General features: G+C 34.7%; 7 protein-coding genes and 1 pseudogene across 7 annotated transcripts in view; 4 read left to right on the top strand and 4 right to left on the bottom strand.

The window, feature by feature from the left end:
* The window catches only part of LOC100790358 (UDP-glycosyltransferase 73C3), a 2214-nt gene extending 184 nt beyond the window's left edge, over nt 1-2030 (bottom strand). Inside the window, exon 1 of the mRNA XM_003535174.5 lies at nt 1-2030. This exon is cut by the window's left edge and continues 184 nt beyond it. Within this exon, the coding sequence (XP_003535222.1) occupies nt 238-1698 (1461 nt within the window). The 5' untranslated portion in view covers nt 1699-2030 and the 3' untranslated portion in view covers nt 1-237.
* Nucleotides 2031-11725: 9695 nt separating this feature from the next.
* LOC100794050 (thaumatin-like protein 1) lies at nt 11726-14147 on the bottom strand. Its single transcript, XM_003536972.5, has 2 exons — nt 14016-14147; nt 11726-12511 (listed from the first exon to the last, which is right to left on the bottom strand). Exons 1-2 carry the CDS (start codon nt 14068-14070, stop codon nt 11844-11846), a joined length of 723 nt encoding a protein of 240 aa, XP_003537020.1. The 5' UTR covers nt 14071-14147; the 3' UTR covers nt 11726-11843.
* Nucleotides 14148-28904: 14757 nt separating this feature from the next.
* Nucleotides 28905-39009, top strand: LOC100793006 (probable aldo-keto reductase 2; annotated as a pseudogene).
* A 1056-nt stretch (nt 39010-40065) lies between these two features.
* Nucleotides 40066-43610, bottom strand: LOC100792475 (stemmadenine O-acetyltransferase). Its single transcript, XM_003536970.3, has 2 exons — nt 43479-43610; nt 40066-41526 (listed from the first exon to the last, which is right to left on the bottom strand). The coding sequence occupies exons 1-2, from the start codon at nt 43608-43610 to the stop codon at nt 40066-40068; spliced, it is 1593 nt and encodes a 530-aa protein (XP_003537018.2).
* Nucleotides 43611-44818: 1208 nt separating this feature from the next.
* Nucleotides 44819-45489, top strand: LOC102664515 (protein MAIN-LIKE 2-like). The gene is made up of 2 exons (XM_006589776.1): nt 44819-44977; nt 45073-45489. The coding sequence occupies exons 1-2, from the start codon at nt 44819-44821 to the stop codon at nt 45487-45489; spliced, it is 576 nt and encodes a 191-aa protein (XP_006589839.1).
* Nucleotides 45490-47270: 1781 nt separating this feature from the next.
* LOC106794717 (protein MAIN-LIKE 1-like) lies at nt 47271-48341 on the top strand. The gene is made up of 3 exons (XM_014762598.1): nt 47271-47376; nt 47504-48066; nt 48147-48341. The coding sequence occupies exons 1-3, from the start codon at nt 47271-47273 to the stop codon at nt 48339-48341; spliced, it is 864 nt and encodes a 287-aa protein (XP_014618084.1).
* A 2736-nt stretch (nt 48342-51077) lies between these two features.
* LOC100791432 (uncharacterized) lies at nt 51078-53448 on the bottom strand. The gene is made up of 5 exons (XM_006589775.2): nt 53097-53448; nt 52739-52877; nt 52481-52618; nt 51291-52260; nt 51078-51215 (listed from the first exon to the last, which is right to left on the bottom strand). Exons 1-5 carry the CDS (start codon nt 53446-53448, stop codon nt 51078-51080), a joined length of 1737 nt encoding a protein of 578 aa, XP_006589838.2.
* A 6829-nt stretch (nt 53449-60277) lies between these two features.
* LOC100780217 (thaumatin-like protein 1b) lies at nt 60278-62148 on the top strand. Its single transcript, XM_003535166.5, has 2 exons — nt 60278-60516; nt 61296-62148. The coding sequence occupies exons 1-2, from the start codon at nt 60408-60410 to the stop codon at nt 61970-61972; spliced, it is 786 nt and encodes a 261-aa protein (XP_003535214.2). The 5' UTR covers nt 60278-60407; the 3' UTR covers nt 61973-62148.
* The last annotated feature ends 9941 nt before the right edge of the window (nt 62149-72089 follow it).

The raw sequence follows: 72089 nt of genomic DNA, 5'->3' as shown, positions 1-72089 counted from the left end.
TACTGATGCAAACAACTTCATTGGTATGTAGATGATTTGAGGAAACTACACGCTAAAAACTATAGTTTTTGTTGGCCAGGGGCACTCTGTATATGCTAAATAAATTCTCTGCAGCACCATGATCTAGTGGAATGGAATATACTACTTGATTCAATGGTGTTGAAAAAAATCTAGGCAAGTAATGGAACATACAATGAGTACCAATCTGATTCCACCAAGTGAGAAAGAAAGAACATTTTAAGTATCTCTCTTGTTTTGTTGCATGACATCTTGGATAAGGAGTGTGACATTGGAGTGAGAAGATCCACCTTTTTCAACAGCTCTCTTAGCCATCTCTGCAAGTCCATTAACCCTTTCCCTCATTTCTTCACTATCCCTACTCTCATCCATCAACTCATTAATAGCTCTCCCAACATCTTCTTTCTTCACCAAAAGACCATTCTCATCTTCCTCACCCCACTCCACAGGAACCTCCACCCCAACCTTCACTCCAACTCTTAGTATTTGCACAACAAGTTTCTCATTGAAAAACTGGTCTCCAAATAGAGGCCATGTAATCAAAGGCACACCAGCACATACAGCTTCCAAAGTTGAGTTCCAACCACAGTGTGTCAAAAACCCTCCAATCGAAGGGTGTGAAAGAATCAGTACCTGAGGAGCCCAACCATGAATCACAAGGCTTCGATCTTTGGTCCTTTCCTCAAACCCCTCTTCCTTAATCCACTTCTCCAATTCCCCCAATTGATTCCCTTCCCTAATGACCCAAATGAAGGGTCTTTTTGAGGCTTCCAAGGCCAAACCAAGCTCTATTAACTGAAGTGATGTTATGTTACACATGCTTCCAAGGCACACATAGATCACACCCTTTGGTTTCTGCGAATCAAGCCACTTCAAGCAAAAATGCTCATCAATTGAAGCCTTGTTCCCTCTCTCAGCCTTGTCTAGTTCATCCTTGTTGCTGAGTGAAACAGGACCAATGCACCAAACTCTTCCATTTCTTGCTTTTTTGTAACCCTTGGCATATTCTGGCTCCAACTCTTCAAATGAATTCATCACCACCCCAAATGAAACCCCTTCAGCAGCACCGGTTTTGGCATAAAACTCCTTCCACTCTTCACTAGAATTGTGTGCTGGAGTCTGTGCTATGGTAAACTCAACCTTGTCGGGCAGACCGGGCAGAGCAAAGTACTCTGTCTCCGAGGTAATCGTTGACCGAACTTTGTGGACTCCTATGTTGTACAAACAAAAGAGACTGAAGCAACTCTGTCCCAGGAATGAAAACCTAGGAATATTGAATTTTCTAGCAATGTTTGCTGTGTAATGCAGAGTCATGTCGGAAATTATGCAGCTTGGTGGAGGGTTTAACTCTTCAAAGAGTTTTTCAACTTGCTCCTTCAGGGTGTTGCTGTTTGCAGCGTTGAAGAAATCCAAGCCTGTGCCAAGTGAAGGTAACATGTCGAGATTCTCACACCCTTCTGGCAACCCTGCTTCTTGGTATGGGAATTGAACTTCGAGTAATCGGATTTGGGAATTAGAAAAAGTTGATGTGAAGCGTGATGCGTTTTGGTGGGTTGTGACCACTGTGACAGTAACACCGTTCTGTGCCAGAATTTTTGCTATGTCCATCATGGGGATCATGTGGCCCTGGGACATCAGAGGAAACAGAACAAAGTTGAGGTTGCGTGTTTGGGAACTCATGTTGTTGGAGATGGGTTTGCTGCTATGAATGAATTCAGCGTTTATCAGTGAGTGAATGGTAAGATGCAATTGTAGCTTAAATAAATAAGAAGCACCAAGCGATATAAAGTATTGTTGGTGATTATACCCATCAATTAGGGTTACATGTACAGTGAGAGAAAGAGACAGAACAGACAGAAACGATGGGTATTATCAATGTGTCGCAACCTCACAATGGTAGAGTGTCACACATGATTTACTCATTTTAGATGAGCTGATATTCATGGATTGGGCGGTGCAGAAATAATATTGTATTCTCTAACTAATTCTCTTACAAATTTACCTACTTCTTAAGAATATATTGACTTAATTATTAATTTAATTTTTTAAATTATTTAAAAAAAATTAATTTATTTTTTAAAAGATTCAATTTAATCTTTAAATTTTTTAAAAAAATATTAAATATTTTAAAATTTCAAGGATGAAATTGATAATTAAGTCAAGTATAATATATATATTAAGAAAGTATTAAGCAAAACATGATAGATATATTTAATGGATAATAAGATGTAATTAGAAAAGAATCGATAAATATTATTAAAGTGTTTAATATATGAGTATTTTTATGATGACAAATACTATCAATTCAGTACTCTAAAATTACTGGTAAAAGGGTCGGTAAAAAGAAAAAGCAAAACAGAAAAAGTATTTATTAGAATGCCAAAAATACCCTCATGCTTGATTTTTGATATTATTTTTATGTTAAATTATAATTTAAACCCCTATAATTTTAAATTCATACTTTTAGTTTCAATGAAGACATTTAGTCTTCTTATTTCTTAAAATGAATAATTTTAATAATTTTGTCAGTTGATCGTTCAAAATCAAAGATTGATTTTGGTAGCGATATATTGATGCTGGCATAGAACCTACATATAACTTACATGGAAAAAAAATGAAGTGAAAAATAAAAAATATTTCAATAGAAAATGAACTCATAATCTTTTATTCATAGAAAAATACATTTAAGAAACTTGTTTTGTTTAATTAATTACATTAACTTCTATGTATTATTGACCAAGAGTTATTAATTTTTTTTCTTCAAATTATCTAAATTTTAAAATTTAAAATAATTAATATATAAATATTTTTATTTTATTTTATATCATTTTATATATTTTTATTTTTAATAGTTTACATATTTTTATTTCTATTTTACTATTTTATAATTAAATTTCATAAATGTAAATTACTTACATATTTTTTTATAAATTAATTTTAATATTTTTACTCTAATTGACGTAAAATTATTCATAAACAATATAATAAAACACTTATTTTATTTAATTAACTGCATTAACATCATTTTCTATGTATAGCTAGTAAAAAATTATTAATGTTTTTAAAAAATTATCAAAATTTATAAATTAAAAAATATTTTATATAAATATTTTTTTATTTTACATAAATAATTAAAGTAAAAAAATATTTATATTAAAATCAATTTACAAAAAATATAAATAATTTACATATTAATTTATAAAATTTAATTATAAATTGATAGAATAAAAATAAAATACGTAAAATATTCAAAATAAAAATATATAAAATAATATAAAATAAAATTTAAAATATTTATATATTAAATATTTTTTAATTTATAATTTTTTTATAATTTAAAAATAAATTAATAAATCTTGACTAATGATATGTAGAAGATAATATTAACATAATTAACTAAATTAAGCATGTCTTGTTTTAGTTTATTATTTTGTTTATAAATAAAGAATCATAAATTTAATTTTTATCAAGATATTTTTTATTCTATTTTTTTTACATAATCGTTCTATCAACTACATAAACTCTACATCAACATCAATTTTGAACAATTTACTTATGAAAAAGCTAAAATTATTTATTTTAGAAGATAGAATAACTAATGTCTTGATTTAGAAATTAAAAAACTAAAATTTACAATTTAGTCTATTTATTTTTTAATTCTTTAATCAGTATTTACCGGTTATGAAATATCTTTTTATGATAACCTCATAAAGTATATATAAATCTGTATAAAAAATTTCAAAGTCATTTTAAAGAAATTTACATACTAAAAACTTACAGTGGAAAAAAAAAATCATTAATGAAAAATTTATATGATTGAAAGACTTTCTTGAACACATTAAAAAGAAGACAAATGTCGAAGCAAACTTATGTAGGAACGTAGAAGGGAAGCAAAGAATAAAGGATTGATACCAAGTGTGTATGTTAAGAATAAGAAACACTTAAAATTTATTAATAAAGTATTAAGGAAATACCATTGGAATAGATAACGAATAAAATTATTGCCTATAGTAATTAAATTAAATATTATGTAAACTTTATAGAAAAAAAAAAAAGTATTCCGCGTAACTTGTCTGTGAGTGTGACTGCTTTTTGCAAACACATCATTCCAGGGTTTGGACAAAGTATGCACGCTCCTTCACTTTTGTCAATAAAAAAGAAGATCTTAAAACAATTGGAATAAAATGACAAAACTACCCGTGCACAAAAAACTCCATCTTCTGAGACTTTTTATATATAATTTTTTTTTAGCAAAAGAAAAACATGTAAAGGCATCACTGTACCAAAGATAATCTCAAACAAATTGACACTAATATACAGCATGCCAATAATATATTTGAAAAGAGGAAAAACAAATACAAGGAAACGCACACAGGGACATAAACCAAACCGGCATTTGTATATATCAAATTGTCTCTGACATTTATGTTTTTTTTTCCCTTCTTGTATGAAAATTATCCTTGGTTGTTAGGATTAATCAAATGCATGTTACAATTTTATAATCCTTCTGGATCATACTGAAAGGTAAAGAAATGAAAGATTCCTTGAAGACTGAAGGACCAGTTCACCAAGGTCACCTAACCTCTGTAGCTGTGGACAATATACATATTTTATTTGCGTCACGAACTTTCCGTTGTCAACATCATTTTCCCTTGGTAAACTTTATGAAGATGGGGATAGCGAGAATTTAGTAATTTGCGGTTGAAGATATGATGCTCTGCCCCTTTTGCTACCAAATGCAATATATATATATATATATATATATATATATATATATATATATATATATATATATATATATATATATATATATATATATATATATTAAGTTACAATGAATGATAAGTTGAGAAAAAATAGTTTTAAATTAAATTGGTGTAATTAAATATTATTAACTTAACTTTTTTAGATATCATAAATCAATTTTTTTTAGATCAAAGGGAGTAATTATTATATGTCTTGTATTCAGTGTGTTATCCAAATTGGTCTGATCATCAATCTAATCGAAGTACTGGATAAGTAAGTCAGAGGTTAAACCAATAAATTATTAATTGATTTAGAGAATAATATAACTAACAAAATATAATTAATTCATATTTTATACTTTAAATAAAATATATAATTTCTTAAATAGTACATAAACATTATTTTTGTCATCCAATAACTAATAATGCATGGTCTGACAATTTTAGAAAGAGAAAATAATGTTCTACTCGGTCTTTCAAATCCGTTCGGGTCGCAGGTTTTCAATAAAACCGGCCGGTTGCACTTTGGTCCAATAACTGATCCAGCCGATTTTCACAACATTGCTTGTATCACATAGAAAGTGTTTTTATGAATAGGAATAGAGAAACAGTTGAGCCCAATAAGTGGAGTGCCTAATCACACTTGTTTACAATGACTAATACATTATAATTTGGATTTTGATCAGTTGATGTTTTTTTACATTTTTTTCTATGAAATTAAAATTAAAATGTGTAAAACTGGTAAATTTTTTGTGGATTTTATTATTTATTTATTTACTAATTTATTATTAAAATTATATATTTAAATGATTAAAAAAAGAAAAAAATCCAACCCCTTTAAAAGAGTTTTGGATCCGTCCCTACTAGTAATTAAAGTCTCATATTCGAGTTCTATGATTAAAAAAAGTTGAGAGGAGAAACCCCGTGAGAGATTATTAATTTCTCAAGAAAAGATTACTCCCTTCATAACTTTTATAAGAGAAAAAACCATTTTTTTTTGTTCTGAAATGTAAGCAAAGCTTAATTACTTTTTTCTTATTTAATAAAAATATGTTTAAAATGCCCTTCATTTAATAGGGAGTTGTGCTTAATATCAAGTTTCAGTGAGAAATAATTTTAAAAAATAATTATTTTTAATTAAAAATAACACAATTTAATAAAGTAAACTAATTTTGGTAGGATGTCTCTAGTCCAACTTTTTTTTAGCATAATTTCTCCTTATAAGTAAAAGCTAAACCAAACACTCACTATTAGAAAATATGTTTTCTACATCGGTTATTTATGACTTTCAACATCGATTTTTGAAAAAACAAATGTTGAAAGTACCGACGTTGATAGTATTAACGTTAACATCAATTTTTGAAAAATCGATGTTAAGGTAAAATTATCAACATCGGTTATATAAATAACCGATGTTGCTAATATGAATTACACCCAAAAAATGTATATTAATGTTGAAAGTTAACATTGGTTTTTACAAAAAACCGATATTAACAAATGTGTTAATGTTGACCGTTAACATCGGTTTTTTCAAAAAAATCGATGTTAACGAATGTGTTACTATTGACCTTTAACATCGATTTTTCTGTAAAAAATCGATGTTAACGAATGTGATACTATTGACAGTTAACATCGATTTTTTCAAAGAGAGTACCCTTTTTTCTCACACAAGTCAAAGAGAGAGTATCCCTTTTTCTCGGATCTTTTGAAGACGTACGAAACCCCTTTTTCTTTCTCGGAACCTTTTCCCACTTTCTCAATTATAAGAAGCCACAAATCAAACAAAAATAAGTGTGAAATATTATGAAAAAATTACACGAGAAACTTTGGTAGCTTAATTTATTGATTAAAAATGCTCTAATGAGTGCAGATCTGTTCCTATATATAAAAATAAAGTGATCTTAACTAACTAACTCGGCGTCACAGTTCACAAATACTACTATAAATTTGGGTAGCTAAAAACTTGGGGTTTTGTACTGTAAGAAGCGATTGATAGAAGGAATGAATGTTTTTCTTTTCTTTTCTTTCCACAACTCTCAATTTAAACTTACACTTTTGATTCATTTATGAGATTTCAAAGAATAAAATAAAATTTGAAATTTTTTATTATTGATTTTAAGATTTTATTAAACACGACTTTCACTTTAATTATGATTTTTTTCGAGGCACCAGATTCCTCTAAACTGAAAAGGGGCAAATTATATAATATTTATAGCTATTTTTTCATTAATAATTTTTTGAAATATTTTTAAATTTAGAGCAGTTGAATTGTTCATGACAGTGACAAAAACAATAGCACTAGAAAACTTAATTATTGATTGACGTCGAATAAACTAAAACCGAACCAAATTCAAACCCCTCCAAAAGCTAGAGTTGAATTTTCTAACCTCTCCAAAACGTAAAGTTGAATTTACTGTAACACAATTCTATCCCCTCCAAATAGTAGAGTTATTCATCACTCTGTCTATATCTATATATACCTTTAACTTCAAACGTAGTATGCAATACTAATATCTAGCAGCATCAAGGCATTGCAACGAACTGATCAAATGGCACAGAGTGTGCAAATTCCGAGAAAAATAAGACTATAATTCGGGAACTATTCTCGTATGCTGTCAAAGATTCAAAAATAAATACCACTCATATTCAATTATACTTATGATATCCAATTTTCTTATACAAATTGGCTTAACCCAATTCGTAATCTTGTTAATCTTTTCTTTAAAAATCGTAATCTTGATAATCTAAGTGATAAATATTTACATTAAAAAATAAAATAGATTATTCAGATGAATATTTATTTTTTGTTGATATAAAAAATATTACTACTGTATACAATTGTTGTATAAACACTTGTCAAAAACACAATTTATTGTCTTTCACAATTCACTAAATTACATGAGAGTTACTCTCTTTATTTGAAGAATCTCAATTACTACATAGTACGAACAATTCTATGATTTTAATATTAAATTTATTAGAAAGAGTACTTTACTACTATACTAATTAAATAGAAATAATAGTAACACTTTGTACTTTTTTAGAGATGGCATGTTTGGTAATCGGCAATTTTTTAATTTGGGAGTGAGAGATGTTGCTTATTTAATTATTATAATTTTTTTATTTTTATAATAATTAAATAAAAATATATTAATAATAAATTTTAATTTTTATACGATATAATTAATTTTACCAACATTTTCTATAAAAATTCTATAAAAGTTAAACTTTATTATTAAAAACAGTTTTTTTTTCAAATTAACTAACATCAAATAATTTATATAAATGTGTGTTATATTTAAATGATAATCATGAAATAATAAAATTAAAATTATGAAATTCATTTTAAAAATTTAGTTTAATTTTTAAATGCTTACCTTTTGAATTTATAATTTTTTATTAATTATTATATTTTTTTAATTAAAATATAATTAATAACGCAATTTATGGTTTTTTTAAAATATATAAATAATTAAAAAAAAGTTTATATTAACATCGATTTTTCCAAAAAACCGATTTTAACATATCATATGTTAACATTGGTTTTTCAAAAACCGATGTTAACAACATTAGTTAACATCAGTTTTTGAAAAACCGATGTTAACGTGTATGCATTAACATCGGTTTTTTGGAAAACCGATGTTAACATCATTAGTTAATATCGGTTTTTCAAAAATCGATGTTAACATCATTAGTTAACATCGGTTTTTTTTTTTGTAAAATCGATGTTAAGAATAATACTTTATTTACAAATATGTCATCGCTTTTAACTTAACATCGGTTTTGTTCAAAATCGATGTTAATAAGCCGATGTTAAAACTGTTTTTTGTAATAGTGACTTTTTAAAGTAAAATAAATGTAAGGTATCCAAACAACTTTAACTTATTTTTAAAGCTCTTTTTTTTTTTTAAAAAAAAAAAATAAAACTTTAGCTTAAAAGTAACTTAAAAGTTCAAAAGAAGCTGGGCCAAAGGCACCCTTAATAGGTATGAAATAAGTTTTTTTTTTTCTTATAAAAGAGAACAAAGAGATTACTTATAATTAGTGTGAAAGAGAAAAAAAATTATCCCAAAATAATTATCATTTTAGTTCTTTAATATAATATTAATTATTTTTTTCACTTTTATCATTTATAATAATAATGACAAACAATAAAATTTATAAATAAATTAATAATGATATAAGATTAAATTTGTAAAATTATCACTCTTTTTCATCTATTTATTGTATTTTTTTAATTTGTGTAAAACAACCTAAAACTATTATTTTGAGAAAAAGAAAGTAATAAAATTAATAGATACTTCCTAGTTTTCACTAATAACAGAGTGATTCAAACAAGGGTAGTCTCTCCACATAACAAACATACTTAATAGAATAATAAAAATAATAATATTCTCTTCACCTCCAATTATAAGATTATTTTTAGAAATTTATTTGTCTCTTTTTATAAGAACATTTTCTAATTTATAGATTCATTAATTATTTTTTTTTCCTACATACTCTAACTTAATTATTCTTTCTTCAAATATTAATAAAAATACAATTAAATGGATAGAGATATAAAAAAACACTACAAAAGATATGCATTTACCACAAATTGTATTTTCGACAGTTAGCAATGACCGTCACAACTATGGGAGCTAGTAATAATTTCTGGCAATTTCTTGTAGAACACAGGTAAATTTGTTAGAAATTTTGTAATAGTTTTAAACTGTGTACATTTTTGCATTTTTTTAAAAAAATTCAATCATCAAATTTTTGAATCTCTAATATTTATTTATTATCTTTAATTTTTTCCTCTATTTGCCACATTTTGTTTTGGTGTGCACATATTACCCTACCAGCTGAAAACTAATTCATTTCACAGTTTCATTAAAAAAGATACAATCTCTTAAAACAAAGATTTTTTCCTTTTATAATAACAATAACCACAATATGTAAAACAACTTCATCTTTATAGAGTTAAAAGAAAAAGAAAGTAAATCCATGTCAGTCTCTACATATTCAATTGATTTCCCATCTTCGGTGAAGCCTCTTTACAAACATTGAATTTTAAGGAGTGAGCAACTAGTACAACGGTCACAACATGGAATTTGAGGGTATGATTTTCACACTGGATTAATTCTCAGCAGGAAAGATAGACCTTCAGGTCCTTCTCTAAGATTTAACAGTAGTTCTATGTCTAACAAATGTCTGCATATGCTCTTGCTTCAGTTGCCTAGTCACTAGGAATGAATCATTGGTTTTTCAGAAAGTTCTCAAGATCATCTTATCTTTCCATTCTTCTTCTCATATTCTTGTTTCAATTCTTCTAAACGATAGGATATCTGATGCTAACCATAATGCAGATGTAAAATTATATCTGACTTGAATAAATATTATATAGTCTAGTAACATCATAGCCATGCATTATTGTAGTGGCCATCATGTAGTGTGTAACCAATTAGTTTTTTTTATTAGTATAGAATAAACAAAATTATAAAGGGACATGGAAACAAACCTGAAACAACTTATAAATATTCAATTAATATATGAATCAAAGGCTTAACGTCGGATCTCCCTGCAGAAAGCTGAAAAAATATGCATCATGGTGTCAGCCAAGAAGGTAAAAAGAGTAGGGACACTGCCAAATTAAAAAACCAAGTCCAACTATCTTGGCATGGAAACTGCCAGATTAAAAGGGTATATAGGCCATGCTCTATATTTGAGCTGCATGTTCAAGATAATAAATGTTTAATCCCTAGTCCAACTATTTGACAAAGGTAAGAGAGCAGCTACAATGATCAATGTAAAAAAATGTTTGGCCCGTTGCCCAGTAAAACCATTTTTGCTCAGACTGTGCAAAAAACTATATGGAGACACATTTTCTACTCACAGATTTAATGCAGTTAGATATCTTGGAATAAGACCAACTCTTAGAGAATGTATCAGTAATATAGTTATCACTTGATTAATCACATAAATAAATACGAGATTTAAAAGTAACAGATTATGTAACATTCAATTTTGAAAGTAACTTTGAGTTTGACAAATAAAATGTATGTGGAAGTTATGAAGTGAAGGAGAATGTGCATCCTGCTCCAATTCATATCATTCATAGTCCATAACAAGGAGTTAGAGAAAGGAAGAGGACCTAGATAGAATAAGCGAGTGGTAACAATGTATCTAGATTTATTGCATCCTCGGGGAAGTTTTTCAAAGCATGTATGAGTTTTTCAAAAGGTAGTTTAATCTGATAAACAATAAAAACCACAAACAGAGAGCATAAATTTGCTTTAGTTTATAATACAGAGGCAACCCTGTCTGCAGTCAAAATACAGTAATATTATCATTATCATCAAAGAGTATATAATATTAACAAGAAACATGCAATTAGAGCGAAAATAATGTAACCCTGTGTTACATGTCTCCACCAACCACACGCAACCTCAAACACTATCAACATGATTGGGATCGACAACGAAAACAAAATCCCCAATCCCCAATCCCCAATCCAAAAACCAAAACATCAAAAATGGCAAAGAAAAAGAAAAGATAACTAACCAAAATGAGATCAAAGAATGTGGCTTGCCCTTAAGATCCTTCAACATCTTTGAGACTCTAGAATGAAAAAATGGAAGATGAGAGAAGAAAGTGCGAAGTGAAGAGACAAAAATGAATGGGAAAGAATGAACTGAAAGCTTTGAGAGCCTAATTGGAAAATCATATGCACAAAACTATGTGAATTTCGCTCACGTTTAGATCCGCACGGTCTTGCAATTCGTCATGCTTTTCCTTCGGTGGCTTTGGCTTCTCCATCTGTGCAATTGGTGGATTCTCCGCTCTCTGGCGGTGGCCGCGCTATTTTCGCCGGAGCCTCTTCTTTCGTTTCATCTTATTCTTCAGGTTTATTCTCATCTTCTGTAATTATATTTTTTGTAAGAGATGTAAATAAGTTGAAATGATAATACAATTTTCTTCCATTTTTGCTTTATTATGGATTCCTCACTGATAAGTATCTAATGGCTGCATTACAAATACACTTTGAATCCTCAGCCACGAACATTATGACAATGAAAATGCAACAAACGTTTCCACAATCTAAAGGGCAGGACAAAAGGTTATATCATAACTATCAGCCCCTTTACACTGATAAATCGGAGGTTGATTGTCCCCAGGGTAAGTATGAGCAAACGGACAAAGCCCTTTGTACTTCACGGAAATCTCATCCGGTTGGCAACCATTGCCATTGCAACAATATTTAGGGTCCTTATACCCATCACAAGGACTATTACATCCCACATATTGGTCATTCTTGTTCCCAGCAATCAAATCCAAAGGGCACACACTAGAAAGCTCTTTGTTGCAATCCACCATAGGGCATGGCCCTGAACCGTCCACGAGGGTTCCACCATTTGGTTTGATTCGAACCAACATGTTTTGGCCATGCTTCAAGCTCACTTCGTAGGACACAATAGGGTTGTTCACAACGAAGTTTAATTGGGTTATTGGGAATGAGGGGTTGAGGCCTGCACACTCCATGATCCCGTTGCCACAGTCGCCGGTTTCGCACGAGAAGTAGTTCGATGCGTTGGTGGAGCAACCGGTTCGAACCCAGATGGAGCCGCTGTAGTGGTCGTCCATGTTGAATATCTCGTAGGTGTCGCGGGGAAGGTCTGGCTCCAAGTCTCCGATGCTAGGGTTTGAGGCGCGCCACAGGGTGTCCGAGCATAAGTTCTCGAAAGTGAAAGTCACGTCAGATTGCACTCCTGAAAAAAAAAAAAGAGAGGTAAAAGTGACATTATATCATATTGAAAGTTAAGGTAGGAACTGATAAATAATCTTATTCTTAAATATGTTAGAAAAATTGATTCCTTAAATAAATTTTAAGATTGATGAATTAGTCAATACCCGAGTTCATCCAAAAAAGGTCTCTCAATCCCTTAAATAAAAACATAGTATGTGATGTGAAGCTATATATATATATGTTAGTTCTGCAAACATTTTTTAATCATAATCATTTCACAATTCTTAGTTCAGTGAATCGTCTCAGCGTAGCTATTTATAAGAAAATGAAGAAATAGCATCAAATTCATCAATTTGGTCGGATGCAATGGACTTGGAGGATCTCTACAGCTGATTCATTTTCTAAGCATGTGTATTTAAATTATGAACTGACCTCAATGCTTCATGTTTGTGAGATGGATGAAAATGTTAGATGAAAAATTAGAGCAGGGTCCTGTGAACAATGTTTAACTGACCAATTTTTTTTTGTTTCTTCTTTGTTTAAAAGGGAGAAGTTTGCTCAAATGTATTTGTTGAAAAGTTTTTTATTAAACAATTAGTACTTTAATTTTTATAAAAGAACAGGAAAATATTTTTTTTAAAAATAAATTGAAAGAGTTTTTATAAAAAAGTTAGTTCTTCTTCTCTTCTCTCTCCTAGGTTTAACACAACCTTAAGAAAGTTTAATTGATTTTTAAATCTATTTTTTTAAAAAAACTTAATTATCTCAATTCATTTTTAACGACCAACTAATCTTTTATGTTAACCCATATGTGAATATCCCAAAGATAATGAGAAAGATATGTTACATCATATGAAAAACAAGTGGATCGATTCTCTACAATTGTTTTTGTGAATACATGAAATCGTGACCACAAAAATAGTTGTTAATTATATATTAAATAACAATAGGAAATATAACAAAAAATTAATAACGTGTTTGATTTAGCGTAAGTTAATGAAAATCACATCCAACTTCCACGTTAAAGCCAAAGCTAATTATTTTGTATTGCTTTAGATTTTCACATTCTGAATCCACATTTTAAAGGGTTGAATGTAAATCCTAACACCCACTAAAGGGTTACTTTTAAACTGCAAGGAATATGTTTTCTTCTTGAACTGGAATGCAATTTTTTTATAAAAAAAACATAAGACGAAATAAAAAAAAAGTGGATAAAAAGAATAATTCTACTAAAAATAGTCGATCATATTTATTTAATAAAAATTATTCATAACTATTGAATTATCAACATAAGTAACATGGTTACAAAAAAAATCATAAGAGAACCCAAATTCCTTGTAATCAGGAAATACACTTGATTCATCCGCTCGGTCAATAAGAATCATTGGAAAAGATTGAACGACTAATATATCATCTCATAAATTCGACTATACAAACCTTCTAATCTTTATATCCAAAAAAAATCCATATTCATGAATGCAGTAAATCCATGAAATCCATTTTCAAAAGAGGGGATTATTCGTTACCTGCACATAGCAGCAGCATGGGAAGAAAAAGATTCAGAGAGACGTTCTTTGCCATGGAAAACTACCTTCAACTTCAAATTAGATACGGTAGAAATTTGGGAAGAGAAAAGATTTATAGAGGAAGACTGAAACAAAGAAAGAGAAACGAAAAAAAAAGAAGAGAAAGTGAATCTTAAGTAATCTCAATTTTTTTATTTTAAATTATAATAAGTTAAAAATCACACTTTTAAATATCAGCATGTTTAAGTATATAAATATTTACTAAAATTGGAGTATATTTTTTAATTATGGTTTCAAATATAAGAAAAAAACACGTTTTTTCTTGCCTTAAATGTAAAAAATTATAACTAATTTTATTATTTCTAAGATATCCTTTCATTTAATAAAGGCGATGGTCTCAATAAATATTTCTTATCCTTAATATCAAATTTCAATGAAGGATGAGTTGAAATTTTTTTTTAATTGAAATTGACGTAATTAAATGTAATTTCTAATTTTCTTAATTAATGTGTCATGTTTTTTTAATTAAAATCAATGTAATTAACTAAATTTGAGACAAAGGGAGTATAATAAAATTATGACACCATTCAAATAGCATATATTAGTTATTACAAAATAACATTAATTTTAACGCTTAAATATTAGATTTAAATATTTTGAAAATGGTAATTTTCATTAAAAAAAGGAAAACATATATTACATTCAAAATAAAAAATTATAAAAGAATATTTTTATCAATAAAAACTAATCATTTCTAGAAGCTTTAAATTACCCCTAAATGCTCATATTAACATGATCTTCAAACATTAAGACAATTATACATTACTCCCTCGATTCTTATTTATAAGACTTAATTATTTAACTTATTAAGATTAAGAAAAATAATTAATTTAATTGATAACAAAAAAATTATCTTAAATTTATAACTTTTTTTTAAAAACTACCCTTCACATTAATACCATATTTCTTCTAATTATATTTTAATACATTTTCTATTTTCTTTTAATTAGGGGTATATCTACTTTAAAAATAATTAATTCATGAAATATTATAAATTAGGTTTTATAAAAAGAAACAAATATTATTTTAAATTTAAATCTTATGAATAAGAATGAATAAAAAACAAAACAACTTTTATTTACATAATTGTACATAGGATCTTCTTGAGGAGGAAATTAAAAGGATAAAATATTTATTGTAAAATTTATAATAAACTATACAAAATTTTATGAACAACACACAATATAATGAATTATCGTGTCATCACCATTTAATAGTTTTCAATTAATGAGAAATAAATATATTCATTATCATATTTGATTTATTCTTCTTTTAATAAATGCATATTTAATTTGATGATAAATGTTCAATAAAATCATCAATTTTATCTATGATATTATTGTAAAAGAATATTTTATCTGCATTTAGTGTCGAGCCTATATTAGAAAAGAGAAAAAGTGTCGAGAACCTGAGTCACAAGTAATATTTTTAAAATTGCATTAGTCATTGAATCGGTCAAAATATTGGTTCAAAATTTAATGGTTGTTCAAGTGTGATTAAATTATGGTTGAACTGATAATAATTTTAATGATAATAATTTAATAATGCATAAAATAGTATTAGAAATATGATAGTATAGCATGGCAACGCTAAAACAAAGATAAAAATATCAATTCATATATAGTTTCTTATAACATTCAAAAGTAAACATAAAAATCTAAATCAACATCATAATATTTAAGTTTAAATTTTTGCTTAAAAATTTTTAAATTTTAATAAATTAGAACAATGTCAATTAACAATAAAAAAATAACATAATGAATAAAAGCCAAAATTACAAATTAATATAATAGAAAATTATTAAATAAATTAAGATATAAAAAATATAAACTATTATAAACTACTAAGTTATATTTTATAAGAAAAAAAATAATTGATAAATAATTTATATCAATTTGTATATCGGACTAAATATGTATTTTAACTATCTTTAAAATATTTTAGATTAAATATTGTTAGATAAAAAGATAATTCAGATGTTTAGTTAGTTAGTTCTATCACTTGTATGTTAGTTAGTGGTAGTTATAACAGAATTAGAGAAGAACCATATATAGCTTGCTGTAGTATATACAAAAAACTGAGTATAGAATAGTGATCTGATTTTTTGAATCTGTACAAGAAAAACTCTCTTTCTTTCCTTCTTCTTCTTCCCTGTGAGATTGCCTAATTATCTATCAGTTTTCAACAGTGGTATCAAGAGCAAGGATTTGTGGGTCTGTTTCTGTGTGAATCAACCCGTGAAAGGTGGGACCTGTGATTGAAACAATCAAAGGCGATTCTATGTGAATCCATGTTTTTTAAGGAAGACGAATTCGAGCAGAGGAAGACGAATTCGAGCAGAGGAAGAACCTTGAGCTATGACGAGCAATGGAGTTCCGATGAACAATCTCCCAGTTCTTGGTGAAAAGAATTTGATCGATGGCATGTGCAGATGAAAGCTCTTTGGGTTTTCAAGATGTGTATGAGATTGTCACGAGCGGGTATCAAGAACCCAGTGCCAGTGCTACTGAGCACAACGATCTACCTACAAAGATTTGAAGAAAAAGGACTGCAAAGCCTTATTCCTAATTCACCAGTGTGTAAATGATGCCAACTTTGAGAAAATTGCAAATGCCACAACCTCGAAGGAAGCATGGATATTCTTATAAAGAGTTATGAAGGTGCAGAAAAGATAAAGAAGGTAAAGCTTCAGACATTGAGAAGACGTATGAGCTTCTTGCAATGGAGGAGACTGAATCAGTAGCTGAGTATTTCACCAAGATTCTCACACTCACCAATCAGATGAAGTGCTGTGGAGAACAGATTAAGGAACAACTGTGATTGAGAAGGTGCTCAGAACATGACATCAAAGTTTGATCACATTGTGGTGGCCATTGAAGAATCAAAGGATCTTACATCCTTCAAGCTTGAAGAACTACAAAGTTCACTTGAAGCGCATGAGCAAAGATTAAGAGAAAGGAATCCTGAGAAGCACAATGATCAAGCCTTACAAGCTCAAACAAGTAGAAAGTTTGACAAGCAAGGAGACAAATCCAAAAAGAACAAAGGAAAGTGGCGTGATGAGAAGTGGAGAAAGACTGAAGATTCAAAATGTGGTGATTCTGGATCATCTTCACAGAAAGCTGTGTCAAATCCAAGAAGCCAATTCTCAGGGAAAAAGAAATGGGTCGACAAGAAGAAGGTGCAGTGTTACAACTGCAGGAACTTTGGCCATTTTGCAGCTGATTGTAGATTCAGTAAAGGCTCTCATGTGAAAGGTGAAGAAGCAAGGTTGGCACAAGAGGAGAATACAGAAGATGATCATTATCTGCTGATGGTTACCACCAAAAATGATCTTCAGTGTGCTAATTCTGGTACCTAGACACTGGTTGCTCAAACCATATGTCAGGAGAAGAGAGTGGTTCACAACACTTGATGAGACTTCCAAAGCACAGTGAAATTCGCAGATCACAGCTCAATTACAGCAGAAGGGATAGGAGCGTGATGATTCAAAGAAAAGATGGAAAGAAAGCTGCATCTCAAATGTCTTGTATGTTCCCAAGATGAAAGCAATTTACTCAGCCTTGGACAATTGCTTGAAAAGGGTTATACAATGGAGATGAAGGACAACATGCTGAAAGTTTTTGATAAAGACAAGAAGAGTGTCCTAAAAGCTCCATTCTCGGCCAACAAAACATTTAGAATTGAAATTCAGATTAGTGATCAGAAGTGTATGCAGTCCACCACAGAAATTGAAACTTGGCTATGGCACAAGAGGTATGGCCATCTAAATTTCAAAGCTTAGAGCTACTAAATAGAAAAGGTTTAGTAACAGGCCTACCAAACATTAGAGTTCCTGAGAAGCTATGTGATGAATGCCTAATAGGCAAGCAAGCTAGAAATTCTTTTGTTTCAAGCATACCTACAAAAACTGTTAAACCACTTGAAGTTGTGTATACTGATGTGTGTGGTCCTTTTGAGGAGGAGTCTCTTGGTGGAAACATGTTTTGTAACCTTCATTGATGATCTCACTAGAAAGGTGTGGTTTATCCTATTAAGAAGAAGAGTGATGTGTTTGACACTTTTCAGATTTGGAAAACTCTGGTCGAAAAACAATGTGAGTCCAAATTGAAAGTGCTAAGATCAGATGGTGGAGGAGAATACATGTCAAATGAATTCAAATCCTATTGCACTAAGGAGGGGATTGAACATGAGGTTATAGCTCCCTACACTCCACAGCACAATGGCACAGCAGAAAGGAGAATAGAACCATCCTCAACATGGCAAGGAGCATGCTAAAGACAAAGAACCTGCCAAAGAAATTATGGGCTGAGGCTGTTTCAACATCTGTGTATCTGCTGAATAGATGTCCAATAAAGAGATTGGAAGACAAGACACCAGAAGAAGTCTGGTCAGGCACTAGACCAAATGTGAGCCATCTTAGAATCTTTGGTCTATCTGCTATAAGCACGTTCCAGACGCAATAAGGAGAAAATTGGATGACAGGAGTGAGAAACTCATATTTCTTGGCTACCATTTACTGGTGCATACATGGTTTTTAATCCTCAAACTCAGAAACTAGTGTTGAGTAGAGATTTGAAGTTTGATGAGGGTCAATCCTGGAATTGGAGTGATAAGCAGGGCACATCTGAATTGAGAACCAGAATTGAAGGTCTAAACACTGATGTAGGAATAGAAGAAAATGTTGTTCATGATGAAGCAGTATCAACGAGTGATGAGGACATGACCAAGAGCAAGGGCAAGGATCCACTTGAAGGACTTGGAGGACCTATGACAAGGGCTAGAGCAAGGAAGCCAAGGAAGCTCTTCAACAAGTGCTGTCCATACTATTTGAATACAAGCCCAAGTTTCAAGGAGAAAAGTCCAAGGTTGTGAGTTGTATCATGGCCCAAATGGAGGAGGACTAAATGACACCACTTTGTTTCAATTTTAGAGTGTTTAGTTTGTCTAAATAATGGCCCAATCCTTGTAAAGTTGGCTGACCAAAAATATGTTTTGGGTTAATCAACTAAAAGGGCTTTAGTTAGGTTTAGTTCAAGTTGTAATAAGGGCCCAATTGGCAACCTAGGCATCAGCCTTTTGGGAGACCAAATGGTGGCTGACTTGTTGGCTGTTGGGGGTGACTTTTGGTTGCCACAATTTCAGTTACACTCAGCCATTAAGTTTTTTTTAATTCCCTAGGTTAATGGCAATAAGTTATTTTAATTCTAGGTTAGTGGGTCATTACTAAAATCTGTTGTAAAGCTTCTATATAAGCTGAACCATTTTATCAATAAACACAAGTTGAGTTTTATTCAGAAAATTAGAGTTTATCTCTTTTATCTTAGTGAGAGTGATTCTCCTAAATTCTTGAGTGATTCAAGAACACCCTGGCTGTATCAAAGGACTTTCACAACCTTTGTGTGTTGCCCTCGCTAGAAAGAGTGATTCTTTCCTTCCTATCATCTCCACCCTTGTTCTTTCAAACCACAATTCCAGAAAATCCACCTCTGCCCAAAATTATCTCGTGACCATAACTCCCATTTTACACACTCAAATTAAGTGATTCTTGAGCCTAAATTGAATTTCAAAACGAGACCTTTCACCTCGTTTTGGAATCACCTCATTTGGAGCCCTGTAGCTTCCGTTATTGCCATTTCTATATTTCTGTCCAGCCACCACTTAACCTACGTTTTACCATCCCATTCATCCATTTTATGCTAGAAACCACCTTATTAAGACCCACGAAATTAACCACCTTATTTTCCATCCTTTCCTTAATCAATTTCCGCATTTTCCATCAAGGTTTAATCCTAGACGATCCTAAGTCAGCCCTTGTGCCATGAGGGTTCATATCATTTGGTAATCAGAGCTCCGGTTCTAGGATCAACACTTCCTTTGCTGGAAATATTGGGTAACATCCTTCTTTATTCTCTTTGCCATTTATATTACCTTCTTATTCATATTTTTTTTTATTTAGGCTGAACCATTGCAAAAGTTAAGCCTTTTGATCTCTTTGTTAAAAAAAAAAAAGCAGAATTTCGTATAAGCAAAATTAAAAAAAAAAATTGGGCTGAATGGTTCATGCTTGAAGAACTTTAAAAAAAATCTCTTTAAGGTAATATATTGGTTGCATGAAGGATTGTTACTTGAATTCCTAAATTCTGAATTTTATTTCCTTCATTTGTGCCTAAAAACATTGTTAGCCTTTTTCTTGGTTAACCTTTTCCTTGTCTCTCTAGCCTTACCTTACACATATTGGCGAATTGTTCTTTGTTGTGGCCATAATCTCTTGAATTGCCTAAGAACTCAAGGGGAATTAGAGTGGTAAAAGGCAAGAGTGTTTCATTAGAGAAAAGCCATAATTGTGTGATACACTTGAGTGGGTGAGGTATTCAAACAGCAACTATAATTGTCTTGTTACGTTTGATTTGTTTGTTTGAGATGTCAGGTACTAATCCTAATGATGGAGTGGGGCTTTCGCAATTCCAAATGCAAGCTTTGATGCAACATTTGGAGAGGTTAATGAAACAACGAGATGATGCGCTCCATGAGAGGTTGGATCAAATGGAGAATAGAGATCATAATGAAGAAGAAAGGAGGAGAAGAGGGAATGATGGTGTTCCTAGACAAAACCGAATTGATGGTATTAAACTCAACATTCCTCCATTTAAAGGAAAGAATGATCCGGAGGCCTACTTGGAGTGGGAGATGAAAATAGAGCATGTTTTCTCATGCAACAACTATGAGGAGGACCAGAAGGTGAAGCTTGCCGCCACGGAGTTTTCCGACTATGCTCTTGTGTGGTGGAACAAGCTACAAAAGGAGAGAGCAAGAAATGAAGAGCCAATGGTTGATACATGGACGGAGATGAAAAAGATCATGAGGAAGCGGTATGTGCCGGCTAGTTACTCAAGGGACTTGAAATTCAAGCTCCAAAAACTAACCCAAGGCAACAAGGGGGTTGAGGAGTATTTCAAGGAAATGGATGTGCTCATGATTCAAGCAAATATTGAAGAAGATGAGGAGGTAACTATGGCTCGATTTCTTAATGGTTTGACTAATGATATCCGTGATATTGTTGAGCTGCAGGAGTTTGTTGAAATGGATGATTTGCTTCACAAAGCAATCCAAGTGGAGCAACAATTAAAAAGGAAGGGAGTGGCTAAGAGGAGTTTTACCAACTTTGATTCTTCTGGTTGGAAAGACAAAGGTAAGAAAGATGGGGCTGCTACTTCTAGTAGTTCCACACCTATCCCATCAAAAACTCGCTCAAAGTCCCAAGAGGAACCCTCTAAAAGGAGTAGAGATGTGAAGTGTTTCAAGTGCCAAGGCCTAGGACACTATGCTTATGAGTGCCCTAACAAAAGGTCCATGGTTCTTAGAGATGGAGAATATATAAGTGAATCTGATGTTGAAGAGAAGAGGAGAGTGAGTACGTAGAGGAAGAGGAGACTCCGGAGGGAGATTTGTTGATGATTAGGCGGTTACTTGGTGGTCAATTGAAGCATGAGGAGGAGAGCCAAAGAGAAAACATCTTTCACACTAGATGTTTAATCAATGGCAAGGTGTGCATGGTGATCATTGATGGAGGTAGTTGCACCAATGTGGCTAGTGCTAGATTAGTGTCAAAGCTAAATTTAGCTACTAAACCACATCCTAGGCCATACAAACTTCAATGGCTTAGTAAGGATGGGGAGGTGCAAGTGAGGCAGCAAGTTGAAGTGGACGTTTCCATTGGGAAATACAATGATAAGGTACTTTGTGATGTTGTTCCTATGGAGGCCAGTCACTTACTGTTGGGGAGACCATGGCAATTTGATAAAAGAGCCAATCATGACGGTTACACCAACAAGATCTCTTTCATGCACCAAGACAAAAAGATTGTGCTCAAGCCATTGAGTCCACAAGAAGTGTGTGAGGATCAAAAGAAAATGAGAGAAAAACTTCTTCAAGAGAAAAGAGAAAAAGAAAAGGTGAGCAAAACATTTGAGAGTGAGAAAAAGAGGGAAACACTTGAGAGGAAAAAGAGTGAACAAAAGAAGAGTGAAACACTTGAAGTGAGGGAGAGCTATTTAGCCACAAAAAGTGAGGTCAAGAGGTTGTTTCGTGCTAAACAGTCACTCTATATCTTGTTTTGCAAAAATCAGATTTTGACCACTAGCACTTTTGATGATTCTGAAGTGCCTTCTAGTGTTAAAACTCTTTTGCAGGATTTTCATGACATGTTTCCACCAAATGTGCCAAGTGGACTACCACCTTTGAGGGGAATTGAGCATCAAATTGATCTCATTCCGGGAGCTTCTTTGCCCAATAGGCCAGCCTATAGAAGTAATTCACAAGAAACCAAAGAGATTCAAAGACAAGTGGATGAACTCATTAGAAAAGGTTGGGTAAGAGATAGTATGAGTCCTTGTGCTGTCCCAGTGATTTTGGTCCCTAAAAAGGATGGGACATGGCGCATGTGTTCTGATTGTAGAGCCCTTAATAACATCACCATTAAATATAGACATCCTATACCTAGGCTTGATGATTTGCTGATGAATTGCATGGTGCATGTTACTTCTCTAAAATCGATTTAAAAAGTGGATACAATCAAATTAGGATTAGAGAAGGGGATGAATGGAAAACTGCTTTTAAAACAAAATATGGTTTGTATGAATGGTTGGTTATGCCTTTTGGCCTAACTAACGCTCCTAGCACTTTCATGAGACTAATGAACCATATCTTGAGAGAGTTCATAGGAAAGTTCGTTGTGGTGTACTTTGATGATATTCTTATCTATAACACTTCACTTGATTTGCATATTGATCATTTAAAATCTGTCTTGACTGTGCTTAGAGAAGAACAATTGTATGCCAATCTTGAAAAATGCATCTTTTGTACTAACCATGTTGTGTTTCTTGGTTTTGTTGTGAGTTCAAAAGGAGTGCAAGTTGATGAGGAGAAGGTTAGGGCTATTCAAGAATGGCCTACACCTAAGTCTGTGACCGAGGTGAGGAGTTTTCATGGCTTAGCAAGTTTTTATAGACGATTTGTGAAGGATTTTAGCACATTGGCAGCACCTCTCAATGAAGTGCTCAAGAAAAATGTTGGTTTCAAATGGGGAGAGAAACTAGAAGAAGCTTTCAATGTTCTTAAGCAAAAGCTAACTAATGCCCCCATACTTGCGTTGCCAAACTTTCAAAAATCTTTTGAAATTGAGTGTGATGCTTCAAATGTTGGGATTGGGGCTGTGTTGATGCAAGAAGGCCATCCAATTGCTTATTTTAGTGAAAAGTTAAGTGGTCCCACCCTTAACTATTCAACTTATGATAAGGAGTTGTATGCCTTAGTACGGGCTTTGAAAACATGGCAACACTACCTTTATCCCAAGGAATTTGTCATTCATAGTGACCATGAGTCCCTCAAATATATCAAGGGGCAAGGCAAGCTTAACAAAAGGCATGCGAAGTGGGTGGAATTCCTAGAGCAATTCCCTTATGTTATCAAACATAAAAAGGGAAAAGGTAATATTGTAGCCGATGCTTTTTCTCGGCGTCATGCATTACTTTCTATGCTTGAAACAAAATTGATTGGTCTTGAATGTTTGAAAAGCATGTATGAAAATGATGAAACTTTTGGAGAAATTTTTGAAAATTATGAAAAATTTTCAGAAAATGGTTTCTTTAGACATGAAGGCTTTCTTTTCAAAGAAAACAAATTGTGTGTGCCTAAATGTTCTACTAGAAATCTGCTTGTTTGTGAAGCACATGAAGGAGGTTTAATGGGGCATTTTGGGGTCCAAAAGACTCTAGAAACATTACAAGAACATTTTTATTGGCCTCATATGAAAAAGGATGTGCAGAAATTTTGTGAACATTGCATTGTATGTAAAAAGGCAAAATCTAAGGTAAAGCCTCATGGATTGTATACTCCATTGCCAATTCCGGAGTATCCTTGGATTGATTTATCCATGGATTTTGTTTTGGGGCTGCCAAAAACAAGCAATGGTAGAGATTCCATTTTTGTGGTTGTTGATAGGTTTTCTAAAATGGCTCATTTTATTCCATGTAAAAAAGTTAATGATGCTTCCCATGTGGCTGATTTGTTTTTCAAGGAGATTGTGAGACTCCATGGTTTGCCAAGGAGCATTGTTAGTGATAGGGACTCTAAGTTCCTAAGTAATTTTTGGAGGACTTTGTGGAGCAAGTTGGGCACTAAATTGTTGTTTTCAACCACTTGTCACCCACAAACCGATGGGCAAACGAAAGTTGTTAATAGGACTTTGGGAACTTTGCCTAGGACAGTTTTGAGGAAGAACTTAAAAACTTGGGAAGCTTGTTTACCCCATGTTGAATTTGCTTACAATAGAGCTGTTCATAGCACCACTAATTGTTCTCCTTTTGAAGTTGTTTATGGTTTTAACCCACTAACTCCTCTTGATCTTTTGCCTATCCCTAATGTTTCTGTTTTTAAGCATAAAGAAGGTCAAGCAAAGGCGGACTATGTGAAGAAGCTTCATGAGAGAGTCAAAGATCAAATTGAGAGGAAAAATAAAAGCTATGCTAAACAAGCCAACAAAGGGAGAAAGAAGGTTGTCTTCGAACCCGGAGATTGGGTTTGGGTGCACATGAGAAAAGAAAGGTTTCTGGAACAAAGGAAATCAAAGCTTCAACCAAGGGGAGATGGACCATTTCAAGTGCTTGAAAGAATCAATGACAATGCTTACAAAGTTGAGCTGCCCGGTGAGTATAATGTTAGTTCCACCTTCAATGTCTCTGATTTATCTCTTTTTGATGCAGATGGAGAATCCGATTTGTGGACAAATCCTTCTCAAGAGGGAGAGAATGATGAGGACATGACCAAGAGCAAGGGCAAGGATCCCCTTGAAGGACTTGGAGGACCTATGACAAGGGCTAGAGTAAGGAAAGCCAAGGAAGCTCTTCAACAAGTGCTGTCCATACTATTTGAATACAAGCCCAAGTTTCAAGGAGAAAAGTCCAAGGTTGTGAGTTGTATCATGGCCCAAATGGAGGAGGACTAAATGACACCACTTTGTTTCAATTTTAGAGTGTTTAGTTTGTCTAAATAATGGCCCAATCCTTGTAAAGTTGGCTGACCAAAAATATGTTTTGGGTTAATCAACTAAAAGGGCTTTAGTTAGGTTTAGTTCAAGTTGTAATAAGGGCCCAATTGGCAACCTAGACATCAACCTTTTGGGAGACCAAATGGTGGCTGACTTGTTGGCTGTTGGGGGTGACTTTTGGTTGCCACAATTTCAGTTACACTCAGCCATTAAGTTTTTTTTAATTCCCTAGGTTAATGGCATTAAGTTATTTTAATTCTAGGTTAGTGGGTCATTACTAAAATTTGCTGTAAAGCTTCTATATAAGCTGAACCATTTTATCAATAAACACAAGTTGAGTTTTATTCAGAAAATTAGAGTTTATCTCTTTTATCTTAGTGAGAGTGATTCTCCTAAATTCTTGAGTGATTCAAGAATACCCTAGCTGTATCAAAGGACTTTCACAACCTTTGTGTGTTGCTCTCGCTGGAAAGAGTGATTCTTTCCTTCCTTTCATCTTCACCCTTGTTCTTTCAAACCACAATTCCAGAAAATCCACCTCTGCCCAGAATTATCTTGTGGCCATAACTCCCGTTTCAGGCACTCAAATTAAGTGATTCTTGAGCCTAAATTGAATTTCAAAATGAGACCTTTCACCTTGTTTTGGAATCACCTCATTTGGAGCCCTGTAGCTTCAGTTATTGCCATTTCTATATTTCTGTCCAACCACCACTTAACCTACATTTTACCATCCCATTCATCCATTTTATGCCAAGAACCACCTTATTAAGACCCACGAAATTAACCACCTTATTTTCCATCCTTTCCTTAATCAATTTCCGCATTTTCCATCAAGGTTTAATCATAGACGATCCTAAGTCAGCTCTTGTGCCATGAGAGTTCATATCAGCGAGACCTCAGAGAAATAGACAAGCCCCTGCAAGGCTGGATGACTATGAGATATTCCCAGATTCCTCGATTACAACTGATGGTGACTTTGTCCATATGGCCTTACTTGTTGAGATGGAACCTATTGGTGTGGAAGAAGCTTTGAAGCACTTACATTGGGTTGAAGCAATGGAAGAAGAGCTGAGGTCTATTGAGAGAAACAAGACATGGAGTCTCACAAAGCTACCAACAAGAAAGAAAGCCATAGCAGTAAAATAGGTCTACAAAACTATGTTGAATCCTAGAGGAGAAGTAACAAAGTTCAAAGCCAGACTGGTTGCAAAGGGATTTCTGCAGAAGCAAGGTCTGGATTATGATGAAGTATTTGCCCTTGTTGCTAGGTTGGAAACAATGAGACTTGTAATAGCAATGGCTAGCTACAATTGATGGGAAGTACACCAAATGGATGTAATATCTGCATTTCTTAACGGCTCACTAGAAGAAGTAGTTTTTGTCACTCAACCACCCGGGTTTGTGATGAAAGGTAGAGAAACAGAGGCGTACAAGCTTCATAAGGCCTTGTATGGTCTGAAACAGGCTCCCAGAGCTTGGAACAAGAGAATAGACACCTTTCTCTTGCAAATTGGATTCATGAAATGCACTACTGAATATGGTGTGTATGTTAAAGGAGAAAGTCTTTCAGATATCCTCATAGTGTGTTTATATGTGGATGATTTACTGATAACAGGAAAGGATTGCAGTGCTATCTCGACATTCAAGCAAGAGATGAAGTCTAAGTTCGAAATGTCAGATCTTGGAGAATTATCATATTTTCTGGGCATATAGTTCAAGAGGACAAAGGCTGGAATTTTTATGCACCAAAGCAAATACACAATTGATGTCCTAAAGAGGTTTCAGATGCTTGACTGCAACTCAGTTTTAACTCTTGTTGAAACTAGTGCTGTGCTAGATCAATCAGGGTTTGAAAAATTGGTGGATAAGACTGTGTTCAGACAAATGGTTGGCTCCTTGAGGTATATATGCAATACCAGACCAGATGTAGCATATGGAGTTGGCTTGGTGAGTAGATTTTTGAAAGCACCACACCAAGGTCATTTGAATGCAGTGAAAAGGCTACTGAGGTACTTAAAAGGGACTATTGGTTTTGGTTTGCTGTTTCCTACAAACTTGAGTAGCAATTCCTGTGAGATGATTGGCTTTTCAGATGCTGATTGGTGTGGGGATAAAACTGATAGAAAGAGTACCACAGGGTATTTGTTTCAGCTAGGAAATGCAACTATCAGTTGGTGTTCAAAGAAGCAATCTGTGGTGGCCTTATCGTCATGTGAGGTTGAATACATAGCTGCTAGCATGAATGCTTGTCAAGCAATATGGTTAGAAGCTTTGCTGAATGAGTTGAAGGTAAAATCTGAGAATGGAATGCTGTTGATGGTAGATAACAAGTCTGCTATAAGCCTTGCAAAGAATCCTGTTGCTCATGGAAGGAGCAAGCACATTGAAATTAGATTTCACTACTTAAGAGATCAAGTGTACAATGGAAGACTGAGGTTGGATTTTTGCAGATCTGCAGATCAACTTGCAGACATTTTGACAAAACCTTTGAAGAAGGAGAGGTTTGAAGATCTGAGGAGAAAGATGGGACTTAGAAGCTCAAATGAAATCTAAATTTAGGAGGAGTGTTAGATAAAAAGATAATTCAGATGATTAGTTAGTTAGTTCTATCACTTGTATGTTAGTTAGTGGTAGTTATAACAAAATTAGAGGAAGAACCATATATAGCTTGTTGTAGTACTGTGTAATATACAGAACAACTGAGTATGAGAATAGTGATCTGATTTTTTTTTGAATTTGTACAAGAAAAGTTCTCTTTCTTTCCTTCTTCTTCTTCCCTGTGAGATTGCCTCATTATCAGTTTTCAACAAATATAATTTTTTTAAAAAATATTGGTTCAAACTGATTTCTCTACATTGGTTTTATACTGGTTGTCAGCAATTTTGGATTAATTTGACCAAAAACACTTGATTTTTTCGAATTAACGGATCAATCATTACTTATTAGGTTTTTTCCAGTTCAACCGATTGAATCGGTCGGTTTAGTGTTCAAAATAATGGTCACTAGGGTAATAGCATGTAAGTGTACTTCCATTCCATCAGATTTTGACACTTTCAAAATATCTCACTTCTTTTGCAGTTTTGACAATTGAATAACCCACTCCTTGATGAATCTGTAACGGTGTTAATTGGACTTTCTTTCGAGCGGTATCATCAGTTACTTGTGCTAATTCCGGTTCAATAAAGCTCCAAATGTTATGAGCTCTTAAATGTGTGACCATCAACATTTTCCAATAATTAAAATTTAACTTCTTCACATCTAACTTGGGATCAGACCAAACAAAATTATAGATGTGGAAGCCATCTCTCTTTCAAAAGTGTATCTATTTTTTTTTAAAACACAGTAAGAACGTTCTCGTTCCTCACACACTCACGTTTTTTTTTCCTCACTATCACCGGACTCTCAAGTTCTGGTACCAATGATCACCGTGTAATCACTTAAGAAAACTCAATGGTCAAGTAAAAACAAATGCCGGTCGCACCACTTAATGCCTACGTTAAAAGTAAAATAATATAAGAAAACTTAGTTGTTGAGAACAAAGTGGTGTAATCACTTTTTTTTATCAATAAATATTAATAATTATTAGTTTTTGTTAACAAAAAAGATCAAACTCGTAATTTTTTTTAATAATTTAATGAACTTTATATTTCTACTTTGAATTCTGCCTCTTTTGCAAGATCACTCTCTGTGGTATAGAGAAATTATTGTATAGTTTAATTAATCCATCAAGCATGTAGTAGTGGAATATCTGTGTTGTACGTGGATGTGGAAGCTTGAGAAGAATGGCGAGAGTGTCTATGCAGGGACTTGGGTGCATGGGCATGTCGATCATTCTTCTATGTTCCTCCTAAGCCTGAACCCTGATATGATTGATCTTATCCACCAAGCAGTCGAATGCGGTGTCACATTTCTTGACACCTCTGACATCTATGGCCCTCATACCAACGAAGTCCTTCTAGGAAAGGTTCTCACTCTTTTCATTAATTCTTTTCTTTGTCTTGTTTGATATGTCCACATGTATACTCTATTATGACTGTAGTCAAGGTTTTAAATATTGATTACGGTCACATTGCAATTTCGTCATGTTTGTAAATATCATGATAAATCGCAAACAAATACGCACTGCCCACTGAATTACAGTCACAAACATTTAAAAAATCTTGATGTTGCAGTCCAAATTAGGGTCAGAGACCGTTTTTTAAAACCTTGAGTATATGATCTATAATTTTTTTTTTTATCATATTGCTAGTCTGGAATCCTGCCTAGGTTAGCTTTGCTATTCTTAGCCGGTCCCAAGCCTGGATAAAAGGAGAGGGTTGTGTTAGGCTTTCGACGGCCAACGTAAAACTTTGTCGAATCTCTATGACATGGATCAATTACGTAATAATGTGAATGCTAGGTCGTTGCTCGGAAGCAACACGCTGTATGGCTCGAGTACAGTGTCAAAAGAGCAAGGGCCGCTGCATCGCCGCCCGGATGTAGTGAAAAGTAAGCAAGGGTTCCCACATTTTCGTGAACGGGTGTGGGTAAAGAAGCTAGTTCATGACAGGAGGATTCGCTTTGGTACATGGAATATAGGCACACTTACTGGAAAATCTATGGAAATAGTGGATGTTATGGTGAGGAGGAAGATCAATTTTATGTGCCTACAAGAAACTAAGTGGACAGGTGAAAAAGCGAAAGAATTAGACAACTCAGGATTTAAGCTGTGGTATACGGGAAAAATCAGATTGAGAAATGGGGTAGGGATTATTGTGGACAAGGAGTGGAAGAAGGATGTCGTGGATGTAAGAAGAGTAGGAGATTGTATCATAGCCTTAAAATTGGTAGTGGGACAGGACACCTTTAATGTTATTAGTGGGTATGCACCTCAGGTTGGGTTAGCAGAACACTTTAAGGTAAAATTTTGGGAGGATCTAGAAGGGGTACTTCAGGATATACCCCAAGGAGAGAAAGTTTTCTTAGGAGGGGATCTCAATGGACATGTAGGTAGCGTGGCTAGAGGTTTTGAGGGGGTGCATGGGGGTTTTGGCCTAGGGGAGATGAATGGGGAGGGTAAATCCATCTTGGAGTTTTCGGAGGCTTTGGATCTTTCTATAGCCAATACATGGTTTAAGAAAAGAGCGGAACATCTTATCATTTACAAAAGTGGAGGGACATGTTCTCAGATAGTTTTCTTCCTTATCAGGAAGTCTGATAGGAAGTATTGCTTGAACTGTAAAGTTATCCCGGGAGAGAGCTTGACTACCCAACATAGAGTTTTGGTCATGGATGTAAGAATTAGAGATAGGGCAAAGAGAAGAAGTCCTATGGTAGCACCAAGGATCAAATGGTGGCACTTGAAGGGTGAGAAACAAGGAATTTTCCAACAAAAGATATGGGAGGGATGGTGTGGACAATCACAAGGAAGTGCAAATGATATGTGGAACAAGATGTCCCAAGAGATTATTAAAGTGGCTAGAGAGACGTTGGGTGAATCTAGAGGTTTTGGACCTAGGGGTAAAGAATCGTGGTGGTGGAATGAAAGTGTTCAGAGCAAAGTTAGAGTAAAAAAGGAGTGTTTCAAGGAGTGGTCTAGGTGTAGAAATTCTGAAACTTGGGATAAGTATAAGATAGCTAGAAATGAAACCAAAAAGGCGGTGAGTGAGGCAAGAGCCCAAGCTTTTGACGGACTATACCAAGCTCTAGGAACCAGGGACGGAGAAAGGTCTATATATAGGCTTGCTAAGGGTAGAGAGAGGAAGACTAGAGATTTGGATCAAGTAAAGTGTGTTAAGGATGAAGAAAGCAAAGTCTTAGTGCATGAAAAAGATATCAAGGAAAGGTGGAAGGCGTATTTCCACAACTTATTTAATGATGGATATGGATATGACTCTAGCAGTCTAGACACAAGAGAAGAGGACCGGAACTATAAGTACTATCGTCGGATTCAGAAACAGGAAGTAAAGGAAGCGTTAAAAAGAATGAGTAACGGTAAGGCGGTGGGGCCAGACAACATACCTATTGAAGTGTGGAAAACTCTTGGAGATAGAGGTCTTGAGTGGCTCACCAAACTCTTTAATGAAATTATGAGGTCAAAACGCATGCCGGAGGAATGGAGGAGAAGCACGTTAGTGCCAATCTATAAGAACAAGGGGGATATACAAAATTGTGCAAATTATAGGGGAATCAAGCTCATGAGTCATACCATGAAATTACGGGAAAGAGTGATCGAACGGAGATTAAGAAAGGAGACTCAAGTTACTGAGAATCAATTTGGTTTCATGCCGGGAAGGTCGACCATGGAAGCGATCTATTTATTACGGCGGGTGATGGAGCAATATCGCATGGACCAACAAGACTTGCACTTGATTTTTATTGACTTGGAGAAAGCGTATGATAGAGTGCCTAGAGAGATTTTGTGGAAAGCTCTAGAGAAGAAAGGGGTTAGGGTTGCATATATTCGAGCTATCCAAGATATGTATGATAGGGTATCGACTAGTGTTAGGACACAGGGTGGAGAGTCAGACGATTTTCCCATCACAATTGGTTTGCATCAAGGGTCAACCCTTAGCCCCTACCTTTTTACCTTAATTCTGGATGTCCTCACGGAACAAATCCAAGAGATAGCGCCGAGATGCATGCTTTTTGCAGATGACATAGTCCTCCTTGGAGAGTCGAGGGAGGAGTTGAATGAGAGGTTGGAAACTTGGAGACGAGCTCTAGAAACACATGGTTTTCGCCTAATCAGAAGCAAATCGAAGTATATGGAATGTAAGTTCAACAAAAGAAGGAGGGTTTCTAACTCAGAGGTGAAAATAGGAGACCATATTATCCCTCAAGTCACACGGTTTAAATATCTTGGGTCTGTAATACAGGATGATGGAGAAATTGAAGGGGATGTGAATCATCGCATTCAAGCAGGATGGATGAAATGGAGAAAAGCATCGAGGGTGTTATGTGATGCAAAGGTACCGATCAAGCTAAAGGGAAAGTTTTATCGGACTGCGGTAAGACCGGCGATTTTGTACGGAACAGAATGTTGGACGGTCAAGAGCCAACATGAGAATAAAGTAGATGTAGCGGAGATGAGGATGTTGCGGTGGATGTGTGGTAAGACTCGACAGGATAAAATTAGAAACGAAGCTATTAGAGAGAGGGTTGGAGTAGCGCCTATTGTAGAGAAGATGGTGGAAAATAGACTTAGGTGGTTTGGGCATGTAGAGAGAAGACCGGTAGACTCTGTAGTGAGGAGAGTAGACCAGATGGAGAGAAGGCAAACAATTCGAGGCAGAGGAAGACGCAAAAAGACTATAAGAGAGGTTATCAAAAAGGATCTCGAACTTAATGATTTGGATAGAAGTATGGTACTTGATAGAACATTATGGCGGAAGTTGATCCATGTAGCCGACCCCACCTAGTGGGATAAGGCGTTGTTGTTGTTGTTGTTGTTGTTGTATATTGCTAGTCTGGAACATTGATCCTTTACTTTGAGCATGCATGTAATATGAAATGAGATATGATGATAAGATATATGATATGAAGAGTGCGTGCATATTTTTATGTGGCAGGCTCTGAAGGGAGGGGTGAAAGAGAAGGTGGAATTGGCTACCAATTATTTGGGCTCAGCTTTGGTGAAGGGAAAAGGGAGATCATATCCGTGGTAATCCAACGTACGTGAGAACTGCTTGAAGAGAGTTGACATCAATTGCATTGTTGATCTCTATTACCAGCATGGTACTGATACTCGTGTGCCTATTGAAGTCACGGTTCCACTCATTCTCTATGATTTTTGTTACGTATTTGACTAGATCAGTTAAATATATGCTTGTATGGAAAAAATTCCTTAGGCTATAAACATCTAGAGAGGAACCAAAGCATCAGAAATCTGGAAAGGAGTGACCACGACGATGGAAATATGCTATGTGTAACTTTCATCAAGAATAATATTGTCTTTTAAATTCATTAATAACATAATGTGTCATTGTCCGTTGAATTAAATAAAATATTCAGAATATTAAAAAACTAAAAATACCAGAAAGGCTTGTGATATCCGGTTATTTTTCTGTGTATCAAACACAAAGAAATAAACTTGTTCATCGGAGCACGCGCCTCAGAAATAACCATTTTTTCACATTTACAAAAAGAAACATATGATGACTTCCAAGTTTTCCCCTGGCTTTTGTATTGGGGATCGAGCTTAAAAAACTTATTGAAGAGGGCAAAAGAAAATATACTGGTCTATCCGAGGCCTCAGCTTCAACAATCAGAAGAGCACATATGCAGTTCATCCAACTTGCAGGTGTGATTTAATATACAATCAGAAGAGGCAAAGGCCTTCCGCACCAGTCAACAACCATGAACAACATAACTTTATGACTTTTAATTTTTACTTCTCAGGGAACTTGGTGTTGGAATTTTTGGATATATTCCTCTTGGGCAAGAATTCATAAGGAGCAAAGCTGCTTGAGAATTTGGCACAGGATGATTACCGGAAGGTTTGTGGAAAGCATGCTACTACAGAAGTTCTGAAATTCATGTCAATTACTTGTTCATTTTCATAACCAAAATCTCCTAGACTGCTTTTGGACCCTTGGATTATTTCAAGGCCCTTGAATGTCGCAGTCGTGACATCTACTTCTAACCTTAGCGCTTTAGAATTTTCAATTTTAATTAATCCTAACATTAATGATTCAAATATCTCTGTTAATATCACTGTTGAATCATTCATCGTTATTGTCTGCAGTGATCTACATTAGATAAATCTTCATTATACAACAATCATGTTCACTAACTGAAAAAAGTAAAAAAATAAATAAATAAACATATGATTTAATAACATACATGGTGCTTCCTTAGATCCTGGTTTTAGGATTTTCCCTACCTGTTACAATCTACAATTCTACATTGATACCTAAACTTTATGTGTGTTTAAATCTATTGCAGTCTCTGCCTAGATTCAAGCCTGAAAATGCAGACCAGAATAATACTAAATTTGCGAGGGTTAATGAACTGGCTGCTAAAAAGGGATGTACCCCATCTCAACTTGCATTGGCCTGAGTTCATCACCAAGGAGAAGATGTGTGCCCAATTAATACCTGGTAGGGAAAACATTGAGGCTTAGTCTGTCCAACTAACACCAGAAGAAATGACAGAACTTGAGTCCTTTGCTGGTGCAAATGCTGTCAAGGGTGATAGATACGGTTATGAGGTACCTACTGTTGGAAGAAGAAGAAGATTTTATTTCATTTGCCACACAAAATACAAGAGTATGATCCCCTATTTATATTAAAATAGAGTGACTACTCACATAATTTGCTTATTCAAGAATACTAAATGCTCACATAATTGCTTATTCAAGACTTTGTAACTCACAACCTTACAACTTTCATCTTCCACAATTTAAGGCTCATAAAACTTGTTATTATTATTTTTCTAATTAATATCTAACATCCTCCCTTAATTGGAAAATTCTTCTGCACACCAAGTCTTGCTCGCAATCTTCGAAAATCTTCAAATTTTAGAGGCTTGGTGAAAATATCCGCAACTTGATCTTGAGTTTTCACATGAGTCAATTCTACTTCTTTCTTGGTAATGCACTCTCTAATGAAATGATACCTTGTATCTATATGCTTACTTCATTCATGGAACACCGGATTCTTGGCAAGCTCTTGTGCAGATCTATTATCAACATAGATCTTTGTGCTTTCCTTTTGCAACAACTGAAGTTCCTCCAACAATCTTCTTAGCCAAATGGCATGACATGTGCAAGAAGTTGCAGCTACATACTCGGCTTCACAAGTAGAAAGTGTCACAATGCCTTGCTTCTTAGAACTCCATGTAAAAACACAATCACCCATAAAAAATACAAATCCGGTAGTACTTTTTCTATCATCAACATCTCCGGCAAAATCACTATCACAAAATCCCACAAGCTTATAGTTATTGGAGGGAGAATAAAACAATCCAAAATCAATTGTACCTTTCAAGTAACGAAGAATTCTTTTTGCGGCTTTTAGATGAGGAGAGGTAGGAGCCTCCATAAAGCGACACACAACTCCCACCGCATATAGAATATCGGGCCTTGTATTGGTTAGATACCTTAAACTCCCCACAAGACTCTTGAAGATCGTGGAGTCTACCTTCTCTCCTTCATCAAACTTTGATAACTTCAAGCCACCTTCCATAGGTGTGTTCACGGGATTGCAATCAAGCATATTAAATTTCTTCAACACTTCTTTTGTGTACCTTTCTTGTGAGACAAAGATACCATTCTCCGTTTGCTTCACTTCCATTCCCAAGTAATATGACATGAGTCCCATATCTGTCATATCAAATTCACGAGACATGGACTCCTTGAAGTCTTCAAACAAATTTGGGTTATTGCCGGTAAAGATAAGGTCATCCACATAAAGACAAATAAATAAGACATCACCATTATTAAAATTTTTAACATAAAGAGCATACTCATTTTGACAACGAACAAACCCATTGTCTTGAAAGTACTTGTCAATGCGAGTATTCCATGCCCTCGGTGCTTGCTTTAGACCATACAACGCCTTGTTCAATTTCAAGACTTTTCCTTCTTGACCTTCGATGACAAAACCCATTGGTTGTTCAACATAGACATTTTCTTCAAGATAGCCATTTAGAAATGCCGATTTTACATCAAGCTGAAAAATTCTCCACTTCATTTGAGCTGCCAAGGAAATAAGAAGACGAATGGTTTCCATGCGGGCAACCGGTGCAAACACTTCATCATAATCAACTCCATATTGTTACTTATAACCTTTAGCTACAAGTCTTGCTTTGTGTCTCTCAACCTCTCCTTTTGCATTCTTCTTGATTTTGAACACCCATTTGACTCCAATTGCTTCATGACCTTTGGGAAGGCTTGATAACTCCCAAGTGTTGTTCTTCTCAATGGCTTTGATTTCTTCTTCCATGGCTTGTCTCCACCTTTTGTCTTTCATTGCTTCATCAAAGTTTAAGGGTTCACTGTCAACAAAAAGACAAAACAAATCATTTATAACTTCAGTTTCATCATATAATTCTTGAATATTTCTCATTCTTCTTGGCCTTTCACTTGAACTCCCTTCGGAAGATGATGAGGCTTCATTGGTTGAAGGAGTTGGTGAAAGTTCTGGAGTTGAATCATTTGGAGTCAAGGCTTCTTCATCTATTTCTTCAAAGTACGGGAAAAAATCATAAGTGTCTTCTTTCTCCTCCCAATTCCATGTGCCTTCTTCATAGAACTCGACATCTCGGCTCACAATTGTCTTTCCATTGTTTGGATTGTACAATTTGTAGCCTTTTGAGCTTGCATCATAGCCAATGAACACATGTTTCTCACTCCGATCATCAAGCTTGAGTCTTCCTTGGTCGGGTACATGAGCATATGCAATGCTCCCAAATACTCTCAAGTGATCAACTCTTGGCTTCACTCCACTCCATGCTTCTTGTGGTGTTTGATCTTTGACATTCTTTGTTGGGGAGCGATTGGACAAATAAACGGCACATGCAACAGCTTCGGCCCAAAATTCCTTTGGCATATTTTTAGCCTTCAACATACATCTAGTCATATTAAGAATAGTTCTATTTTTTCTCTCCGCTACCCCATTTTGTTGTGGAGATCTAGGAACCGTTAGAGGGCGACGAATCCCATATTTTTCACAAAATTCATTAAATTCTTTTGATGTGAATTCGCCACCTCTATCGGATCTTAGAGCTTTGATTACATAACCATTCTCCTTTTCCACAAGAGCTTTAAAATTTTTAAAAGCTACAAATGCCTCAGATTTTTGCTTTAGAAAATAAACCCAAGTTTTTCTACTATAATCATCAATAAAAAGCAAGAAATATTTATTGTTACCACATGAAGGAGGATTGATTGGGCCATACACATCGGTGTAAACAAGTTGGAGAGGCTCCTTTGCTCTTGAATTAGCTTCTTTTGGAAAACTCCTTCTTGCATGCTTTCCAAGGAGACATGCTTCACACAATTGATTAGGATGGTTGATTTGAGGCATCCCTTTCACCATCTTCTCCTCTCCTAAGGATTTTAGTGCTCCAAAATTCAAGTGCCCAAATCTCATATGCCAACACCATGATTCATCTTTTATGCTAGCCTTCAAACATTTTTCTTCATTGGTTTTAATGTTCAAAGCGAACATTCTATTTCTTGACATAAACACCTTGGCAATCAAATTAGAATTTTTATCTCGAAGCCATAAACAACAATCTTTCATATGAATTTCATACCCCTTTTCAACAAGTTGTCCCAAACTCAAAATATTGCTTTTTAGTTTAGGAACATAGTAAACATCCGTGATTAATTTGTGAGCACCATCTTTTAAAGAAATTAAAATGGTACCTTTTCCTTGGATTTGCACCTTGGAAGAATCTCCAAAAGAAACATTTCCTTTCACCTTCTCATCAAGTTCCACAAATTTCTCTTTGCATCCACACATGTGATTGCTTGCTCCATTGTCAAGATACCATAAGCATTTGTCTTCCTTCTCACCATTATTAAGTGATAGTAGTAGTGTTGACTCTTCAACTTCTTCTTTATCATCAACAAGATTGACCTTCTCTTCAACATTTTTTCTACACTCCCAAGAGTAATGGCCATATTTATGACAATTAAAACATTCAACATTAGATTTATCATACCTCCTTTCATATGCTTTTTCATAATTGTTTCTACCTCTTCCTCTTCCTCTTCCACGACTTCTAGTGGATTGATGGCTCCTCCATTCATTATTGTCAAAATTATCACGATCTCCTCTTCCTCCTCTTCCTTGGCCATGACCACGTCCACGACCACGTCCTCTTCCACGTCCACGTGCTTTTTGACTACTTTCTCCTCCATTTTCTTTCAAAGAAGCTTTGGCTTTGAGGACTTGCTCCAATGGCTCATCATGTCTTCTATTGAACCTTTCTTCATAGGCTTGAAGAGAACCCATCAATTGGTCTACGGTCATTGAGTCTAAATCCTTAGACTCTTCAATAGCACAAACCACATAATCAAATTTAGCGATTAAGGAGCAAATGATCTTTTCCACCACACGAACATCTTCCATATTTTCTCCATAACGCTTCATTTGGTTCACAATAGCCAACACCTTGTTGCCAAAATCTGAGATAGATTCAGATTCCTTCATATGCAATGATTCAAACTCTCTACGTAGAGTTTGTAGGCGCACCTTTTTTACCTTATCAACACCTTCAAGGGAGGTTTTCAAAATCTCCCATGCTTCTTTGGATGTGGTTGCATTTGACACCAACTCGAACATAGCTTCATCCAAACCTTGATGGATGAAAGTAAGTGCTTGTTGATCCTTCTTCTTCGACTTCAACAAAGTCTCCTTCTCATTTGGTGACAAAATAGCCTCATTTTGAGGTTGGGCATAACCTTTCTCTACAATCTCCCATGCATCTTGAGAACCTAACAAGGCTTTCATGCGACGACACCAATTATCATAATTCTCTTTGGTAAGACGAGAGAATTGAAACATACTCAAGCCATTGCTTGCCATCTCTCAACTCACAAAGTATTTCTCTCTCAACTCACAAAGTGTTTCTCTCTCAACACTCTAGAACTCAAGCTCTGATACCACTTTGTTGGAAGAAGAAGAAGATTTTATTTCATTTGCCACACCAAATACAAGAGTATGATCTCCTATTTATACTAAAATAGAGTGACCACTCACATAATTTACTTATTCAATAATACTAAATGCTCACATAATTGCTTATTCAAGACTTTGTAACTCACAACCTTACAACTTTCATCTTCCACAATTTAAGGCTCATAAAACTTGTTATTATTATTTTTCTAATTAATATCTAACACCTACTTGGAAGAAATCTGATACTTCACCACTTTCTTCTTGGAAAGCTTCATAATGAAGTGCTTTGCTTGTACTAGTGTAGCTTAGCAAGTTGCTATGTGAAACGAACTTCGCACTACAAGAGAAAGCCTAATTACTGACGGCAAAATCCGCCGGTAAGCACAAAAATCTGTCAGTAAGCTTTTGTAGTTTGACTAGTTTCTAGAAGTTGGTATGCCTTTTCTAGTGTTTTGAACTCCAGTAGATGATTCCATGTGTGTTTATGTATTTGTATAAATAAACAAAGGTAAGCATGTGAGAAGGCTGTGGCATGACTTAAGTGTTGTGATTATTGCCTTGGAAAATAGCTCAAGTGATAAATCTTGCTTCAGTTGCGTATACTAGTCTTTTAGTACAGTGGGAGTGAGTTTAAACATATACATGATTATAGATTTGTATTTTCAAAATTCTGAACAATTGAATTTTTCTTAACTGTTATTAGTTTCATACTATTATGCTTGAGATGATATAGATTCAGAAAATCCACTAGAATCAGTCTAATGGCAGAAAATTTGGATAGTTTGCATGTTATCGGAAGTTCAAATCTCATTGTTGTTATTATAAAAAAAGAAAATACATGTTCAAAATAGTGTCACTTGAAAGCTTAATTAGCCTTTATTTCTTTAGTTACATTATATTGAAGCTTAGTATACAACTTAATCTGTATGATTAAAAAAAAACTTAATCTGTAACTTTTGAGATATATTTCTAAATTTTCACAACTGTTTTTATTCGAATTCTGTCCGCCAAAAGTTTAGTTTCTGTCCTTAATTAGATGATCATTGACATGACATTCTGTGCTAGTGAAGTGGAAATAAGCTATGATATTTTGCATACTTTAGTTTTAGGTGACATAATCAGTGAATTGGGATTTGACTTGGCATATATATAATCATATGGAATTGAATAGAAGAATTTTATATGATTAGAGATAATAATAATAATAATAATAATAATAATAATAATAATAATAATAGATTTGGTATATAACAATTTATTATTATATTAACAGGTCATTTTATTTTAATACATACATAAAGACCAGTCAAACATGAGGCATGAGATAATGATATTAATCCTTTAGTTGCTGAGGATTTGGATCTAAGGTTGAAAAAGCAAGGAGCTCCTTGTCTTGTTGCAATATGGCCATTTCATCTTCATTCAAGTAAACCCAACATTCAATTCCATTTCCTGAAGGTGTATCCATTAGTATGACCGCGTTAAAAAACATAGAATCGTCAACTGAATCAGCCACACAAGACACCCAAATTGGTTTTCCCCATCCATAATCAACGTCATAAAGTCCAAAGTTGCACCAACTCGTAAAATGAACGTAATTAACCCCACTTGTGGTCGTTGCAGCAAAACTCGATGCTTTCTCAATTAACTCTTTTGAAACTTCACAATATTTAGCATACCCTTCATCACCTTCGAAGCCTTTCACAAAATCTGAGTTGATACTTGACACTGCTTCCCTCAATTTAACAACCAAGTCAGGTAATAACTCCATTATTACCTTGTTGTCCTTTGAACTCATTATTAAAGCCAAAGCCAACCATGCAAAATTACCCATACACGATTTTGGAAACATAGGAGATGCCCTTCTACGCATATTTACCGCATGAGTTATCAAAGTAGGCCTCTCTAAACCAAAGTTTGCATTGAAAACTTTTGCAGTACATTTGCATAGAAGGGATGTTACTACCTCCACTCGAGTAGGGTTTTGCACGGTTAAACTAGACCCTTGAGCCCTTAACCTCGAAATAGCTTCAGCATCAAATAAAAACCTCCTCATAGCAACCCTACCCTCGTTCAAAAATTGGCCACACAAATTCATCACATTTGTGTCATGTGGGCATGCATAATTATTATTATTCTGAGGGAAAGGGGTATCAAAGTTTGGAAATTGATCAAATGCATCTTGATGAGAAAAGTTAGAATTAGAACCCCAACTATTTAAAAAGAAACTTGCACCTGCTCCATCCGCTATCATGTGAGATATCAAGGTACCTATCACCATGCCACCACATGCAAAACAATTCACTTGTACCATGGCTGTGTACCCTTCGGTCGCTAATTCCATAATTGGTTGATTTGGAACAAGTTTATGGATAAGCGACGAGAAATTAGGTTGGTTGAAAAATTCAGCTAGAGTGCAACTTACTTTGGCCTCGGTGTAGTGAACCCCTTCATCATTGCAATCGATGGTAAACTTGTCCTTAACCCTTCCAGCGAATGGGTAAAAATGAGTCAAGACTTGTGATAATGATTCCTTTAATTGTTTCAATCTTTGTTGAGTTATAGTACTGTCAATATTGGCTTGAGAACTCTGAGCAAAAGAGTAGAAAAGAACCATTGGTATGTATATAGAAGGCATGAACTGGTCTAAGATTGAGAGATTATATGTATTTGGGTGATTTGGTGTTGTGCAAGAGGGTTTGATGCACTGAGTGGAGATTATTTCAACTTCCATATTCTTGGTTGATGCAAAGGTGTGATTGAGAAAGTAAGTAGCATAGTCGATTGTCCCACTCTGCACAAATATATAAGAAATTTGTCAAATAGTGTCTCTTTTTTTTTTATGAAAATGTTTCTTTTTATTATCTTTAATCTTTTTTATATTTTTGCTTTAGATAAATTTGAAATTTAAATTTTCTTAAGCCCTAAATATGTTGTGAAACGGTCGAGCCTTTGAATTTTTATATTTAAAATTTTTTATTGAGTTTAATGATTATACAATGAAAAACACTATACACTATCAATTAATTAGAAATTGTGGTTAATGTAATTTTAAGGTATTATTATAAAAAAAATTATATCATACATAATATAGTTTGTAATTAAATTATAATAATATAAAATTATTTTTCAGTCCATACTATACTTTCTTTATTTATATATATAACATTTATTGCAATAAAAATATTAAACTTATCTAATCATTTAAATATATGTTAATAAAATTTAATAAAATATTGGAGTATTCAATTTAATTTAATGCCTTAAATGTTCCTTTCAATATATTTATTGATCTCGAAAAAAGTTGCATACTTTGCTGCTGATCATCCGTAGAAAGTTTTCATCATTTATTATACTAAATAAAATACTACTACTTTATTTTACATAGTAAATGATTAAAAACATTTAATAATATATTTAACATCCTTAAATTAATACCTTAAGCGTTTTTATAAAAAAAGTTACTGATCACGACAAAAGACACGCATTTTTCAGCTTTTCATCTGTAGAACGTTTCATAATTTATTATAATAATATTTAAAATTCATTTAATACTTATTTTTAAATTCATTTAATACTTGTGTGATGACTCAGGCACATTGATCACAAAACCATCTTATTATATTGTCATAAAAATTATTCGGTGCACCAATAAAATATGATTTGCTTATCTTATTATATGTATTTTAACCAATTGGGAAGGTGTGCTTTTTATCTTAAGGAACGAGTTGAGTTAAAAAATAATAGAATATGATAACTACTTTCTCCATCCCTTTTACCATCCTATCTCACACCAATGCTTCTATTATTGTTATTGCCATTTTTATTATTATTACGATCATTGTAAAATTATTGTTATTGTTATCGTTATCGTCATCATCCTCATTACTTTTACTGTGTCACAATTGTCATCATTGTCAACATCATAATTACAACCACCATTGATATGCACACCACACCATTGTCAATAATTCTTTATTATTGTTCTCATGACCTCTTTCATAAATATCATTGTTATTGACACTATAATCGTTGTCACCGTCATTACTCAAGGTCTACGGGTCAGCCATTATAACCCACAGCCTTCACGGGCCATGAGCTTAAAAAAATTACCTATTTATGATTGTAGACTTTTCAGCTTGATATAATGAATTTACCCATGCTTCTTAACCATACTTTTAATATAAAATAAAAAAAATCACACCTGAAGTAACTTAGGGCTTTTTTTGAACCATCTCACTTTTTTCTTTCCAATTAGATGTTTGATTGAACCATTTAATAAATTTAGTTGTGGTAACTAAAGATCATAAGTATGTCTGAGGATCGATGTTTGTTTCTAGTGCTAAAACAAAGTTGACTCCAAAATATTCAAAGATATTTATCCATAAAAACCAAAATTTTGCACCACAAAATGTTTTTAAGGGATAAATTTCATAATGGGACTTTTAAAGATAAGTTAATACAAATATATCCACAAACTACAATTTTATTATTTATTTATTATTGCATTTTTTATTTAGTTTCACGGATCATGAACTAGCCCATTACCTTGAGAGTTAAGTAGTGTGGACGCGGGCAGATTAAAAGCCTAGCTTGTTTATTGGGCGTTGCTAGGTGCACCCAGCAATTCAATGAAGTACCAATATTACCCTTTATTTAACAAATAGAAGATAATATATTTTAAAAAAAAAGTCTTTCTTCTTCCGCGGCCTGCTTTCTTCTTCCTTTGTTGCCCGTGCACCCAACAATCTTCCATTTCAAATTTGCTTTCCGTCTGGCATCTTCTTCCTCCGCGCCCTTCGTTTCTTCTCGTCTGGCTTCTTCTCCTCCGTGTTGGCTTTCGTTCTCCCCGGCTTCCCCTCCATTGGCATCCTCCATTGGGTTCTTCCTCCGTTTGTTCGTTTCCTTCCACCATTCAGGTTAACGTTCTAACCTCGTATCTCTGTGAATCGCATAAATGGTCGTAGGATAGACGATATTAGTGATATGTGTGGTGCTTGAGGTTGAAGACGAAGGTTCTTCCGCAGAGAAGAACCTTCTTCCGTGCGTGTGAAAGTGGATTGTGGTTGTTCGAGCGGAAGAAGGTGTTCTTCCGCGAGTGTCAGCGGAAGAAGGTGTTCTTCCGTAGGATCCAGCGGAAGAAGGTGAAGAAGGTTCTTCCGCAGGTGAAAGGCGAACCGACTCTAACGCACGGAAGAACCTTATCTTCCGCGGATTCTCGCGGAAGAACCTGTGGAACCTTCTTCCGCAGGCTACCTCTCCTTCTTGCGGAAGAACCTGCGGAACCTTCTTCCTCGGACCATGTTTTGCTGTATATTGATTTTTTTTTCTTGAAAATTATGTCTGAACCACCAATTTATTGATATTATTAGTTAGTTTTTTTTATTTATTTGCTATTACAAAGTGTATATGTATATGAGAAATGAGAAATTGTTGCCTTTGATATATGAATATGCAGATATTGTATAAGGCAAATTTTTGATTAATGAGCCTAAGCTGTGACTTATATATATTATGTGGTTGTTTGAGGCTTTAAGGTTTACATATGTATGTGGTGATTTTGTTTTTCATGCACCCTTGGTTGTTGCTTTTGATGCACCCTTGGTGGTTGTTTGTGTTGCACCCTAGGTGGTGATGAAAGATAGCTTTCATGCACCCTTAGTGACCAAAAAAGAAAAACATTCAGTGTATATGTTGGAATAAGCTACAAATAAATGAATCTCCCAACTTTATCAAATTCTTGTGTGTACATTAGTGAGAAACATACAAAACATGTGTTTGAACAAATTAGTAATGACAAAGCTTTGTTACCAATTATTTGAATATTTAATTTGACCAAAAAAAGTAAATGTTCTTCATGATTTCAGATCATGGTTAGAACATGAGGTTTAGGTCGTGCGTTAGGAACTGGTAGAGGTAGAGGCATTAGTGAGGATGCGCATTAGGCTGATGTTCCTCGGCGTCGCAGGCCTACTACTTCAGCACGTAGGCAACGGGTTCGTGTGCGTGAGGACATTACATAGAGACCTGAGGATGTGCCTTAGTTACATGAGGATGTTCCTCATGTGTCTGATGCTACCCCAGAGATGACAGGCGTTGCCGATGCTGTTCACACAGAGGGAATGGCTATTGATGGGAGCTTGGGATCACCTGCTGGAGATGAGGGATTCCCCGGTGGGCCACGCGACCCATCGATTTTGACCGGTTTTGCTGAGGATGTTGCACACAGCATCTGGAGTGGACAGGTACGTGCTTTTTAAAGTTGAGTAATTACATAAAAATTATTTGTAGTTGGATTGTTTTTTATATACACGTTATTATAAATTGTTATTCAATTTAGGAACGACCCGATCTGAAGTTGGTCTCCCATGGTAGAAAAGTAGATAAAATTGGGAGACCAGCGCCTAAGATCGAAGGCATGATTGCTGCCACCAGATTGAGTCCACTGATCAGGTGTTCTGTTATCACCACTGATCCTGGACTCATATCCGCCTTCATCGAGAGGTGGCATCGCGAGACTAGCACGTTCCACCTGCCAGTAGGCGAGTTGACGATCACGCTGGATGATGTGGCGTCACTCCTACACGTTCCTATCACTAGCGCGCTGCATAAGTTCGAGCCGCTGGTTACTTCAGACGCGATTGGTCTACTGACAGAGCTTCTTAAGGTGAGTCATGAGGAGGCTACAACTGAGACCCGACAGGCTGGTGGGCCTCATGTCCGGTTAGGGTGGCTTCAGGACGTGTATGAGAGCTAGTGCGGGGCCAGACGATGGGTTGTAGCAGCCCACATGTATCTGCTCCACTTTGTGGGTTGTACTCTGTAGAAGCAAAGCTTCATGGTGAATCAAAGGTGATTCAAAGGTGTTTTGATGATAATAATGATAATGACAAAGGTGATGATAAAAAGCTCAAAGATCAATCAAAGAACAACTCAAGTGAATCAAGAACAATTCATGAGTTCAAGATAAGAATCAAGAAGAATTCACGACTCAAGAAGAAAGTCTAGAGACAAGAATCAAGATTCAAGGTTCAAGATCTCAAGAATCAAGATCAAGATTCAAGACTCAAGATTCAAGAATAAAGAGAAGACTCAATCAAGATAAGTATTAAATAGTTTTTTCAAAACTTTGAATAGCACATGAATTTTTGACAAAACCCTTTACCAAAGAGTTTTTACTCTCTGGTAATCGATTACCAGATTGTTGTAATTGATTACCAGTAGCAAAATGAGTTTGAAAAAGTTTTCAAACTGAATTTACAACGTTCCAATTATTTTCAAAAAGCTGTAATCGATTACAATGTTTTGGTAATCGATTACCAGTGCCTTTGAACGTTGAAATTCAAATTCAAATGTGAAGAGTCATATCCTTTCACACAAAAGCTTTGTGTAATCGATTACACTAATTTGGTAATCGATTACCAATGTTTGTTTATGAATAAATCAAAAGATGTAACTCTTCAAAAAGGTTTTGACTTTTTCAAATTGGTTTTAAGTTTTTCTAAAAGTTATAACTCTTCTAAATGGTCTTCTTGGCCAGACATGAAGAGTCTATAAAAGCAAGGCTTTGATTTGCTTTTCAACATACTTTTTACATTCATTCAATCAATCCTTTGCAAGCCTTGAATCTCTTTGAACTTCTTCTTCTTCTTTGTACCAAAAGCTTTCTGAAGTTTTTTGGTTTTCCAAACCTTGAAAACTTGCGCTATTCATCTTTTCATTCTCTTCTCCCTTTGCCAAAAAGAATTCGCCAAGGACTAACCGCCTGAATTCTTTTTGTGTCTCTCTTCTCCCTTTTCCAAAAGAACAAAGGACTAACCGCCTGAATTCTTTTGTGTCTCCCTTCTCCCTTGTCAAAGAATTCAAAACGACACAGTTTGAGAATTCTTTTGATTCTTCCCATTCCCTAATACAAAAGTGTTCAAAGGACTAACCGCCTGAGAATTCTTTTGTATGCCCATCCACAAAGTATCAAAGGTTTAACAGCCTGAGATCTTTGTCTTAACACATTGGAGGGTGCATCCTTTGTGGTACAAGTAGAGGGTACATCTACTTGGGTTTGACTGAGAACAAGAGAGGGTACATCTCTTGTTGATCAATTCTAGTGAAGGATACATCCACTAGGTTCAAAGAGAACAAGGGAGGGTACATCCCTTGTGGATCTTTGCTTGTAAAAGGATTTTTACAAGGTTGAAAGAAATCTCAAGGACCGCAGGTCGCTTGGGGACTGGATGTAGACACGGGTTGTTGCCGAACCAGTATAAAAACTCTTGTGTGTTTGTTTCCTTCTTCCCTACTCTTTTACTTTCCGCTGTGCATTTAATTTCCGCTTTTACTTTCTGTTAAGATTTTCTTCTACTCCTCATTCTCTTAACAATTTAGTAAAAGCCTTAGAAGAGTAATTTTTTAATTAGTAAAGGTTTATGAATAATTAATTCAACCCCCCCTTCTTAATTATTATGAGGCCACTCGATCCAACATACTCTTTTCGCCAACAAGAGTTCAACCCATGTACATGTCGTGCACCTGGAGGCTTTCATGGACCTGGCCCAGGCAGGGGGATTTGCCTGGGGAGCGGCTGCATTGGTCCACATGTACGAGCATCTGAACGACGCGTCGCAGGCCTCTACACGGCAGATGGGCGGTTACATTACACTTCTTTAGGTACGTATTATTACTGATAATTTAAATTGAAGTAGCATTGAATCCCTTTTTTTTATTGATGTTCACTATGTGTTTGTAGTGCTGGATATATGAGCACTTTCCTACAGTGCATACATGCGTCGTACATGATGCTTATGATGAGGGGAGCCCACGGGCGTGCAGGTGGCTTACGGGTAAGGCTCATATGACGGGGATCAAGGGAGCTCTGTATCGGACACGAATGGATGCCCTGACTGTGACTGACGTGTGCTGGATGCCCTATGCTGAGCACCACGGAGTCAGAGGCTTTGACTTGATATCGTCGTACACCGGTCAGCTCAGATGGGGTCAGATTGTCGTGTACGTTCGACCTGAGCGGGTTCTTCGACAGTTTGGCTACATTCAAATCGTCCCTCCGCCGCCGGTTTGTGATTCTTTGACGATTGATGATATAGATGACTGGTGGCTGCATTTTTCAGACCATTTGTTGCCTGCAGGGGAGCTCTGTGTAGTTCCTGGGCAGGTGGTGCCAGACTACATGGACTGGTTTTTTTGGATTTCGCACTCATTCATCACATCGATCGAGGAGACTGCTGAGCCGAGACATCCGCCTCCCCCTCATGATGAGGAGTTTGTCGAGGCACCTATCCCCGAGGTTTCAGTCGCGTCCGATCTCCCTACGCATTCAGTGGTAAGCATAACTTGTGTAGTTTTTCATAATTTAACTTTTTTAAAAATGTGATACTAATTTTGTTATTTTGATTGTGACAGGTTGACTGCCAAGGATGTCAAGGGATGGCTGAGGATTTAGGAACGATTGCTGAGGATTTGGAGCGGGTCATCAACCTCAGGATGATCACTAAAGGCACTGACTTATATGACATCATGACTCGTTGTCTGAGGAGAGCTAGAGGTGACGCCGCAGATGGAAGTCTTAGGCTGCGACAAAGATGCCGCATAGATTAGGATTTATATTTTTATTATATTTAAATTATTAATTTTAGTATTTGTTTATGTATGTGATAAAACACATTTACTTACATCATTTATGATTTATGTTTGTCTCTCTATAAATATATACTTTGAAATTTAAATATAAACCACACACGAGTCACATTTATAATGGTATTTGAATATATAAAATAAAAAAGATAAAATAATTTAACAAGGAGATTTTCTCCTGCTTTGTAATTTAATATAAATATATAAATATTATTTGTTTTAGGAAAAGAAAAAAATTGTTATATTGAAAATAATATCTTATTCCATTCATTCAAATATGGAAATAAAAAATTAAAATGATGACATCACAATTTTATTAAAGAAAAAAAAAATTAAAAGTTGGACCTGTTAGAAACATGCCTAAGTACTCATGTTTAGGCTTTTTTTTTAAAATTATGTGGGAGCCACTTGAGACTGTCGAGGGCCCCTATTTGCCATGTTTGCACGTCAAGGAACCCAAAAAAAATAAAAGCAGCGCCCTGTTCCATCGAATCGCACCTCGAACTGAGGCACCAAAAATAAAAAAAGTTGGTTTTGGGCCTGTTAGAAACATGCCTAAGTACCCATGTTCGGGCTTTTTTTAAAATTATGTGGGAGCCGCTTGAGACTGTAGAGGGCCACTATTTGTCATGTTTGCACGTCAAGGAACCCAAAAAAAATAAAAGCAGCGCTCCGTTCCATCGAATAGCACCTCAAACCGAGGCACCAAAAATAAAAAAAAAGAGTTGGTTTTAGGCCTGTTAGAAACATGCCTAAGTACTCCTGTTCGGGTTTTTTTTTTAAATTATGTGGGAGCCGCTTGAGATTGTCGAGGACCCCTATTTGTCATGTTTGCACATCAAGGAACCCAAAAAAATAAAAGCAACGCCCCGTTCCATCGAATCGCACCTCAAACCGAGGCACCAAAAATAAAAAAGTTGGTTTTGGGCCTGTTAGAAACATGCCTAAGTACCCCTGTTCGGACTTTTTTTAAAATTATGTGGGAGCCACTTAAGACTGTCGATGGCCCCTATTTGTCATGTTTGCACGTTAAGGAACCCAACAAAAATAAAAGCAGCGCCCCGTTCCATCGAATCGCACCTCAAACCGAAGCACCAAAAATAAAAAAAGTTTGTTTTGGGCCTGTTAGAAACATGCCTAAGTAGCCTTGTTTCATACATAATACACATAACAAATGGGTCACAAACATAACAATTTGACACACTAACACATTACATTCACTTGAACATAATGGACAAAATATAATTTGCACGAAACACCACAACATATAACTAACATTCAAACATGCAAGGACGTAACCACCTCGTCCTCATTTTCCAAAACCACTTTACTAAAGAGAGCCAAAATTTCTATTGGCACAAATTGTTTCCAGTAATTGGACTCTACCAACACCTTCAGCACGTCGTCGTTAGATTTCAGCTCAATAATTTCAAATTTTAAAACTTTGTCAGAATACTCCAAATGAGCAGGCTGTCGATAAAACAAATGCCTTACAAGTTGGGATTCATGAATCCCATGAGGAGGATTCCCTTTAGGTGCTACTTGCTTGATCAAATCCTTCAGTTCCTCTATGGTACATCCTTTTGGAATATCAAATTTTTGGGGATTTATTCCTGTGAACGCGTAACCCACAAAGTTGTTTTGGCGTGACATGTTCCACCTTCCGTTGTAATACAGAACCGCATCATGAGTAGGGATGCTGTGGCATTCAAGTAAGTTTAAAATTGCATCTGGTGTTCTACCAACGGTGCATAACAACTCAATCGGTCCAACACATGAAAATTGATCATTACACATTAACATGGTGTTCACATCCATGTCATGTTTCAATTGCATACATTGGAAGTGAATGTTGTTACCTGTATCTTCGAGCGGTCGCCGATAATGAATTTCATCCACAACTTGATTGTTGTTTAGCTAAAGGGTGTTAAGTATTATGCTTTTAAGAGTTGAAAAATCGCATAGGTTTGATACTCTCATGGGCACTGGAGTAGAACTTTGAAAATAAACCCCACACTCATTGTGAATGACGGCTCCATTTGGAAAAATGAATGCCAACCTTGAGTTGACGATCGTTTGAGATGAAGTTTCTCCTAAGAATGCCATTGTTTATCGAAATTTCTTTTGACAGATTGTGAATACCACTTGCTGTTGAGTACCATGGACATGCCCATGTCTCATTTATATACATGGCCCAGGCAGGTGCATGACTTCACTTTTAACAAACCCGTGACTATTTTTCATTTTTAAGTTTACGAGTAAAACATTGTCGTGTCACGTCAGTAATTGTCGTGTCACGTCAGTAATTGTCGTGTCACGTCAATAAATGTCGACTCACGCTAGTAATTGTCCTGTCACGTAATTTCTTTTAAATGGACATTAGTATTTCAATACTGATTAATTACATGAACAGAAATCCAATTGTAAATATAGATACATAAATATTACAAGTTCAGTGTTTGCTTAGGTCTACATGCGTTGTATTAATTGTCATTAGGCTTAAGTAGTGTTGCATTCTACCTTCATATGCAGTTGGCCACTATTTTGCCTCCAGATACGAATTGCTTGACCACAACAACGCCATAGGCGGAAAGGGACAACGATCTTTCAGATAAACTCGTTGTAAGTGAAATTACAATAATAACTTAAACGAACAAACCAACTCATTCAATAATTGAAATTATTTGAGTAAACGAATTTTCAATGGATCGGTGGTCGACTTCTGAGAGGGAAAAATGTGAAGCTCTGTTGTCGTGACAACGATGCAAGGACTACATTATATCTTGACACAATTACATATTCCATATCCGTTATATCCATCCATTTGTCCACACTAACCTAAATCACACAAAAAAATACACGTGTCACTCATGTAAACATTATTTATATAAATAAAAAGCATAAAACACATACCTTGGATAACCCATCCACGTGTAGGGACAACCTCAGCTGTTCAAATCTCTCCGTGCCACCAAAGATCTTTATGTAGTCTTGCGACCATTTGCCAAGTTCTTTAATCAATTCGTTACGCATCACGGCCCAACACTCTTCTCCCATACCTAACAAAGCGAAAACTGACTGATATCCATAATTACCATCCGCTTTCACATCAACAACGTCCTCAATGAAACCATGCATAAATGGCGCAAATTGATCCAACATCGGGATCATTCTTGCTAGCTTCGGTGGTTCAAAAGATGATGCACTGAGTCTGACTGAGGTGTTGCTGTTTTGAACCGAATGATAAGCATCAACATACTCCCAATAAGATGGATCACGCTTTGTCGATCTTTCGCTTCTTTTCATTACTTTCTTCGGGGCACCTTTCGTCTTAACCTTTGGCGGAGGAGGACACATAGAGGTCTCATCGGGAAATGCGAATTCTCGGAGTTTACTCTTGAAAGTAACTTTCCCGCAAACATCAAGTTCCTCGAATCTTTTATATATTCTATCCATCTCTTCCTTGATGCTCACTTCGGCCTCACATAGCCCCTGGTCTGAAAAACTAAGTCTCCTCCAGTACATATGGACTGCATCCAGTGGGATGCTGCCACCATCATACCTTTGTAGCTCGCATGCACAAGGAAGACCTAGCATGGTTCTCAAGACACAACCACAAGAAGACGAATTGTCTTTAAAATGACGTACGTGCTCAAACTCAACCGAAATTTCATTTAAAGCGTACCTTGAGACCATTCCCAGAAGCCTCTTGTATAAGGTTTTCTTAAAAACATGACCAACGACATGCGTACTTGTTTCGAATGATGCTCTAATTTTAGTGTGCTGCAGCGTCATCATGTTGTTCATTGCATCCCAAACACTACAAAGGTCTTCAACGTTATTCTGTAATACCCTTTTCAGAGACCAATGAGTAGATTCAACCCTACATTTAAAACACACAATAGACAACACAAATTAATAACAATCATTTAAACAAACTTGACAAAAATAATAAAACATGTAAATACCTATTTGTTGTTGTGTTGCCTAGGTGCATCACCTTATTCGTCCAGGCCGTGATAAACTTCTCCTTGTGTGGGACAATCCATGTCTCACATACGTAGTCAACAAACATTGGCCACGGGGAACACGCTACTTGAAACCTTTGAAGGTGCTCAGGGAACTCCTGCTCCGAAGGACAATCTACCAGATTACCCCAGCTATCCATTACGTAGTCCCATGCATTCTTTTGACCAATTAGCGATTTGCATTTTGCCTTCACATTCTTATCTATGTGAAACCTGCACAACAAATTCGTACACTCCGGAAACACAACTTTCACAACATTCATTAGGGCTAGGTCTCTGTCTGTGACAATAACAACATGGAGGTGATCATTTCTTAAAAAAAGGCCTCGAAACCGTTCCAATGCCCATACAAGATTGTTCATGCACTCACCCTCCAGATATGCAAACCCAGCAGAGAAATTCATCCCGGTTGGTGTCACCCCCACAAAGTCAAGAAATGGGAACTTGTACCTATTTGTTTTGTAGGTACTATCTATCAAAAAAACAAGATGACATGCGTTACATAACTTAACTGCATCTGGGTGACACCAAAACAAATCACGCACCACATCTTGATCTTTCAATCTATGCCAATGAATGTATTGGTCACGTTCAAGGAGCCTCATTAGGTGTTTCATTTTAGTGTCATCTCCTCTGATTGAAGAACGATATGCACTTCTTGCATTGTAGATTTGTTTGATTGTGGTGCAACTGTTGGAGTTGTACTTCTTCAACGTTAGCAGGATGTTTCTTGGTTTCACATTCGACTTCGTCATATCAGCAATGATATTCTTCTCATCTTCTGTCAATCTCCCAGCATATGGATGTCCAACTAAGGTCTTCGCCAATTCATGGTTGTGAATCCCACATATCAACTTCACCATCCAACCTTCACCTCCATGCACTGGTTTTCCACGAATCTTAAAGGGACAACCACATTTTCTAGTGCCAGTGTCTCTTCTAACAAATTCTTTCTTCCTACACTTGTACTTACCGCTCCTTTCACACCCAATTAACACAAATGAAGTTCTTCCTCTGCTACCAGTATATGTATCAGACCTCATAATTATTGCAACAAAACCGTTTTCATGGGCAACCGTTCGAGCCCACTGCAAAACATCTTCTCGGGTTGCAAAGACCTAGGACACAATCACGACATATTAATTTTTACACAAATCATACATTAAACCAAACAACTCAAACTGATCGACATGATTACCTGAGAAGTATTAAAAGCGTCTCAACAATCAACATGTCCTTCATTCACACCACAATCTTGTTCATCTTGAAAATCCATATCAACTTCTTCGGACATCGTACTGTAATATGCCCATTGATCTTCGTCCATCTTAATTCAAACTATAACTATCACCTAATTCAACATTCAACTAAATATTTTGAACAATACAACAACCCAAAAAAATTTACAAACTATCAATATTTTAACAACAACCAAATTCAACTTTGAATTACATAATTTCAAAATTATAACCTAAAAAGTTCATTTAACCAAAAAATACTTCAACCTAGGCAAAAAAATCAACACTTCAACCAAGAAATATATTTTTATGTTTCACATAAATTACAAATAGAATTAACCAAAATAACATTCAAAATAATCTTAAAACTAAAAATCATAAAACAAATTAATCCACGGAAGAACCTTATTCCGTGGAATGTCGTGGAAGATGTTCTTCATTTGCTTCAAATCATACACTTACACCATTCCACTACCCAAAATAAACAATGATACACACAAAAGCTATGTACCTTAGTTGACAAATATCACACCAAAGCAGAGCACAAGTACAACCAACACGGAAAAATATCGCACAACACAAGCACCACGGAGAAACAAAGAAAGCAACAATGAAAAAAAAATAAAAAGCAGCTTTTTATAAAAGAAAAACATTCAGGGGTATTTTGGGGTTTTTGAAAAATTACTGGGTGCACCAGCAATGTTGCTGGGTGCCCCTAGCAATTCCCTTATTTATTTTGTGGACTTAAACGAATGGGCCATTTATATTGCATGGCTATATAGGGAGTGTTGCTAGGTGCACCCAACATTTTTGCTGGTGCACCCAACAAACCTATTAAATGCCAAAATTGCCCCTACCACCTTTCTTCCTTAAAAATGCCATTTTTTTTCCGGAAAAGCTTCTTACCTCCATTTTCAAAAAGCTTTACTTCTCATTTTCTCTTTTTCGTGCGACATTGCCTCTGGTTCGTGGGGGTAGCAACGTTGAGCGCAGCGGTGAAGGTGAAGTTTCCGGCGTCAAGCTTTGCGGTGGTCGGTGGCGGCAAACAAGGTATGCAGATGGTGTTTGTTTGTCGCGAACGTACGGATGACTTCCGGATCAAGTTGGTCCGTAAGTTCCGGAACAAGTTGGTCTGTAAGTGTATTATTTTTGGTATTTGCTGTTTTTGCATCTGTTTTTGCATTTTTTCATCTGTTTTTCCATTTATTTTCCTTTTTTCTTTTAAAATACTAATTTTTTTGTATGGCCATTTTTTGTTTGATTTGGTTAGATGGATGAAGATGAGTGGATGTATGAAATAATGTCTGAACGAGCGGATATGGATTATGAAAATGTAGAATCATGTGGTGCGAATGAACCACATGTTGATTGTTCGGATGCATTCAAGACTTCTCAAGTTATAATGTTAATGTTTGTCATATATTTAATAAAATGAATACTGGTAGAAAACTTAAATTATGTGGATTTTGTAGGTGTTTGAGTGTCGAGAGGATGTTTTGCGGTGGGCTCGATCCGTGGCTCATGAAAACGGATTTGTGGCGGTGATTTTAAGGTCAGACACAAACACAGGTAGTAGAGGAAGGAGTACATTTGTGTTAATTGGCTGTGAAAGGAGTGGCGAGTATAAGTGTAGGAAAAAAGAATTTATCAGAAGAGACACTGGGACTAGGAAATGTGGGTGTCCCTTCAAGCTTCGTTGCAAGCCAATGGTTGGAGGAGAAGGCTGGATGGTGAAGTTGATTTGTGGAGTGCATAATCATGAATTGGCCAAGTCATTAGTTGGATATCCATATGCGGGACAATTGACTAAAGCTGAAAAAACACTTATTGCTGATATGGCGAAGTCCATGGTGAAGCCAAGAAACATTCTGCTAACTCTGAAGGAACACAATGCCAATAGCTGTACGACTATTAAACAGATATACAATGCAAGAAGTGCATTCTGTTCTTCCATAAGAGGAAGCGATCTTGAAATGCAACATCTGATGAAGCTTCTTGAACGTGATCAATATATTTATTGGCATAGAATAAAGGATGAAGACATGATTCGTGATATCTTTTGGTGTCACCCTGATTCAGTGAAGTTAGTCAACGCATGCAATTTGGTGTTTTTGATAGACAACACCTACAAAACAAACCGGTATAGACTCTCATTGCTCGATTTTGTTGGGGTGACACCGACTGGGATGACATTCTCTGCCGGTTTTGCATATGTGGAGGGTGAACGCGTTAATAATTTGGTATGGGCTTTACAACGCTTCCGAGGCCTTTTTTCAAAGCTTGATGCCCTCCCTGGAGTTATTGTCACTAACAGAGACCAATCATTGATGAATGCAGTGAAATATGTATTCCCTGAATGCACAAATTTGTTGTGCATCTTTCACATAAACAAGAATGTGAAGGTTAAATGTAAATCACTAATTGCGTAAAAAAATGCTTGGGATTATGTCATGGATTGCTAGGAATCTCTAACTGATTGTCCTTCAGAACAACAGTTTGATGAATGCTTGAAGAAGTTCAAAGTAGCTTGCGCACCTTGGCCAATATTTGTTGACTATGTCAAGGAAACATGGATAATACCACACAAGGAAAAATTTGTTTCCACCTGGACTAATAAGGTGATGCACTTAGGAAACACAACAACAAACAGGTATGAAACTGTTCAACTATTTCTATTAACATTGAAAAATTTATGGAATTGTATTATTGTATATGTTTATTTTTATTTGTGTATTTGAAATGTAGGGTTGAATCTGCTCACTCGTCTTTAAAAAGACTGTTACAAAATAGCATTGGAGACTTATGTTGTGTGTGGGATGCCGTGAACAACATGATTACGTTGCAGCACACACAGATTAAAGCATCATTTGAAACAAGTACACATGTCGTTGGACATGTGTTCCAAAAAACCTTATACAGGAGGCTGCTTGGAATGATTTCAAGGTATGCTTTAAATCAGATTGTTGCTGAATTAGATCGTGTTCACTATGCTGGCAAGAATCCCTCAAGTTGTGGTTGCGTGGTGAGAACCATGCTTGGTCTTCCTTGTGCTTGTGAGCTATCCAAATATGTTGGTGGTTTCATCCCACTTGATTCAATCCATATGTTCTGGAGGAGACTCAGTTTTTCAGACCAAGGGTTATCTGAGCCCGAGGTGGGCATCAAGGACATAATGGAAACAATATACCAAAAATTCGAAGAACTTGATGTTTGTGGCAAGTTTACTCTAAGAAGTAAACTTTGGGAAATTGCACACCCTGATCAGAATTCGATGTGTCCTCCTCCAGCAAAGGTTAACACAAAGGGGGCACCGAAGAAAACTACGAGTAGGAACCCGAGGTCAACAAAGCGCGATCCATCTTACTAGGAGTATGTAGATGCCTTTGAATCACAACAAAATAGCAATTCGTCGGTGAGACGTATTGCATCATCCTCTGAGCAACCGAATCGAAGAATGATGATGCACCCATGTTGGACTAGTTTCATCCATTTATGCACGACCTCATTGATAAGATTGTTGATGTCAAAGGTGATAGTAACTGTGGATATCGGTCGGTTGCCGGTTTATTGGGTATGGGTCAAGACTCTTGGTCGATGGTCCACAACCATCTGCGTAAAGAACTTGCCAATTTCTCAGAAGACTATATCAAGCTCTTTGGTGGCACGGAGAGATTTGAGGAATTAAGGATGTCACTACTTGTTGATGGGTTAACCAAGGTATATAATTTATGAATTTGATTTTTAAGACTTTAGTTTGAAATTAAGTTTGACGTGTATATTTGTTTTATTCAGGTGACAATGGATAAGTGGATGGATATAACAGACATGGGACATGTCATTGCATCAAGGTATAACGTAATCGTTGTATCCTTGTCTAAACAACAAAGCATGACATTCTTTCCCCTTAGAAGTCAACCGCTGAAAAATTCTTCATTGCATCGTATAATTTGTATCGGTCATGTCTATGACAATCATTTTGTTGAGGTACATTGTAGATATGAAGTGTTTTTTTTTATGATTATGCAATGAGTTTTGTAGGATTGAGTTAACATTTTTTTTGCATACACAACATGTTTATTTAAAAGAACGTTGTCCCTTATCGCCTGTATCATTGTTATGGTCTAGCAATTGTCATCCGCAGGCGAAGTCGTGGCCAAATCCATATATTAGCAGAATGCAGCATTACAAGAGCTTCGTGATGTTCAAGAGAGACTATGTTGACATAAATGATGATTGAACATGTAATTTATAAATGCCTGATCGTTTTGAACATGTAATTTATTTGTTACGTCCACAACAAAATTATTACTTAATTATAAAAAAGCATGTATGATATATCGTTGTCTGACTTGACTACACATTGTGAAAAACCGTGTATGATAAATTGTTGTCTGCATTAACATAAAGCGCGTGAAAGGACCCTGCACAACATGACTACACATGCAAATCTGATGCAAGCTAAAGCATGTCATGTCATTCGTGTAGTTGATAACACATACAGAAAGCATGTGCATCCGTATTTTCAATCTTTAAAAAAATGCAGCACTGATATTAAAACTCATCTATATATATGGCACAACCTAACCTTGTAAGAAAGCACAAGTTTCAGTATCAACCCAAGTCTTACAAAAAACTATGGCATTCTTGGGAGAGACAAGCAGTCAGACAGTTGTGAACTCCACATTAGGTTTTATTTTTCCAAATGGATCCATTATTGACAATGACAGTGGTGTTTCCTTCCAAGCTTCCACTCCAGTTCCCATTCGAGTACCTAACGGATGTGATTTTCAAACGTTAAAAACCAGAATACACAATACCCTTAAGCTAATCGACAAGCAATTTTTAGATGAAATTTACTACCGGCAGCCTTTCACGTATACAGGTAATCAATTTCGGTTTCAATGTATGCAACTGAAAGATGATGTTGATGTTAACACAATGTTAATGTGTAATCATGAATTTTCGTTTGTTGGTCCGATTGAGTTATTATGTAGCATTGCTAGAACCCCAGATGGTATTTTAAACTTACTTGAAATTACTATGACCCCTACTCATGATGCCCTGCTATATTACAATGGGAGGTGAAACATGTCACGCCAAAATGAGTTTGTTGGTTACTCGTTCACAGGAAAAAATCCCAAAAACTTTGACATTCCCACCGGATGTATCATGGATGAACTGAAGGATTTGATCAAACAAGTTGCGCCTCGTGGGATTCCCCCTTATGGTGTTGATGAAACACAAATGGTAAGGCGATTGTTTTTTCGGAAACTAAGTCACCATGAGTATTCAGAAAAAGTTATAAAATTTGAAATAATTGAACTCAAAACCAACAAGGACGTGATGAAGGTGCTCATTGAGTCTAACTACTGGAAAAAGATTGGGCCAATAGAAATTTTAGCTGTTTTCAGTAAACTTGTATCGCAAATGGAAGATGAGTTGCCCTTGTCGCAAAATTAGCATGAGTTAGTTGTAGTATTTGATGGAAATTTAATTTCGTTCGACTATGTTGAAGTTAATGTACTGTTTGAATTCATGTATTGCATAATCGTTTTCAATTACAAGAATCTCAACTTAAAAAATAGATTTCTATATATAACAAACTAATTAATAAATTATTGTTTTTCTTTTTACGGATCAACGTACGAATCACCTTGATCCGTAAGAAGAAAAACAAGCAAGAACAATTTTGACATTTAATAGGTTTGTTGGGTGCACCATCAATAATGCTTGGTGCACCTAGCAACACTCCTATATAGGGTAGAGCTAAATAAGTTTGTCAGCCAGCCGGTGATCTATATACCCAGCTGTAGTCATTGTCATTTGCAACCATATGATCGTTGCTATTGCAACAACCGTCACCTATTACTATCTAGTTTGCATGAAATATAGGACATGCTAACATAATAATGTAACCCAATTATGACCTATTACTATCTAGTTTGCATGAAATATAGGACATGCTAACATTATAATGTAACCCAATTATGAATTTAGAAAGGCCACAAATTTTAAACAAGAAAATCATATTATTTATGTATGAACAATTCACTAATAAAAAAAGCCACCAACTAGAAATTATATAAAAAAATAATACTAACGCAATTATAAAACAAAATAACAAAAATTAAGTACTATATCATATATGAGTAATTATGATATAAAAAAAAGATAATTTAGAGGAAAGAGGTCCATTATAGATAACCGGTCAATTACTACTAACAAGAGTCATCAATAAAAGTTGATGATAAATATTTTGCATATATATCTTGGTTCCAAAAAGATAAGAAAAAAATACTCTATGATTAAAACTATAAATGATTAACTGCCACTTAAAAGTATAATTATTGGTCATAACCAAAACTAATGTCTTGATTAGAAGTGAGGAATTTGAAAGTAAATTAGAATCATTGAAGACTATTTGTGATCACATTGCTTTGGATATCATTTGCATTTTAACTAGGAAAAAACTTTCGTCTTTATAAACACACGTCATTTGCATTTTAACTAGGTATATGTTATAGCGAGAAGATTACGTGATGAAGGGATTTTCTTTGTGAAAAAACTATTGAAACATTCTCGCCGTTGATCCCGGGGGATATATTAAGACAATTCTACACAGCGGATATATGACAGCAGCCTCATTTTATGGTCAAGGTTGACAGCAGCCTTGAACTAACTCATAGTCTTGTCTTAATGCAGCAGAATTGTTCCACGTAACAATTATATTGTTGAAGATTCAAGCCTCGTTGCCTATAAATAGCATGGCTCCAACCATGCAAAACTCACCATTGCACCTGCAAAACGAGAAGTATCCAACAATGACTACCACCCGTGTTGCTATCTGTCTTTGCTTTGCATTCCTTTACTACGGTATATATTTCAACTACATTACACTTCTCATTTTATTTCCTTCTTTGCTTATTTGCTTTACTTAATAGACGCGACTTAGACTTATTACATTCATTTATTTAAGAATATAATGTAGACATATTTCTCATGTTAATTGGTATTATGCGCTATCCGTCAGCCTGAATCAAATAATTAAGTTGTTAAGCCTGCTGGCAATAGATGAAATCTCTTCCGCAGCAAGTAAAAAGAATTATGATATTTTCGTCACGTTATTTTAGGTGGTATAAACCCTATAAACTTTGTCTTACTGAAATCTATATACAAACTTAATTCTTTAAATCCTAAAAAATTCTCTTTTTACCTTCTTTATCTTGTATGATATTACTTATTATATTTATCACTTTCTTTTTTCCCTTAATTATTTCACTCTTCCCTCCTAAGAGGGTTTGTCTGAGAGTAAAATTTTGATGAAATAATTAATTTTTTTAAAGTTAAGAGAATTATATAATATTAATTTATAAAAGCGATAACAAATTGAAATATATATGTAAAAATGTTATTTTTTAATTAATCATTTTAATTTTTTATTTTAAAATGTTATCAAATTAAAGGATATTTATTAAAAAAAAAATGCTCTTTTCATTCTTTTCCCCTATATAAAAACTCATTTTTAAGCATAGTCTAACCGCCGTCTCAAAGGATATAAAAAAATCTGCAAAATAAATTTATATGGAATTTATAACATTATGGATAAATATAAATATGTTTGTAGCAGCTGATGATTTTGGTTTTGTATGCAGCGGCTGAAGGAGCCAAGGTTAGTTTCAATAACAAGTGCTCATACACGGTATGGCCAGGAACCCTAACCGGTGACCAAAAGCCCCAATTATCAACAACTGGTTTCGAGTTGGGTCCAGGAGCATCCAACTCTGTGGACCTTCCATCTCCATGGTCCGGTCGGTTCTGGGCCCGAACAGGATGCTCCAACAACAACGGAAGGTTCAGCTGCGCCACCGCCGATTGCGCCTCCGGTCAAGTCGCATGCAACGGTGCCGGTGCAATCCCGCCAGCTACTTTGGTAGAAATCACAGTTGCAGCAAACGGAGGGCAAGATTTCTACGACGTGAGCAACGTGGATGGCTTCAACGTGCCCATGTCCGTAACCCCACAAGGTGGGAGTGGCGATTGCAAAACCTCAAGTTGCCCTAAGAACATTAACTCTGTGTGCCCTGCGGAGCTTCAAGTCAAAGGGTCCGATGGCAACGTCATCGCTTGCAAGAGTGCTTGCGAGGCTTTTAAGGAAGATAGATATTGCTGCACTGGACCTAACAACACCGCAGAAACATGTCCACCTACGAACTACTCTCAGATTTTCGAGGAGCAGTGTCCCGATGCTTATTCCTACGCTTACGATGATAAGAGCAGCACTTTCACTTGCTCCAACAGGCCTGATTATGCCATCACATTCTGCCCTTGAAGTGCTCACCAGTGGAGAGATCGACTTAATTGGTTATATATCCCTCCGTTTAAAATAAGTGAATACACAAATACTATTACCCACTCATAGGTTATATAGTATGAATAATAAATCACGTGATTTCGGTGATTGTATTGATGAATTACCATCCAATTAATAAAGTTTAGCTTTTATAATTGATTTTCTGTACGTGATTAATTTGGACTGGGTGGTTTTTTTATATGTGCCGCTTTACCTTCGTTTTTAACTTCTTTGATGTTTAATGGAATAACTTCTATAACGATATAGTAAAAAACATTATCTTATGACTTATGGAACGGATTTTTTTTATCTGGGGTGCAAAATATATAAGATAAAAAAAATGGGCATTCAGTGTTTTCAAAATGATTGTTGACTTTTATACTGTAATGATGCAATTTTTTCCCCATAAATTATCAAAATAGATAGATTTTTTTAAAAAATTACAAAAATAAGTGAATTGTGTTTCAAAAGATGATTTTAATACGAAGAAATTGTACTTCCAAAGACAATTTCTTCTTCGGTTTTTGTTTTTTAAAACTTTATGGCGGTTAATATGTATTTATGGCAATATATATATATATATATATATATATATATATATATATATATATATATTCGTGTGTGAATGTGAATGGAAATAATGATTTTCCGTGATTTAAATAAAAGTAAAAAAAAATGCAGATCGTGTTTAACAATACAAATTACTACATTTGAATCATCTTATGGGTGTTTTCTTTCAACTAGCATCATGACGCATTATCTTTGTTATTAATTTATCAATATATGGTTCTCAGCTTAGACACTGCTGGTGCAAGATGCTTGTGTTCATGTAAAGCTATACGTGGCCTTCTACCAACGTTACATTTTTGCTTCTCTAACTTTGTTGGATAGTAGAATTAATGCATTATTGTTGGTGTCATAAATTCTGTTCTGTCATTGTTATAAATAAATATGCTAATGGCGTCGCAGGGATTTGTAGATATGTGGTCTACCAATGTCATATCTTACCATATACTTCTTTTTCGATCTTTTTTTTTCTTTTCATTTTGTCGGTGATGACATTAATGGTAAATCTGTTAAATTTGATAAAATAAAGATACATAAAATGAATCTTTGCTCCAAATGTATCTTGCATCAAATATTTGTCTTTGAGCATCATGATATGAGCTTTAACATGTGCAATCACATTATCACCATCAATAAGTTGTTGAAAATTTTGCGACAGTCAATTTAGATAAATCATTTTTTTCTTGATATACTTATGGAGTGGAATGTCTCCAAGTAAGGCATGATAAGTAACATGTACATCACCAATAATGACATAAGTAACCGACAGTTCATCAATCTTGAGGCCCAATTGAAAAATGAAATGTGAGTTTTGGATCTCTAACGTTCAATCAACGTAGTGACCAAATGCTAATTAATATCAATTTGGCCGATAGTTATAACACGACCAAAACTAGTTTCATTTATTAAATTTTTCACACGATTATCTACACGATCCAAATGCGTAAAAGATCAGACAGAATTACACCTAGGACAAATCATTCTTTCTTGGTCTTCCCATACTTGATTCGAAATATGATTGTGTTGTAGGCGCAATAACGAGCCATCAATAGGCCAAATTATGCATGTTCCATTGGTTCAATAAAAAAACAAGAGATTGCAAGAAGGATGAAAAAGGTGGAATGTGGGAAAGAGAAATAAGCTCTGCGAGAGAAGTCAGGTGGGATAAAAATTAGAATGAAGAAGAATGAAAGACCAACTGTAACTCAGCTCAAACATGCATAATATTAAGAATGCTTGTTTTGGTTGAGAGTTTAAGTAGTTTATAATGATCGATGATAGTGTTTGATTTTGATCATATTTTTAGATATATTTGTTTTTCATATTTTTATTCATTTTTATGTTTCCTTTTCTTTTTTATTCAGAGACCACAAGCTGACTCATTATTAGCCTATATTATATATATATATATGAACTATGTACTACTTATTTCATTATTTGAGTTAGATCAACTAGGAGTATATATAGTTAAGTTTAGGTTGAATTTCGTTTAATCTATTACCGACCGGATAAAAAATAAATTAGATTAGGTTAAATTAGATTTATATAACTTTTTTTATATCAAATTTGAATCAAAATAAACATATATCAATAATGAGTTGAGTTAGATTGGATTTATGAATATAATAAATTAATTTTAATTCATTATATCCATAAATTCAATCTAACTCAACCCATTATTATATAGATTTATTTGGTTCAAATTTGATATAAAAAAAATTATCTAAATCCAATTCAACCTAACTCAATATTCCACCATTTTCAAATGAAATTTTGATATAATTTTTGAATAATTGTATGCATTTGACACATATTATTGTATATGCTACCATCCATTTTCTCCACAATATTTAACTGTGTTTTAGGATCACTAATTAATAAATCAAAAACAAAATATAATATATATATATATATATATATATATATATATATATATATATATAACATTTTAATTATGTTATAAAATTTTATTGAATATAAATATAATAGTATAAAAAACCTAAATAGGAAAAGATAAATATGAGACTAAGGCACGTGTAGTAGACTAGTCATATCATTGTGTGTTTTCTCATTTTTATTTTTAGTAAAATATATAAATAATAAATTAAAAATAAAAATAAATCACATCAATAAATTGAGTTAGATTTGTGCATTTAATACCAAAACCTAATACTCAATCTAAAGAATAATGATTTTGATTAAGTTGCATTGGATCTTATCCGAATAATTAAAAATTTTAATTCAAAGTACTTCAGTTGAAATAGATTAATTTAAGTTTATGAAAATTTTCATAGCTTTACTTATAAACACCCCTAAGTTCAACTAATTTAAGTTGCATGCTATTGAGAGGACCTAAAGGGAAAGATTGACCCACATAGCCAACTTTACCTATCTAATATTTTTTATGTTGTACATTCCTAAAATTATAATAAAGGAAAATACTTAACATATATTTAGTTTCTTTTTTTACAAAAAAAGGTATACCGGGGATTAGGCACCCCCAATATCAACATATGCCCACCTAAAGAATTACTATTTTTTTTTTACTTGGCAAAAATAATATATATATATATATATATATATATATATATATATATATATATATATATATATATAAAGGAAATGCCTATGGAATACACATCCTCTACCAAGACAATGGCAGAAAGGATCAAAAGCTAATCATACAAAGAAAAAAACATAAAAACAGGGGGTGAAAAGCAGTACTGCCTAGCTTTATTTTGTAGTTAGTGGGGGAATCTGAGTGATGCATCTGTTTTTCTGTCTTATGCTTCTTAACCCTGTTTTCATGTTCTTTACTCTGTACAGGCACAAATTGTAACAAGTTTCACCTAATTATAACTATTCAATTAATTCATAGGCACTTGAGGATTTCTCTAAGAGCAAGAAAAATGACATCCGAGAGATTCAAACCCATCCCATTCTGTTCCACCTTCATTTTATTTTTACTTTTACTTTTTTTCTATTACAATATATATCACATATTTTGTCTATATATTAAGTTTTTATCTTCCTTGTATTTTTTAACTCCATTTCATCTCAATTTGAGATGAAGTGGAGAAATATCAATACTCTAAAGCAGACGTGCATGTGATGCATTGCGCACATGTAATTATTGCTCTCAGAAATCAAGGCTGTATCAGTGTAAGAGTTGTCTTGTTTGAGCTATAACTACACTCTGCAATGGATGGATTATGGTGTCCCTACGCCCGATTCCTCTTTCAAGGCTTGAAAGGAGTGAAGATAATTAATTGAAAACAGACATCGATTGTACACTGTTACATCCTAGCAGGTGTGCCATATATACGTACAAGTTGAAACGGCAGGGAACTTGGTCCATGCATGAGGTAAACTGCAGGTGAGTGTCCTTTCAGTAGAAAATAAATTAAGATGAAAGTTTTTAATTAAAATAAGATTAAATTACTCATTTGATCCTTATAGTTTTATGATTCTTCTATTTTTAGTTCTAATAGTTTGAAAGTAGTCCTTTTAATTCTTTATGATTTACATTTTAATTCTCTTTTAATTCTTGAAGTTAAAAGTATTAATTTTAGTCCTCATAATTTATATTTTAATTTTTTTTAGTTCCTATAATTTGAAAATTATAGAGAATAAAAAAAAAATAAAAATCATGAAACGATTAAAAAGATCATTTTCAAAACTACAAATACTAAAAGAGGATTAAAATGTAAATTATAGGGACTAAAATGATTACTTTCAAATTATAGAGACTAAAAAAGTAAGAATCATAAAATTATAGAGACGAAATGAATAATTTAACCTTAAAATAAAATGCAAAAAGATGAATCTGATATTTTTTTTTATTTTCAATTAATAAAAATAAGGGTTACAGTAGATTAAATCCACTGTAATTTAATTTTTAATTTATTAAAAGTTCTTACCTCAACCTTAAACCTAAACACACCATTCTCTCACTCAGCCACCACCGTTGCACACCCTCGTTGCCATCGGTGGTCAAGATCATGAACCGAAAGAAAATCGTTGCACACCCTTTGGTATGTGTCCATGGTGGCGATTCCCAACACCGTGAATTTTTTTTCTCTGTTCTTTGTTTTGTATTTTATTTCTAATTTCAGATTTTTCTTCTCTCCTCGTCAGAGTCGCCGCACACCTTAGAGATATGTCCTTCCAATTTTGACATCCACATTGCAGGTTTGCAAATTAGTTTTTAATTTCACTTTGTGTCTGTTTATTTGATTGGTTGTTTCATTATTTTGTGAATGACAAAGCTGGGCCAGAGGGAGCTTAACTAACACACACATGTGCATTTTGATTATGAAATGTTGGGTGCTCAACTAACACAAGTGAAGCAAGAGAATCTTGTAGATCTTCTCAAACCATTGCTCCAGAGTGGGTGGCTGATCAAATCTCAGCCAGCGTCTTCAATCTCATCGTCGTACACACACATTTTTGTATCATGACTTAGTACCATACTTCTGTGATTTTTTTTATACTTTATACTTCATAGAAGCACTTCAATGGTTTTTTGATATGACTTAGTAGCAAGTACTCATGGATTTGTATTATCACAACTACTATAGTTCTATTGTGAATTTTGATGGTTATATATATATATATGGAAATGAAATATTGTCATGCATTAATTTTATGTTTAACTAGGTACTATTTTTATATTATTTTCAAATAAGTATTGTTTTTACAGGTTTTGATAATTTCCTAAAAAATAAATTTAATTAAAAAATATAATTACCTAAGGTTTCCCACTTTATTATAGTGGGTTCTTATTGTGCAAAAAATACACTATATTACATATAGTTTAAGTCGTTTATATCACAATGGTAAAAAATTCACATTAATACAATGAGCTAAATTCACTATAATTTGTTATACATGTTAGCCCAGGTCCATTGTTACTCATCACTTATTGACGGGTAAGTCCTTTGTATCATCGATAATCAATTTACTGATGACTAAATCCACTATATTACCTTCTACTTACAATGGACTAAGCCCGTCGTATTACAAACGACTTCTTTGTGGCCATCGATGAAATTTACTGATAAAGGTTTTACAAACAAACTCATAGCCCACTATAAATCGTCTGTTTACAGTAAAATTTCGCTATTAGAGTGGGTTTAGAGGGAACTCAATCGATTTTTTTTATCAGTTCAATAAATAGTCAGGTTTTAAAATATCAGGAAAAAAAATTATCTTAAATTGGTTGATTCTTGTTAATCAGACACACTTTAAATGATTAAATTGATCCATTTTTTTAACTCTTCTATTTGGTGGAGGGATTTGTGCAAGGTGTGTGGTGGTCATAATGAGTCCAAGTGGTTTGATGATGAGTGTGTGGAGTGGAGGGTGAGGAGGGAAATAGGGTAGAATTTTGGCATGATTGTTGGATTGGCCATGAACCACTAGCTCATGTCTATCCTAGAATTTTCTTAAATTCTAACCAAAATGAAAAGTGTTAACTCGTTGGCAAGTGTACCAAATCTGTCACAAGTAGTAAAGTACTCAAAAGTCCGAGTGTCGAATCCACATGAACTTTGTTTGTACTTAGATTAATATAAACCCAATTTAAAAGCAATAGATAAAAAATTTAAAATACAGATAAAAAAATAGATAAGATAAAGATTTAAAAATCAAAATAGAAGATAAAGAAAATAAGAAAATAAAAGTAAAAGATAAGAAAAATAAAAGACTAAAATAAAGATAAAAAAATAAGATAAGATAAGAAAAATAAAAGATAAAAATAGAAGATAAAAAATAAAAGAAAATCAAAGCGTGATAATGTTGGGACCTAGCATGCCTTATTTGTCTAGGATGTATGAGTTTATGATTTTTCTTTATCAATTTATTCATTTGCCCCTGATTCCTCACGATGACAAGCCAATTTTACTTACATATCTCCCAAATGTCTTTAAAAAGATTTAATAAATAAAATGCATGAAGATTTAATTCTAGATGTTTGCTTTGACACATGGACATAATGTAATCATTCTATATCTAACAATGATTTTATTAAGATATTCTTTCTCCTTGTTCTATTGAAGGTTACCCTCTCTCGAGTATCTAACCCCTAAAACTGATACATGTATAATTTCCTTAAATCTTAATTAAAGATTACACTCTCTCGAGCACCTAACCCCTAAAAGAATATAAAGATAAATAATGCAAGATAAAAGCAGAAAAGATAATAGAATAGAAAACACCTAGTATTGCATTGATAAATAATGAAGAGTACATCATACATCGCTTTGACTTTTAAGTCTGTCAGGCCCTAACTAGGGGTTTAACTACTCATGGCCATGAGGGTTTTACAATGAGAGGGGTGAAAGAAAGAAAAGGAGTAAATGATTTCCCCTAGGGGGGATTCTGTAGTGGTCCCTTTTCCCCTGGTCTGACTCTCTATTTATAACTGCTGAAGTGGACTTGGGCCTTCGTATGCTCACTTAGCGAGCTCCTCTCGCTTAGCGCGTATTGTTCTAGTGTTGCGCGCTTAGTGTGTGCTACACGCTAAGTGCAACATTGGGCTGGGCCTTTCTAATTCCTTCTTTTCTTTGTTATTTTCCCACCTTTTTTCTTGTTGTCACTCCAGTTTTTATATCTGCAGTCAGGATTTAACAAAACATCAATTCTTAACATATTAACACAAATAATTGCTAAATAAATATTTTTTAAAGGAAATTTTACTTAGTTTTCTATTATCAAAGTATAATTATTTAGCACTTATCAAGGAGCCTATTAGTAGGATGAGTTTGTACGATGGAACTTTAACTGGAGACGGTCTTGGTTTGAGTGGGAATTACCCATGGTGCATAATTTTTTTCAGCTTATTGCTATTTGTAAGCTTGGGAATGGGGGAAGCTATTTTTTTTGGATTTGGAAGGAGCACGGTTTTGGAAACTTGACAATGAAATCAACATATGGTTACTTACTTGCCGTGGCTGTTGGTTCCCATCAATCTCAAACCTTTGAGTCTCTATGGAACCTAAAAATTCCTCTTAAGATCATTACTTTTGTTTGGAGAGCTTTGTGGAATGCTGATAGCAATACTGATAGAAATAACAGCACAACAGGCATCATACCACTACCTTAGACAGTTATAACAATTCCACAAATTAGCTTAGTAGGATGTTAACAAATTTTGTTATAACAAATTATATTTTGTTAGAAGGAAAGTATTATAAATATGTAAAGAAGTGGAATTAATGGGATATATCAAAATAATTATCTCAATTAGTTTTCCTTAGTTTCTTAGTAGTAGAGTAGCATACGTAACAATTTGGTCTGGCCTGCCCCTTCTTTGCCGCTCTTCAATGGCGAATGCCGATGCTGAACCTTCTACCACCAGCTTGGACCGCCTCGAGGCCGCCATGGCCAAACTCGCCGCAGCCCAAGCTTTCATGGATTCCAATCTCTATGCATCTCAACTTTGTTTCGCAGTGACCCAAGCCTCCATGATCTTCAAACTTGATCTCATTATCCTGAAACTGGATACCATGATATCTCGCCAATGCTCCCCGTTTCCTTCTTCGGTGCAGTCATCGTCGCCGCCAGCTCCTCTGCCGAACGTTTATTATTACCACCCCAGCCAGTACCCTCCTCCGCCTCGCTCTCACGTGCCTCCTCCTTAGTTCACACCATACTACCACGTTCCTCTTCAGCCTTATCCTCAAGAATGGGGTAACCCAAACTGGCCATTGACAGATGCCTTAATGTTGACTCCCCTTCTTATGCCGATCGCGATTCCATGTCCCGCACCTAGGCAACAAAGCCCCACACCCATCTCGACTCCGCTTCCCATGGCTGGAAAAGGAGATGGTCCTGCTATCGGAATCGATTCCAGCACCACCTACTTCCCCGTCAGAGTGTGGCAGCACCACCGTGTCGACATCAACCTCCACCTACTTCTCCACCTTCACGTATGTGATAACCCTTAGGGTTATCTTTGTCAGACCCCAAACAAGCCCACCAACAAAGCAACTTCTATCACATTTTTTTTTTCTAAATCCATCCTTGTTTCAGTTTTGTTTTGATTGTCCAACCTTGAGGACAAGGTTGGCTTTTCCAGCAGAGGGTAATAATAGCAATACTGATGGAAATAACAACACAAAAAGCCTCATACCACTACCTTAGACAGTTATAACAATTCCACAAAGTAGCTGAGTAGGATGTTAACAAATTCTGTTATAACAAATTATATCCTGTTGGAAGGAAAGTATTATAAATATGTAAAGAAGTGGAATTAATGAGATATATCAAAATAATTATCTCAATTAGTTTTCCTTAGTTTCTTAGCAGTAGAATAGCAGTAGAGTAGCATTCGTAACGAATGCCCGCCCACAGCTGATAATATTAGGAGGAGGAATATTCCTGTGACATATTCGGACTTGGTCGACCCTTTTGTGGTTCTCTTGATGAAAACATTGGCTCATTCTCTTTTCAGTTGTCCCACAGTCAGCTTGGTTTGGTCAGAATGCTACTCGTGGCTTAATCTTTCCTCTTCAATACCTGCAACTGTCCAAGAGCATTACTGTTTTATATAAGTGCTCTCCGATTACAAATCGAATTTGGCGGGTCTTGTGGTGTGCCATTACATGGGTTGTTTGGAATTGGAGAAACAACATCATCTTCAACAGAGACAAGTTTTTCCAAGACATTATTTCAGTCCTGGTCATGGTTGAAATCATCTGAACCAAATTTCACTTTCTCATAAGCACTAGTGCATGCATTTCCCATCAGATTTAATTCACGTTAATGCTGTCTCTGCTATTCTGCTGGTTCTATTTTGGGCTAGCCATATGCAGATTTTCTGTTGCTATTTAATTTGTATCAGGTTGGGGCTTACTTATCCATGGTATCTTCTTATATGCACAATTTCGTGTATATACTAAGATCCCACCGACATGTTCTATGTTAATCTCTTGTATCTGAGGTTAGGATGGGTAGATTAAGTGTTTCTTTATCATCTTGACTAAAGCTTGACAATTGCTAGCCAATGCTTGTTACAACATTATTCGTGCAGTTATCAATATATATTTGCTTATTTAAAAAAATATTCCATTTTTTAAAAAAAGATTTGTTTTTTTTATATATAATGGTGGCACTAGACTTCAACTTTAAGACTTCATGCATCATATCCAAAAATCACTACTAGATGTCTAGATCATCTCCAGTGGATTAAAAAATAATATTTTTGTTTTTACTAAATTGAATAATACAAAGTCGCATCTATTGTACCCCTTGATTGATATGCACCACTTAAAATTGCTTGTTATTACAAATTTTTAATAATTTTCAATGTCTTCTATTTATTAACATATGTTTTATTTTCTTGTTTTTTTTTTCTCTTTGGTTGTCATGCCACAACCAAAAACTAAGAAAATGATTTATCAATTACTAAAAAATAAAATTTGTCAAACGTTACATGATTACGTTAATAGTATCGTTAGTAAATAGTAATAATTTAACTTTATAAAATTAATTTTACAGTATCGAATTTTTAGTTTCACTTATTGTA

Source organism: Glycine max, chromosome 10 (assembly GCF_000004515.6).
Source record: "Glycine max cultivar Williams 82 chromosome 10, Glycine_max_v4.0, whole genome shotgun sequence".
Classification (NCBI taxonomy): domain Eukaryota; kingdom Viridiplantae; phylum Streptophyta; class Magnoliopsida; order Fabales; family Fabaceae; genus Glycine; species Glycine max.
The sequence above is the reverse complement of the archived record's forward strand: the minus strand, read 5'-3'. Positions and strand labels throughout refer to the sequence as shown.

What these genes read in the sequence shown, in the direction of transcription:
- LOC100794050 (XM_003536972.5), bottom strand. Translation starts at nt 14,070, where the DNA reads ATGGCAAAGAACGTCTCTCTGAATCTTTTTCTTCCCATGCTGCTGCTA. An exon ending in CATGCTGCTGCTATGTGCAG is followed by an intron (nt 12,512 to 14,015) that starts GTAACGAATAAT and finishes TTTTTTTTTCAG; the next exon opens with GAGTGCAATCTGACGTGACT.
- LOC100792475 (XM_003536970.3), bottom strand. Translation starts at nt 43,610, where the DNA reads ATGGAGGATGCCAATGGAGGGGAAGCCGGGGAGAACGAAAGCCAACAC. An exon ending in CAAATTTGAAATGGAAGATT is followed by an intron (nt 41,527 to 43,478) that starts GTTGGGTGCACG and finishes ATATTTGTGCAG; the next exon opens with AGTGGGACAATCGACTATGC.
- LOC102664515 (XM_006589776.1), top strand. Translation starts at nt 44,819, where the DNA reads ATGACAGGCGTTGCCGATGCTGTTCACACAGAGGGAATGGCTATTGAT. An exon ending in ACAGCATCTGGAGTGGACAG is followed by an intron (nt 44,978 to 45,072) that starts GTACGTGCTTTT and finishes TATTCAATTTAG; the next exon opens with GAACGACCCGATCTGAAGTT.
- LOC106794717 (XM_014762598.1), top strand. Translation starts at nt 47,271, where the DNA reads ATGGACCTGGCCCAGGCAGGGGGATTTGCCTGGGGAGCGGCTGCATTG. An exon ending in CTCTACACGGCAGATGGGCG is followed by an intron (nt 47,377 to 47,503) that starts GTTACATTACAC and finishes ACTTTCCTACAG; the next exon opens with TGCATACATGCGTCGTACAT. An exon ending in ATCTCCCTACGCATTCAGTG is followed by an intron (nt 48,067 to 48,146) that starts GTAAGCATAACT and finishes TGATTGTGACAG; the next exon opens with GTTGACTGCCAAGGATGTCA.
- LOC100791432 (XM_006589775.2), bottom strand. Translation starts at nt 53,448, where the DNA reads ATGAGGTCTGATACATATACTGGTAGCAGAGGAAGAACTTCATTTGTG. An exon ending in GAAGAAGTACAACTCCAACA is followed by an intron (nt 52,878 to 53,096) that starts GTTGCACCACAA and finishes TTTTTTTGATAG; the next exon opens with ATAGTACCTACAAAACAAAT. An exon ending in CTTGTATGGGCATTGGAACG is followed by an intron (nt 52,619 to 52,738) that starts GTTTCGAGGCCT and finishes TTTGTTGTGCAG; the next exon opens with GTTTCACATAGATAAGAATG.
- LOC100780217 (XM_003535166.5), top strand. Translation starts at nt 60,408, where the DNA reads ATGGCTCCAACCATGCAAAACTCACCATTGCACCTGCAAAACGAGAAG. An exon ending in CTTTGCATTCCTTTACTACG is followed by an intron (nt 60,517 to 61,295) that starts GTATATATTTCA and finishes TTTTGTATGCAG; the next exon opens with CGGCTGAAGGAGCCAAGGTT.